General features: G+C 46.7%; 2 protein-coding genes across 4 annotated transcripts; one reads left to right on the forward strand and one right to left on the reverse strand.

Annotated features, from left to right (window-relative positions):
• Window positions 1-11,617: 11,617 nt before the first annotated feature.
• Babam1 (BRISC and BRCA1 A complex member 1) lies at window positions 11,618-12,994 on the forward strand. Its single transcript, XM_013031535.1, has one exon. It carries the CDS (start codon window positions 11,696-11,698, stop codon window positions 12,695-12,697), a length of 1,002 nt encoding a protein of 333 aa, XP_012886989.1. The 5' UTR covers window positions 11,618-11,695; the 3' UTR covers window positions 12,698-12,994.
• A 9,878-nt stretch (window positions 12,995-22,872) lies between these two features.
• Window positions 22,873-56,794, reverse strand: Ppm1f (protein phosphatase, Mg2+/Mn2+ dependent, 1F). Of its 3 annotated transcripts, none has more exons than XM_013031493.1 (9): window positions 56,773-56,794; window positions 56,205-56,345; window positions 48,512-48,787; window positions 40,405-40,544; window positions 32,447-32,649; window positions 30,663-30,851; window positions 27,843-27,986; window positions 25,767-25,860; window positions 22,873-24,837 (listed from the first exon to the last, which is right to left on the reverse strand). In XM_013031493.1, the coding sequence occupies exons 3-9, from the start codon at window positions 48,712-48,714 to the stop codon at window positions 24,464-24,466; spliced, it is 1,347 nt and encodes a 448-aa protein (XP_012886947.1). In that variant the 5' UTR covers window positions 48,715-48,787; window positions 56,205-56,345; window positions 56,773-56,794; the 3' UTR covers window positions 22,873-24,463. The 3 variants fall into 3 exon arrangements, with proteins under 3 accessions (XP_012886947.1, XP_012886948.1, XP_012886949.1); XM_013031494.1 differs by lacking the exon at window positions 56,773-56,794 and adding an exon at window positions 56,690-56,762 and having other exon boundaries at window positions 56,205-56,319; XM_013031495.1 differs by lacking the exon at window positions 56,205-56,345 and having other exon boundaries at window positions 56,773-56,792.
• Window positions 56,795-57,059: the final 265 nt, after the last annotated feature.

Below are 57,059 nucleotides of genomic sequence, written 5' to 3' on the forward strand. Positions count from 1 at the left end.
CAGCTCTTCAGCTCAAGGCTAGCGCTCTACCACTTGGGCCACAGCGCCACTTCCGGCTTTTTCCTTTTTGCTTATGTGGTGCTGAGAAATCGAACCCAGGGCCTCAGGCATGCAAGGCAAGCGCTCTACCACTGAGCCACCTTCCCAGCCCCCCCAATGTTGACTTCTTTTGTTAGCAATTACCCAAGTTTTCTTTGGTGAACTGTTGAATCTGCAAACTCATGTGGCTTGAAGAGCTGGCCGCACTCCTAAGTTCTAAGAGTAACCCAAGGCTCCCCCATCAGAGTCACCAGTATTTGCTGGAAGGATGAATGTGTGATCTTAGCCAGGCCAATAACACTCAGCTTAGACTTTTGCAGAAAACTGTAGGAAGAGTGGTGTTCCTTCTTGCTCTGAAGCCAGGAAAATGAATATTAATCTAGGACCCCTATTTGTCATAATGTGAAAAATGCCCTTTGAGAATGAAGATTAAAACATAGTGAAGGCAGAGCTGAGAGATGGAAATGATATCCTGATACTGGAATATGAGATTGTATTCAGTTGAGCCTGGACTTACAGAACAGTAAACCAAGATACTCTCCTTTTTTAACTTGAGTCAATTTAAGCTGGTTTCTGTAATTTGAAACCACAGAGTTATGACTAATACATTACCCAATTAACTCCTCTTTCTGCAAAAATTGCTCAGAATTATTCAATAAATTACTGAAACATGAATCACAAACTCATGAATGACAAAATGCAAGAAAAAAACTGGCGACAAGCCTTGAAACTAGCTGCAGATTAAAAGATAACTGAATAAAAACACCACTTAGTAGAGGCTGTTTGATACTGATAAGTTGAAATAGTTCTTGTTACTATGGTAACAAGTAAAGTGCAAAAGAAGAAATGAGAAAGAGGATTTTTTTTAACACTGGGGTTTTTTAATCTTAGTGAACAATAAGGAAGAAGAAAAAGAATAGAAAAAGGCAAGACATTAAGCCTTTGTTTTAAATAAAAAGAGGATTAAAACTTTTTATTGTTGGTTGTGGGGCTTGAACTCAGAGCCTGAGCACCATCCCTGAGCTCTTTTACTAAAGGTTAATGCTCTACCACTTTTAGCCACAGCTCGACTTCCAATTTTCTGTAGGTTAATTGGAGGTAAGAGTATCACAGACTTTCCTGCCTGGGCTAGCTTTGAACCATGATCCTCAGAGTTCAGCTTCCTGAGTAGCTAGGATTACAGGTGTGAGCCACCAGCATCTGGAATAAAACTATTAAAATAGTGTAATTTCATTAAAATTTGCAGTTTAAAAAGGTCCATGTATGTCTTATAAATTATTACAAAGAATAAAAGGAAAAATGCAATTTGCTGAGCAAAATTGAAGAATCTTGTACCAGGAAGCATATTAAATCTTTCCATTACAATTTTCATCGCATTTACAATTGAAAATGGAAGAGAAATGGCACCAGAAAACTAGAAAAGATTATACTAGATGTAACAAGTTGTCCTATTTGCTTAAATTAATTAGTTTAAATTCCTGTATAAAATATGCAAATCTCAGGTCACATCAAAAGATAAAGTATGAGTATATTCTGTTGCTTAAAGGGTCTTGTGAGGGGCTGGGAATGGTAGAGTGCTTTGCCTTGCATGCATGAGGTCCTGAGTTTGATTCCCCAACACCAAATAAACAGAAAAAGCTGGAAGTGGCGCTGTGGCTCAAAGTGGTAGAGTGCTAGCCTTGAGCTGAAGAGCTGAGGGACAGCACCCAGACCCAGAGTTGTGGCCTCATGACCAAGAAAAACAAAGGAGGGGGGGACCTTGTGTGTGCTAGAGGTGTAGTAGCTTAATTAGTAAACCAAGTGCTGGTGGCTCATGCCTATAATCCTAGCTACTCAGTTCTCTAGGGTAAGATCTAGAGGTTTGAGGTTAAAAGCCAGCTTTGCAAAGAAAAATTTACAAGACTCCTATCTCCAATTAATCAGCCAAATGCCAGACTGTTGTCATGGCTCAAGTAGTAGAACATGAGCCTTGAGCAAAAAGTCCAAGTGAGAGCTTGAGCCTCTGACTTCAAGCTATGGTACATACATACACCTCTGTGCATGTGGACACATGCCTGCAAACACACACACATACACACACACACACACACACACACACACACACACAGAGGCATTGTGAAATGACCTGGTGTTTTAAATATGTAATCCCACTTACAAAGGAGACATAGATAGATTAAATTTTGAGGCCAGCTTGGGCAAAAACAAATTAAGAAGGGTGGCATTGTCCAAAAAGAAATGTACTCTTTCTATGACTTATTTAACTCTGTATATTACCTTTATAATAACAAAAAATAAAAAATTAAATAAGAGAGTTTGTCTCAAAAACAAGTAGATTCTGATGGCTTAGACCTGTAATCCCAGCTATTCAGAAGGCAAAGGTAGGGTTAGGAAGGTGGCTCAGTGGTAGAGTGCTTGCCTTGCATTCATGAGGCCCTGGGTTCGATTCCTCAGTACCATATAAGCAAAAAGAAAAAAGCTGGAAGTGGCGCTGTGTCTCAAGTGGTAGAGTGCTAGCCTTGAGCTGAAGAGCTGAGGGACAGCACCCAGGCCCAGAGTTCAGACCCCACAACCGGACCCCCCCCAAAAAAAGGAAAAGGTAGTAGCCTGAGTTGTAGGCCCACCCCAAGCAAAAATGAGATCCACTGGGCACCAGTAGCTCACTCATATAATCCTAGCTACTCAGGATGATGTATTGAGGATTGTGGTTTGAAGCCAGCCTGGCCAGCAATGTCCGTGACTCTTATCTCCAATTAACTACCAAAAAGCTGGAAATGCTGCTGTGGCTCAAAGTGGTAAAGCACCAGCCTTGAACACAAAAGCTTAGGAATATTGCCCAGGCCCTGAGTTCAAGTGCCAGGACTGGCATGCACATATACAAACACATACATATACACACACAAACAATTATTAAGACACAAAAACATGCTGGGGTCTGGGGATGTAGCTCATCAGTAGAGTTCTTGCCTACCATGTGCAGGGCCCTGGGTTCAATATTCAGCATCATATTTTTTTTAAGCTGAGTTCTACACCTAGATAAAATATATCACCACCACCTTGAATGTCTCTGTGACATTTACAAAAATGGGTACTTAACCGGACATGTAAAGGTGGCTATGCTTGTTTTTTTTGTTGGGTCATGGGGCTCAGACTCAGGGCTTGGGCTCTGTCCCTGAGCATTTTTGCTCAAGACTAACATTCTGCCACTTGTGCCACAGTGCCACTTCCAGTTTTCTGGTGGTAACTTGGAGATAAGAAACATATGGCCGTTTCTGTCCAGGCTGGTTTCAAATCATGATCCTCAGATCTCAGCCTCCTGAGTAACTAGGATTACAGGCATGAGACACTGATGCCTAACTTCACATTAAGTAATCAATCCAAATAAGCAGAAAATGCACAGATCAAAATCTCTGGTTACAAGTTAACAAATGTATAAATAAAATTTAAAATCAACGAACATGCTACTAAGTACTTTAGAATTAAAACATTCTACTAAATGGTTGAGGGGGAATGTTTTGGTTAGGGAGGGGGAATGTAAACATAGTAACACAATCAAGAAAAATTATGAAAATAAGTCAAGTATTCTTGCAAATCTGGAGGTTAATTCTTTTGATATTAGGCCTCTCATCCCATTATTATATAAAATTGTTGTGGCCCAAAGAGAGCAGTTCGTGTGGTGTGTGTGTGTGTGTGTGTGTGTGTGTGTGTGTGTGTGTGTGTGTGTATACCAAACCTGGGGCTTGAACTCAGAGCCTAGGCACTATTCCTGATCTCTTTTGCTCAAGGATAGTGCTTGAGCTACAGCTTCTGGGTTTTTGCTGGTTAATTGTAAGAAACTCATGGACTTTCATTTTGAACTGTGATCTTCAGATCTCAGCCTTCCTCAATTGCTAGGATTACAGGTGTGAGCCAGCAGTACCTGGCCTCAGAACAGTTTATCGCTACTTCTCTTTCTGGGTCCTCTTTCTGTCCATTGCTTTTGTTTTTTGTCGGTTGTGGGGCCTGAACTCTGCTACCACTTGAGCTTCAGCCCCACTTCCAGCTTTTTCTTTCTTTTTTTTTTTAATTTTTTATTGTAAAGATACTATACAGAGGGTTACAGTTACATGAGTGAGGTAATGAGTACACTTCCTCTTGAACATTGTTAGCCCCTCCATTGTTTTCCCCCTACCATCCCCTCCCTCCCTCCCTTCCCCGAAGTTCTTTTTTTTTTTTTGATTGTGATTAAGTGATTACATAATTTCTAAGTCACAAGTTCATTCTAACTTTCCTGGAGCAAATTGTCTATCACAGTCTGTAATATATAACCAACTTCCAGCTTTTTCTGCTTATGCGGTGCTGAAGAATTGAACCCAGGGCCTCATGAATGCAAGGCAAGCACTCTACCACTGAGCCACCTTCCCAGCGCCTTTCTGTCCATTTCTTAAGTTCATTTCTCCTTCTCTTGACAATTAGAAGCTCTCAGCTGTCCATTTAGAAAGTCCTAGAACAGGGGCTGGGAAGGTGGCTCAGTGGTGGAACGCTTGCCTTGCATGCCTGAGGCCCTGGGTTCGATTCCTCAGCACCACATAAGCAAAAAAAAAAAAAGCCGGAAGTGGTGCTGTGGCTCAAATGGTAGAGGGCTAGCCTTGAGGTGAAGAGCTGAGGGACAGTGCCCAGGAGTTCAGAATGGGGCCAGAGTTCAGGCCCCACGACTGGACCCCCCCTAAAAAATAAAGAAAGTCCTGGAACAAACAAGAAATGGACTAGTGTAAGGCAAATGAAGTACCTTGGGTACAACAGTTAAGGAGACCCTACTCAATCTCAGAGTCTTGCAAATGTAGGTTTCAGAATCTGGCAATGAACACTTACTTAAATATTTTGTCTTAGGTGCTCAATTATATCATTCTAGTCCTGCCCTTTTCAAATTGGTCTAAACAGGAAAGACTGTCTCATCTAGCATAGGTGAGGGGCTAGTTCTGCTTCTTTGTTGTTTTTAAGATTCTGCTCCCCTCTGTGCACTGGCACTGTATTAGCCAAGGGATCACACTTGGTGAGGGCCTTCCTGTCACATCACAACAGGGTAAAAGGTATCAAATGGCATGGGCTGAGGGGAAGCCTGACAGCTCATATCTCTCTTCCTTTTCTTATAAAGCCCCTAGTCCCATCATGGGAAGACCCATCCTCATGACCTCATCTAACTCTACTGTTAGGGTTTGGATATGAAGTTTTTTTTTTTTTTAAAAAAAGCTCATCTATTGAAGACTTGATTCCCAAATGGGTGTATCAACCCTTCGAGAGGTGATTAGATTATAAGGTTACTCACTTTAATCAATTGGTTAATCCACTGATGGATTAAGAATTTGGTGGCATTATTGAGAAGTGGTTAAAAAACAAAACCAAAATCTTTTAGATGTAAGGCCTAGTTGGAGAAAGTAGGTAAACTCCAGGCGTGTTCTTGAGGACTGCATTTGTCTTGGGCCCTACTTCCTGGCTACCATAAGGTAATCAGTTCTTATCCACAATACCATTTCAACCATGATGTTCTACCTTAACATAGGCCCACAATAACAGGGCTAATAAACCATGGACTGAAAACTGTGAGCCAAAATTAATCTTTTCTCCTTTTCCTCAGGCTAGTATGAAGTTGTTACAACAGTTCCAGAACACATGGTACACATAATTCAAAGACAGACAAGGATCATCTATTTGAGGAGGGTATTCTCTCTCTCTCTCTCTTTTTTTTTTTTTGTTAGTCCTGGTGCTTGAACTAAGGGCCTGGGCACTATTCCTGAGCTTCTTTTTGCTCAAGGCTACCACTTGAGCCACAGCACCACTTCCAGCCTTTTCTGTTATGTGGTACTGGGGAATCCAATCTGGGGCTTTGTGCATACCAAGCAAGCACTCTATCGCTGAGCCACATTCCCAGCCCAATACTTTTTCTTTTGGTCAGTTGTGGGGTTTGAACTCTGGGCCAAGGCACTGTCCCTGAGCTCTTCAGCTCAAAACTAGCACTCTACCATTTGAGTCATAGTACCACTTCCTCATTCTTAATATGTTTTTTTCCAGTCGTGGGGCCTGAACTCTGAGCCTGGACGCTGTCCCTCAGCTCTTCAGCTCAAGGCTAGTGCTCTCTTGAGCCACGGTGCCACTTCCGGCTTTTTCTGCTTCTGTGGTGCTGAGGAATCGAACCCAGGACCTCATGCATGCAAGGCAAGCACTCTACCACAGAGCCACCTCCCCAGACCCCTCATTCTTAATATTAAGAAACCATATAGGCACAGTGGCTGAAGCCTGTAATCAATCCTAGCTAGTTTAGAGACTGGGGAATCATGTCTGGCGGGAAGCCAAGGTAGAAAAAAAAGTTTACAAGACTCCATCTTGACCAGTGGTTGGGTGCAGTAGTTTATACCTGTCAGTCCAGCTATGGGGATGACACAATGACTGTATATGGTGGCACACACCTTTTATTTCTGTGATGCTAGGAAACACAAATAGGAGGATTACAGCCCAGGGCATAAAGACCTTATCTCAAAAATGACTAATGCAAAAAAAAAAAAAAAAGACCGCTAAAAGGGGTCAGAAGTCTTCCTCTCATCTACCATTAGGATACTGGATCACATGCCTATCACATTTTATTCATGTCAAGAAAAATGACCACCATAATGTCTTATACCAATCAGATTTATACTTGTAACCTAAAAAAGGTAAATCTGCTTAATCACATGTGTGAGAGGTCCACACCTCAGCCAAATCAGGGCTTTTCCAACACTCATAAAGGAAGAGAGAAAGCTGGGCGCTGGTAGCTCACACCTGTTATCCTAGCTACCTAGGAACCTGAGATATGAAGATTGCAGTTCACAACCAGCCCAGGCAGAAAAGTCTCTGAGATCCTTCTCTCCAAAAACTACTCAGAAAAAGCCAGAAGTGATGCTGTGGTTCAAGTGATAGAGCTCTAGCCTTGAGCAAAAGAAACAGCACACAGGCCCTGAGTTCAAGCCCCTGGACCAGCAGAGAAAAGGAAAAAGAAAGAAAAGAAGAAAGGAAGAGAAATTGGACAGACAACAAAGATGGCTGTCTCACTCTTCTTACATGACACGCTCCACCCAGGTATCTCCTCATCTTCACAACTAAGTGTCCTGCTCTCTCCCAACTATATGATCTCTCACCATAAATCTCCACCTGAACCTATCATCTTTTTATTCTTTTTATCTCTTACCCAAGAGCCCTCTATCATCCCAGTTCCCCATACCACAATATAGGCAATGTCATTCTATGTGTATGTGTGTGTGTGTGTGTGTGTGTGTGTGTGTGTGTGTGTGTTTGCTAGACCTGGGGCTTGAACTCAGGGTTTGAGCACTGTCCCTGAGAATTTTTGCTCAAGGCTAGTGTGCTACCACTTGAGGCATAGCTCTACTTCCAGTATTTTGGTGGCTAACTGTAGATAAGAATCTCATAGACTTTCCTGCCCAGGCTGTACTTGAACCAAGGTTCTCAGATCTTAGCCTTTTGAGTAGCTAGGATAATAGGTGTGAGCCACCAGCATCTGGTTTCCACTAAGAGTCTTGTATGTTTGGTGCAGATAAGTGGGGAAGATCAGTGTAAATAGCTTAGATATTCTTATTTACCTGCTGATTGTTCATTGGACAATACAGGTTACACACACCATCTCAGACCACAGAGGGCGCAGAGAGTTCTTCTAGTGTGTGAACACTCCTGCTTTCCTGCTCCACACAAGGAGCCAAGGGAGGTTTGTTGTTTCCACAGAACAGAGACTATACCCTCATTGTAGCATTCAAAACCCTTGGTCTATCACACCACACACCACACATCCTGCTGCATGCTCTCTGTTTTGTTCTACATTTACTTCTGAACTGACCAACTAATCATATCCCAAGATGTGAGATTTCAAAAAATCATGCTGGGGCTGGGAAGGTGGCTCAGTGTTAGAGCACTTGCCTTGCATGCATGAGGCCCTGGGTTCAATTCCTCAGCATCACATAAGCAGGAAAAAAAAGCTGGAAGTGGTGCTGTGGCTCAAGTGGTAGAGCGCTAGCCTTGAGCTGAAGAGCAGAGAGATAGTGCCCAGGCCCAGAGTTCAGGCTCCATGACCGGACCCCCCCCCAAAAAAAAAATCATGCTGAAGACTAACTGCTAGTGTACACATACGAGTTTGATTTCTAAGAGATTTGTTCTGTTTATATCTGCACTCAGCCAGCCGGGTGCTGGTGGCTCATGCCTGTAATCCCAGTGACTCAGGAGGCTGAGAGCTGAGGATTAGGTTCAAAGCCAGCCTGAGGAGGAAAGTCTGTGAGACTCATTTCTAATTAGCCATCAGAAAACTGGAAGTGGATGCCGGGCGCTGGTTGCTCACGCCTGTAATCCTAGCTACTCAGGAGGCTGAGATCTGAGGATCGCGGTTCAAAGCCAGCCCGGGCTGGAAAGACCTCGAGACTCCTATCTCCAATAAACCACCAGAAAACCGGAAGTGGCGCTGTAGCTCAAGTGGTAGAGCGCTTGCCTTGAGCTGAAGAGCTGAGGGACAGTGTCCAGGCCCAGAGTTCAAGCCCCACGACCGACAAAAAAAAAAAAAAGAAAAGAAAACTGGAAGTGGTACTGTGGCTCAAAGTAGTAGAGCACTAGCTTTGAGAAAAAAAGCTTAGGGACAGCACCTAGGCCTTGAGTTCAAGCCCTATGACTGACCAAAAAAAAAAAAAAAAAAAGATCTACTCAGCCAAATGGGCAGTACACACACACACACACACACACACACACACACACACACACACACACCTCTGACATCTTGTTTTCTATCTACAGCAGGTCATAACCAAAGGTGGGAACATTTACTTCTGAATCTATCAAAGGAGATAGCCTGATTGATGCTTAGAAGCCACAAACCTGAGATTTCAATGACTGTGGAGTCACAAGGACAATTGACTTTGTCTCAGCCTCTCCAGCCCTGGGCTGGGCAAACAAAGGCACCAGTCAGTATAGTTATCTTGCCAATAACCATGACTTCACTCCTAACAACTACCATTGCTTACTGACTTCACTCTAACCACTATTATGGGCCTACTGCCTATTCTCAGGAATGTTCGCTTTAAAGCTTCACCTGTGGCTGCAGGGACTCTATGAGGAGAACTCCAGATTCCAAACTGCTGTGATATGAGTCTGGTCTGAGTGTGTGTGTGTGTGCGTGTGTGTGTGTGTGTGTGTGTGTGTATGTTCCTGAGACTTGAACTTAAGGCCTGGGCACTGTTCCCTTAGCTTTTTTGCTCAATGCTGGCACTCTACCACTGCCCCACTTATGGCTTTTTGATGATTAATTGGAGATAAAAGTCTCATAAATTTTCCTTTCCATGCTGGCTTCAAATCGTCATCTTCAGCCTCCTGATTAGCTAGCTGAGCCACTGACATCTGGTCTGAGTGGCTTTTTAATTAAAATTTTTATTGTATTGTAAAGGTGATATACACAGGGATTTCATTTCTTTTGGGGCAATGTCACCCCTGTCTTTGTTCTTTCAGTTATATAGTTCATTTTCAACATACTGTAATTTTTTCTTTTTTAACATTTTTTTTGAGACAGGGTCTTGCTATGGAGCCCAGTTGGACTTTGAACTCACATCGCCTCCCGCCTCCCAAGTGCTGGGATTACAGGTACTTGCCAACTACATCTGGCACCATTTTATGCTTTATGGAGGTATAATTCACAAACAGTGATCTGTACTTATGTGGACAATCTAATAAATTTGAACACATATGTCACAAATATCTAAATCAAGAGGTAGAATGTCTCCATCTCCTCCAAGAAAGTCTGCAGATTAGTTGTGCTAGATCTTAGGCTTTGTCCCATCTCAGATGTATCTACAGGTGTATCTATACATGGAATCCTTACAATTCCTTTCCAAGACTTTTCAGCATCTCTAGTTTGGCATTCTCTGAATCTGAGCAGCTTCCAGGAAAAATCCAAGCTTCAGACATATAGATCCCAAAACTAAGTTGCAAGGAATGTAGTGTAGGAACCATAGCAAAGAAGAGGGCAATAAGCTGTCCCTTCAGCACTAGCTGTTCCCTCAATTTGCTGTTCCCTTTGCCCAGAATGTTGTTCCAATTCCCCTTTTAAGCAATGAGATGCTGCCTTCAACTCATGTAGACTGAATACTTACCCATGGCCCAGATCCTTGCTCTTCTTGGGATCTGTTAGTTTCTTGTGTAAACCATCTCAGGTCTTATCCACCAAATTCAATGTAAATGGACATTTGTTATGTTTGTAAATAGATGAGATGCTGTTGCCAGTTCTACTTCACTTGTGACTCACAATACCCCTACCCCAGCTCCAGGCTTTTTGGTTTTTCCTCAGGGAGTTTGTCAACCTCCCTGTGATCCCTAGATTCCCTGGTCTGAGAATCCCCTTTTATTCTTGGTTAACAAAGGGAGCTCTGAAAAAATTATTAAACCATTCCTCAGTAAAGATCTGTTAGCATCTTCAAACATAGCTGGTTGTGATTGTTTATAATCCTAGCTACTTGAGAGGCTGAGATCTGGAGGACTGTGATTCAAGGCCCAGCTAGGCAAAGACATTTTGAGGTCCTCATCTCAACAGGTAAAAGAACTGTTCTGTGCATGATGGCACACATCTGTCATCCAGCTTCTTGGGAAGTATAAATAGGAGACTTCAGTCTAGGCCCACCTGAGCCCAAAATGAGACCTCATTTAAGGAAAAATAAGGAAAATAAAAAGAGCTGGAGGTGTGGCTTAATCTGTAAAGTATCTGCTAGCAAGTGCAAAATCCTCAGTCCTTAATGCTACCCACCCCAAAAGCCCAAACTACTGACGTGAACCCTTTGGTCTGTTCCATGCCTCCTTCTAACCCCCCTGTGCCATTGTCTCTTAGTTCTCAAGCCCTCAGGTTCCATGGCCTCCCTCTTTCAGATCAGATCTGGTCAAGCAACCAAGCCTCCTAAGTTCTTGCTTGGTTCTCTCTGCTCCCTGCTTACTCCTTAATGCCTAATGATACCGCTCAAACCCAAGAAGGGTCTTCTTTCTGTGTGATCTAAATGGGGCTCAGCAAACATTTGTGAATGAGAATCCATTTTATTTTTTGAAATTTACATATATACATACAAAACACACAAACATATGTGTATATATACACACATGTATATATTTGAAACATTAAAATATTTTTCTTTGTATACTTGGATACACTATATTTGAAAAACGTATCTTTAAAACTTGCTGCACACTGATGGCTCGTACCTGTAATCCTAGCTACTCAGAAGGCTTAGTTCTGAGAACTGCAATTCGAAGCCAGCCCTGGCAGGAAAGTCCATGCCACTCTTATCTCCAAATAACGCCCCCTCCCAAAAAAAAAGCTGGAAGTGGAGCAGTGGCTCAAGTAGTAGAGCGCTAGCTTTGAGCACAACTGTGCCCAGGTCCTGAGTTCAAGCCCCGGGACTAGCACAAGCAAGCAAACAAACTTCCTCTCGATAGTCTCCTGGCTTCATCACTCTGCGCATGCGCGTCTTGAGGTCGCGCTGAACTACATTTCCCAGGAAGCCTTGCGACCGCAGTACAACTTCCGGCCAAAGATGGCGACTTCCTAGAGCAACTGCGGGTCTGGTACCAGAGTTTCTTGGCTTCCACATTCCCTGCTCCGTCCAGCCACTCGGAAGCCATGGAAGTGGCAGAGCCCAGCATTCATACCGAAGAGGAGGAGGAAGAGGGAGAGGAGGAAGAGCAATCCGCCGAGCCACGCCCCCGAACGCGCTCCAACCCTGAGGGGGCCGAGGACCGGGGACTCGGGGCGCAGGCCAGTGTCGGCAGCCGCAGTGAGGGTGAAGGTGAGGCGGCCAGTGCTGAGGATGGGACCCCCAATCCAGCGGGAGCGGGCCCCAAGCCCTGGACTGTACCCCCGCCAGCCCCCGAGGTCCAGATTCGTACACCAAGGGTCAACTGTCCAGAAAAGGTGATCATCTGCCTGGACCTATCTGAGGAAATGTCGCTACCGAAGCTGGAGTCATTCAACGGCTCCAAGACCAATGCCCTCAATGTCTCTCAGAAAATGATAGAGATGTTCGTGCGCACCAAGCATAAGATCGATAAGAGCCACGAGTTTGCGCTGGTCGTGGTGAACGACGACTCGGCCTGGCTGTCCGGCCTGACCTCCGACCCCCGCGAGCTCTGCAGCTGCCTCTACGACCTGGAGACGGCGTCTTGCTCCACATTCAATCTCGAAGGCCTCCTCAGCCTCATCCAGCAGAAGACCGAGCTGCCTGTCACCGAGAATGTGCAGACCATTCCGCCTCCTTATGTGGTCCGCACCATCCTTGTCTACAGCCGCCCACCCTGCCAGCCTCAATTCGCCCTGACGGAGCCCATGAAGAAAATGTTCCAGTGCCCATATTTCTTCTTCGACGTTGTATACATCCACGACGGCACCGACGAGAGGGAGGAGGAGATGAGTTGGAAGGACATGTTCGCCTTCATGGGCAGCCTGGATACCAAGGGTACCAGCTATAAATACGAAGTACCTCTAGCTGGGCCGGCCCTGGAGTTGCACAACTGCATGGCGAAGCTGTTAGCTCATCCTCTTCAGCGACCCTGCCAGAGCCACGCCTCTTACAGCTTGCTGGAGGAGGATGAGGAAACTACTGGCGAGGGCGAGGCCACTGTCTGAACCTTCCGAATTCATCCTTGTACTTTTACCCTGGTTCTTAAGTCCCACTTCTTAAATTTAACTCATGGGTATCCTCTTTAGATGTTCCACGAGGCCCTCAGAGTGCTTGGGGGTGAGGGGAGGTCCTGGAATGAAACCCAGGATTCCAGGAGGCCTCCACGGGCTCCTGGCACCCGTCCCTCATTTTTTCCCAGGCCACACTTCACTCCAAGTTTGTCAGTTACAGTTCTTGTTCTCCCTGTGTGTTTTTTGTCATAAAACTATCTCTTGAGTATCTCAAAAAATTAAAAATTTGAAAAAAAAACAAGGCTAGGAGTATGTGCTTTTGTCATTTAACATCATTTATTTTAAATTTTTGCCTATTTTTCCAAAATTTCAAAACATTTCTAATTATGTAGATTTCCTACATAATTTATTTTTTTCTATTAAAATTTTTTGAAATTATTCAGGGACAGCATTTTCAAACACTTGAGTGATATTTGGTGGACATTTAGGTCATGTTGTGTTTTTGGTTACCACATCAGTGCCCGATGGTCTCTGGTCATGTGTTGTCAGGTCAGATTATCTTTTTTTTGGGGGGGGTCCTGAACTCTGGGCCTGGGCACTGTCCCTCGGCTATTCAGCTCAAGGCTAGCGCTCTACCACTTGAGCCACAGCGTCATTTCTGGCTTTTTTCTTTTTTTTGCTTATGTGGTGCTGAGGAATCGAACCCAGGGCCTCATGCATGCAAGGCAAGCACTCTACCACTGAGCCACCTTCCCAGCCCTGTGGTCAGATTATATTGGTGTTTGCCTGTTGTCCCAGGTCAATCATTAATAATGCCTTGCTCACTCTACTAGCTGTCATAACTTGGACAATAAATTATGTAGACCTCCTTTAAGAGGATTTAGAGGAGCAGAGAGAAGAAGCTAAATGGGCAGGGTCAGGGGAGGTGGGTAGAGGCAGTTCCTAGGTTTTTTTGTTGAGTACTTGGGTAGTGGGTGGTGACACCAGTCTTTAGGATGAAGTGAATTTTGGATATAAAGAGTCAGCAGTGTCCACATGACTTTCAAGGGACATTGTCTAGGATGCAGCAGGAAATGAGTCCCCACCCACTGGAAGTCATTGGTATGGGTTACGTTAGGCAGTTAGCTTAAAGCAAGAAGTCATTTCAGGTGTTTCAGTGACACGTTAGGGCATCAGCAGATTGGGAGCAAAGAGAGGAAGATCGTAATTTCTATGAATTTATCTTGATCTTGTCCCTACACATTACGATAATTCTCAGATGCTCAACATTAAAATGTAGTGTCCAAATTTATGCCTTGGTCAAACAAAAAGACACTTGTTAGAAGACACTGTAACAAATGGAAATGTCCTCATTACCTGAGTTATGTAATCCCTCTGTACATCTTTATAATAACAAGTGAATGATTTAAAAGTATATTGAGAGGGAAATTAAAAAATAAACTACCACTACAGGTACAATAGAAAATCAAAGGCACATGTTGACCATTTGGTCAGAACTCTGACTTGATAGGATGTATCTTTTTTTTCTTGTAGGCCTCTGTTTTGGTACTTCTGCATCTTACTGGCAGATAGCAACCTTCTCACTGACAGAAAAGATGAGGCCTAGAGAGAGGTGCAATACCTAATGTTTGGTCTGTGGAATACATCCTAGAACTTCAGAGATGGAGTGAAAAAAATAGCTACCACTTTCACATGTAATTCAGTCCTCACCCTAACCCTACAAAGGGACTGTCACCATCCTCACAGATGAGAAAATACAGGTGAAGGTCCCAAGTGCAGTTTGAACCAGCCTTTGCTTTCTGCCCCCCTGCCTGCCACACAGCCTACTGCCAAGTGGAAGCTGTGCTGTCTTGGTAGGATTCTGCATAGTGATCTGTTGAGTCACACAATTCATCCAGCACAAATACATTCAATATAGACTCTTTGTTCTAGGCTAAAGACAGAGATGAAGTGAACATATCCCCAGCCTGAAGAGACTATATAGTCCAATAGCTGATAGCTACATAAAAACTACAAAACTGCATAACTCTACTGTTCAGTTGGGAAAAAGAAGCCCTTAGGATGGGAGAGATTTCTATAACTCCTTCCCCCTCCCTCCCCTCCCCCACCTTTTTTTTTTTTGCAGTACTAGGATTGAACTAGAATGCTAAGCAAGCTGTCAGCCACTTGACTTACCCTTTTGTATTTAGTTTGCGTGTGTGCGCATGTGCACATACATACATCTTGGTCCTGTGTGCTGTTCCTAAGGCTTTTTTACTCAAGGCTAGAATTCTACAAGTTGATCCACAGATGCATTTCTGGCTTTTTGATGGTTAATTGATGAATCTCACAGACTTTCCTGCCCAGGCTGGCTTCAAACTGTCTCTTGTGTAGCTAGGATTACAGTCACGAACCACTGATGCCCAGTTCTTTGTTTCTGATATAGTCTTGGTACTTTTGTCTGAGCTAGCATTAGAATGAAGTCATTCCTACTGCCATCTCGTAAGAGGTTGGGATTATGGGCTGGGAAGGTGGTTTAGTGGTAGAGTGCTTGCCTAGCATTCATGAAGCCCTGGGTTTGATTCCTCAGTACCACATACACAGAAAAAGCTAGAAGCAGTCTTGAACAAAAGAAGCTCAGGGACAGGTCCTGAGTTCAAGCCCCTGGACTGGCAAAAAAAAAAAAAAAAGCTGGGATTACAGAAATCCACATGTGGCCCTCCATGGTGTTTTTTTGTTTTGTTTTGGTCAGTCATGGGGCCTGAACTCTGGGCCTGGGCGCTGTCCCTCAGCTCTGCAGCTCAAGGCCAGCACTCTACCACTTGAGCCACAGCACCACTTCCGGCTTTTTCTGCTTATGTGCTGAGGAATTGAACCCAGGGCCTCATGCATGCAAAGCAAGCACTCTACCACTAAGCCACCTTCCCAGCTCCTCCATGTGGTTTTTTAAGAGGTAAGAACAGAACTAGAAATAACTCCATTCCTAGTATTAAACAAAAGCCACTCCGTGGTCAATGCACATAAGATGCTCAGCCTCTTCTATGATTTCAGTGTTAGTATGTCCTCATCAAAAGTCAAATTGAGGCTAATTCCCCAATAGAATACTGAGTTGAAAGGGGCCTTTGGGATAGATAATTAGTTTAGGGGGCTCCACTATTGGAGACAGATAATTAGTTTAGGGGGCTCCACTATTGGGATTGATGAGTGTGAAGTACCAGAAAATGGGTTAGATATGGCATGACTGGGTTAATTACCGTAAGACTAGGTTTGTTATAATGTGAGCCCACAGCCCTCTCCCTCTGCTGCTGCTTTGCCATGTTGTGATTGTGGTTAGGGACTGTTGCCAGATGTAACACCACTCTCTTGAACCTCCAGAATTTGGAGCCAAATGCATCTCTTTTCCTTATAATGTATCTAGCATCAAGATTAGCAACACACAAAACAGACACAGATAACGTCTCAGGGAATCAAGGAAACAGAAATTGAAAAAAGATGCCATTTTACTCTCACTTCATTGTCCAGATGGTTTCCAAGTCTGATGGTTTCCATGGGGGAAAGGATGGACAACAGTGCAGTAACACTGACATCAGCCTTCCCCTTACATGATCTCCTATACCAGCCTCTTGAATGACTTCAAAGCCAGCCATTATACCCAGAACACAGTATTACTAGAGATATTCATCTAATAATTCATTATCTAGATAATGTTTGATAATATTTTGAGGTAATATCAGGTGATACTAGATTGCACATTTGTGTGTGTGTGTGGTGCCAGTTCTGGGGCTTGAATTCAGGACCTGTGCCCTGTCTCTTAGCTTTTTTTTTTTTGGCGGGGGGGGGTCCGGTCATGGGGCCTGAACTCTGGGCCTGGGCGCTGTCCCTCAGCTCTTCACCTCAAGGCTAGCACTCTACCACTTGAGCCACAGTACCACTTCCGGCTTTTATTTTCTGCTTATGTGATGCTGGGGAATTGAACCTAGGGCCTCATGCATGCAAGGCAGATGCTCTACCACGGAGCCACCTTCCCAGCCCGTCTCTTAGCTTTTTGACTCAAAGCTGGCACTCTACCATTTGAGCCATAGCTCCACTTCTGGTTTTTTGCTGGCTAATTGGAGTTAAGACTGTCAAGGATTTTCCTGCCCAGGGTTGGCTTCAAACTGCAATTCTCAGATCTCAGCCTTCTGAGTAGGTAGAATTATAGCCACGAGCACCCACTTGCATGGTTTTTTTTTGTTTTTGTTTTTCACAAGTGCAGGCAGCTATCTAGCTATAGGTGACCTGAAATTCCTTTTACAGAAGGGGTGTGGGGAAAGGGCAGTGACTGGCCTGAGATAAACATTTTAAGCTTGCTGGGGCTGGAAGATGAGCAGGAGAAAGGTCCCCTGCAGCCAGAATGACTGACCAGAAAGTAATCTGAGGACCAGGCCTTACTTGCTCATACCTGTAATACTAGTTACTCAGGAGGCTGAGATCTGAAGAACATGGTTTGAAGCCAGCCTGGGCAGGAAAGTTCATGAGACTCTTTTTTTTTTGGTATATATTTTTTATTGTAAAGATACTGTACAGAGGGGTTACAGTTACATGAGTAAGGTAATGAGTATGTTTCCTATTGAGCATTGTTACCTCCTCCGTTATTTTTCCTCTACCATCCCTTCCCTCCCAACCTCCCCAACTCCTCCCACCCCTCAAGCTCCTCCCTGCCCTCTCCATGAGACTCTTACCTACAATTAACCACCAGGGGTCTGGAAGTGGAGCTGTGCTGCTAGCCTTGAGTGAAAAAGCCCAGGGACAGTGCCCAGGCCCTGAGTTCAAGTCCCATCACTAACCAAAAAAAAAAAGTGATCTGAGAAGGGGTCTACCTGGATGGGTTGTAGGGCCATTCTGCAGGAGTGGAGCTGGTGTCTTCTCAAGACCTTCTACTGGGGTGGAACAGTCCTTATAGCTGGCACTCTATAGAGTGCTGGGCCTACTCTTCGGCCTTTAGTCACCTAAACTCCAGGACTTGAAGTTTGATCCCAGGACCTAAGCTGGCTTTGTATGCCAAGGATTCTAGTTGAAGCCCTCTCCTTGGCCTTCCTTGAATGGTTCAGACCAGCAAAGAGACGCTGAAGGGGTAAGCATGGCTAGGAGGGGGCAGCCAGATGTGGGTGGCACACTCTGAGGGCAGCTATAGTGGTGGGTAGGCATCAGACTTCCTAGTGGGAATTATTGCCTCTCTCTTCCCTGGCTCTGCCCCACCCCAGCCTTAGCCTGGGGAACTTGGCTGTTGTTTGGTTTCTCAAGGCTGAAGCTCCAAATTGGTGGGCACGATGCCCAGTTCTGACTACCCTAGCACACTTTGTGGTCTCAGCTCTCTGTGCTGGACTTAGCTTGACCCTCTTCTGGCAGAGAACATAACACATGTCCCTCCCCCGCCATAAGGATGGGGTGGCTAGTCACATGGGTGAGCCACCTCTCGCTATTGGGCAGCTTGAGCCCCTCTCTGTGGCCCTGAGTGAGAATCAGCTCCATGAAAGTTGGGGGGCAGGGAAGAGCTCATCACCATCTGGAGATTCAGTTGCATGAGACAAGTCATTAGGTAACAATACAACAGCATATACTTAAAGGAGAATCTGCCAGGAGCTTCAGAGGAGCTGAGTGGGTGGGGGGAGGAGGAGGACAGATGGAAGTGTGGGTGGCAGGGAGTGGGGGGAGCGTGGTAGCAGGCTCTGACTACAACTTGCATCTCAGCAGATTCCTGAGCTCATTTCTTCACTTCCCCTAGGATGGCCTCTCTGAGACAGATGGAGATAGAGCTGCCTTCCTCACGGCATGGACTGCAGGGTTGGAGGTTTCAGCTGTGGGTAGCAGGCATTGTCTAGAATAGAAGGGGCTTAGGAGAGATGAGGTAGAAGGGGAGAGAGGCCACCCATAGGCAAAGGAAGAGCAGGGCAAGGTTTATGGTGTGGTACAGCACTAGGGAGTGGGAAAGGCACAAGAGACCTGGGTGAACTGGCTCAGGGGAGCTGGTCTCCTTAAATCTGAAGGCACACTTTCTTTCTTACCTCTCTTTCCTTCCTCCCTCCCTCCCTCTCTCTTTTTTTTATGTCAGTTGTGGGGCCTGAACCTGGGCCTGGGCGCTGTCCCTCAGCTCTTCAGTTCAAGGCTAGTGCTCTACCACTTGAGCCACAGTGCCACTTCTGGCTTTTTCTGCTTATATGATGCTGAGGAATTGAACCCAGGGTGTCAAACATGCAAGGCAAGCACTCTACCACTGAGCCACCTTCTCAGCCCAAGGCACACATTTTTGCCCCCATTTTCTGGGGAGCATCTCAGAACAGTTTTTTGGAGCTGTGTTGCATGAAGGCTTCTTTGCTATTTTCCATGTCCTTTTGAGGCTTGAGCATGGCCAGAGACACAAGAAGAGGTCTCCCTGATATATATATCAGCTGAAGTTAGAGGCCTGAAAAGTGCCACTTGGCAAGGCTTAGTCCCTGGTGGACTGGGAGGGACATTGGATCTCCATGCTTAGGCCAAACTCCATCTTGCCTTAATGGGAACATGGTTGCTGGTTTTGTGTGCTGCTTCAGCATCCCTCATTGAATTGCTGAAAACAGAATGGCTGAAGGTTGGCCAATGTCTTTGAAAGGATTGGATGATCATCTCATGACTGGCTTCTCAGTCATTTGGACTTGAAACGATAGGACTGACCCCTGAAGTGTCTTGAACATCAGGTTCATGCATACTAAGGGCCATAGCCTCACGACTGCACATGTGTGTAACTGCACTAGTTTTTCATGAGAACATCAAGCCCTCCTGGGCATCCAGGCTATTGCAGCCCATGTTGCTGCTGTCTGACCTTGAGGTGGGTGAGGTTAGAGGGCTGGAGGTCACTGTTGGAGGTTACAGATCTGGAACAAAATGTGGTAGGTGGGTAGGCTGTGCAAGGTTTTCCTTAAAGAATATCAATTGTGATGGTCTAAGGCAAGTGTCCAATACTTGTCCAGGCAGCCTCAAGGGGATAGTCCCTCTGGCCACAAAGAAACCTGACGGCCCAGATCTTTTCGCCAGGAATGGTGAGTCTTGCCTTCTATCGAAGTCCTGCCTTCCATCTGAAGCCATCTCAAGAAAAGGTTGCCCACCTCCATATCCCTGGCCTGGTCCCCACCAGACTCTGTGAAGCTAGCTGGCTGCCCTGACAATTTCAATCACCAACAGTGAAATACTATTATCCTCACTTTGGGACCTTTTCTCTCCTAAGTCCTGTAGCAAACTGAGCTTCCCCTGTGTGCTGAGTCTGCCTCCAGTGCTTTTGCCCTTGTCCAATACAAGAAGCACCTGTTTCTGCAGGCTGCTCATCCTGGGCATAATAGTGAGCACATCCTTGCATGTAGCAGGGTAGAGCACCAGGCAGGAAACCGGAATGGGAATGGAAGGAATACTTAGTGCTTTGATTTTAATGTGTTCAGGTTTACATCCACAATATGGGCCCACATCTGGCTATAAGCTAGGAGGGGGTTTTACTTAGTGTTAAGATGCCTGGACACTATAGTTTCCTAAAATGAGGACTACAGATATTCCTGTGGTCTCTTCTATGTCATACTACATCACCCTTCTCCTAGCACCCTCCTACTGCTTTTAGGTTCAGGGATTTGGAGTGAAGGCCAGGCCCAGCTGGCTAGGCAAGCACTCAACAAGATTTGCAGATGGTCTCCTAATACCTCAGCAGTTGGACATCCAAGAGAGTTGATGCAAAAGAATAAAGGACCCAGGTGAGACTCAGAAATTGTGGTTTATTGATACTGAAGTAACAGTGGGTTCTGGGAGACCACCCCAGCGGCCCCTCCACCTTAGGGCTTGTCCCTAAGCCCAGGGGAGCTGTTCCTTGTGTCTTGGAACATGGCTCCCAGGAAGCCCACTGAGGCATGCACAGACAAGCCCTTGGCAAGGCCCACACGGCATGTGAATGGCAAAGCTTGGCACATTTGGCAAAGCTGTGGAGCTTTAGTGAAAGCACAGGACTCTAGGGACAGCCCCTTTGGGCTATGGAGGCAGGATCAAACCAGAAACACAGCTTATTTTACGGACAGACCTGGCTTCCAAGTAGCTTGAGTAGAGCTGTCCTCACAGCTCTGGGAATACTGCTGAGGTAGCCAGGGTGTCCAAACCCAAAGTCACCATGGCAGAAAGGAGGCATGTACTGGGGAAGCATGCTGGCCCCCAAGAGGGCAGGAAACCAGTCAATGGCAAGGGGCTTGTCCAAGGCTAACTCCAGACCTTGGAGAACCTGTGCTTCTCCTATGGGGCCTGAGACTTAATGGCTACATTGCCCATTAAAACACACCCATTTCCTATCCTGGATTCTGACTAAAATACTAGATCCCCTTCCCCCTTCCTTGCAAGCTTCAGCTGGGAATCAGCTGTACCTGTGAAAGCAGGGTCTGATCCATTCCAGCTTTTGTACTCCATATAAGGTGCTGGCATCTGCAACTTGATTCTTTTCCAACCCACTTAATTTTAAGAATAGACACTAATAATACTTAATCACCCCTCCCTGCTAGCAGTGGGGGGAAGGGACCTCTATGCTGGCAGCATCTCCACAGGCTGTGCCAGGCTCACCTCGAGTATCCCCCATACCTCCAAAACTCCAGGTTAGAGCCTCTGCAAATTGCCATGTAACCTCTTGTGCCAGACAAAAGGGAAACTGAGGCCCTAGAGAGGTGTAATGATTTGCTCAGCTCATGCAATGAGCTTGTGGCAGAGCTGAGTGAGACCAGTGGTCCTGGCTAGGGACCCTCCCAGGACCACAGCCTGAAGAGGAGGTGGCTCAGGAATCTTGGAAGCTGGAGGTTCTTGGTGACTTGGCACAGCCTGGCTAAGATGAAGGGCCCTCCTCTGTGCCCAGAAGCTAGGACAAAACTAGTTCTCAACAGAGAGAGTACAGATTTCCTTAGCCACAGACCTCTAAAAGGACTGGTTTAGCCCTATCCCAAAGCAACCCTACCCAGGAGTCTGGGGAGGCATTCAGAGCCTTCTATTAGGGAATGAATTATACCCCAAACAGTGTGATCCAGATCTCCTATCTCCATGAGGTGAAACTCTACTTCCAACAGCAATGTACAGAGTAAGATTAGCAGAGCAAAGAATAAAAGAAACCACCACCACCACCACAACAAAAAATGCCACCCAAAACATCAGAAGCCAATATTTCTCTGTCAAGGTTATTGTCATGGGCAGGGTGGAGTCATAATGAAGAGTGGAGCCACATTTCTGTGTCATGCCCAATCCTGTGCCAGATGGCATCCTAACTGGCAGCAGGGCCTTCAGATAGGCTAAAACACCTGGTTGTTGGTGGTGGCCAATCATTCTCTGGATAAATGTCATTTTTTTTGTGCCCCCCTCCCAATTTGTGGGGCTTGAACTCAACCTGGGAGCTGTCCCGGAAATTTTTTGCTCTACCACTTCTAGTCACAGCCCCAGTCCTGATTTTCTGGTGGTTAATTGGACTTTTCTGTCCAGGCTGGCTTTGAGTCATGATCCTCAGATCTCAGCCTCCTGAGTAGCTAGGATTACAGGTGTGAGCCACCAGTGCCTGGCTATGAATGTGTTTTAAGATGCTATCAGGAGACCCTGAGGAGGGCATTGACTGTGAGATCTAAACTTCATCTCTACAGGGAAAAGAGTTGGTATGCCTCAACTCCTTGGAATCTAGTGGTATGCCTACTCCCTTCCTGCTGGATAGTGGACTTGCCTCAGGATGGGAAAACTTGTGTACTTGTCCCATTTGTGAGCTGAGAAAAAGGCCCAGACATTTCGCATACAGCTCTTCAGGGCTTCCTGGAGCCCCCACTGTCTGCAGATGGCTGCTTGATCATCTACATGAGAAACTCAGCTTCTCCCCCTTCTCCAAACCTCTAATAAGGCACCCATTGCTCTCTGGCCCTGCTAGCCTCCTCCTCAGTGCCTGGCTTCCTTGCTTATCCTTCTAACTATTCACAGATTGTATGTGTTCCTTGAGGCCTTTAAGTATTTCCAGTGTCTTTTTTTTTTTTTTTTGTCAGTTGTGGGGCTTGAACTCTAGGCCTGGGTGCTGTCCCTGAGCTCTTTAGCTCAAGGAAAATGCTATACCACTTGAGCCACAGTGCCACTTCCAGTTTTCTGGTGATTAACTGGAAATAAGAGTCTCACAGACTTTCCTGCCCAGGCTGGCTTTGAACCACAATCCTCAGATCTTAGCCTCCTGAGTAGCTAGGATAACAGATGGGAGCCACCAGTGTCTGGCTTTCCAGTGTCTTTTAAGGCTGGTCAGGCTACAGGGCAGAGCCCAGTGGGGAAGGACACGAGCCACAGACCTACATAAGGGTCTCTGCTGACAATGTCAGACTGCCACTGGAGACACTGCTGCCTTTGAGCTTGCCAGAACCTCTTAAACATTTTCCCAAATGAAATCCATGAAATTACACAGACTTTCTGGAACATCCCTATCAAATAGTAATGGTTTCAATGCCTAGCACCTGGCTAGACTTGCCTGGAAAACACCCAGAGCCTTGAAATTTGGGCCCAGACCCTAGCTTATCACAGCTATGGCTCCTGCTAAACACTGTAGAGACTCCTGGGGGTGCACAGCATCACACACACAAAATAAAAACAAAAAAAGAAAACTTCTAGAAAGGTTTCTAGCCCAAGTCATGTCTTCCTAACACAACAAATGCTGCTTTTGTGAGAACTTCAACAGGTCTGTCAGAATCTATGGCGGGCCAGTGGTTTTCCTCTCTCCCAAAGCAGTTTAAGGCACTTAAGTGGCTTATTAACACCACCTGGTAAAGTTTCTGCTTCAATCCTGATTTATGAAAAAAAATCAGTAATACTGCAAAAAATGTTTCCACAAGAAAATAAAAAAAAGGTAAATATTTAAGTTTTCTAAGGAATAGAATAAATGCTAAGCTCTGCTTAAATTATATGACACCATAGGTCATCTTGGCACTGAGAAAACAAACAAACAAAAAACAGATAGAACCTGAAATACTGCTTCTGAATTAAGACTTTTCCCTGGAATAAATTCAAAGACACAAACAAAAGACACATGCAGGTGTCACTGTGAGCTCGGAGCCTCATCTCCCCAGGATGTCCCAGAGAAGAGGAGAGGCCCAGAGGTCCAGTAGTCCCCACATATCATAGGGCTGCCAGGTACAGTGTGCTTCCTTCTTGAGGAAGCCACTCTCTCCTCTTTGGGAAGTCAGCTTGGTCAAGTAGGACCTGCTGGACTTATCTATCGGTCAACCCTCTTTAGTGCCAGCCTTGCTACCATGAAGAAGCCATGAGAAACTGGACTGGACAATCTCCCTGCTGGGACCTATCCTGGCATATACTTGAAGGTTCCTTGGGCCTCCTGGATCTGCCTGAACCACATGGATGCACCTGAGTGATTCATGTACACCCCTGTGTCTTTGGTCAGGTTTCTACCAGATGCTGATGGTCTCTAGTCCCACCTATACCTTGATGGAAGGTTGTGGGCAAGAGCTGGTCCACTTCCCAGGCCACTGTGTTCTTTGGTGAGGTCTTTCTTATTTTTTTTTTTCCTATGCTTTCTACTGAGATCCACCTGCTGAATGATGCGGTTCTGAGGTCATTAGGACAGGCTGTAGCAAGCACCCTGAGTAACTTGGGTGCTGGGGAAGTGCTGTGTAGTGAGCACTCCCTGCCCACAACTACCTGTCAGGTCCTAAGGCCTCTGAAGGGGAGAGTCACAAGGGTGAGAAGGGGTGGTTTGGGGAGCTGGGGGGGGGCCTAGACCATCTAGTTTCACTGTGTAGTGTCGATCTCAAGCTCTGAGAGGCCAAAGGGCGAGTCTTGGCTTCTCCTCTCTGCCTGGGAGTCCCCTGCCTCCTGGATCCTGTTTTCCAGCAGCTCTTGAGGGTCCCTGAGAAAGACCACCATGACTGTGATGTTGTCATGGGAGCCCCGCTCTCGGGCCTCAGCTACCAGCTCCTCAGCAACATGGAGCCCGTTGCCCTTCTGCTTGATCAGGTGACTGTGGACAAGACCAGCGACTTCCTGGTGGGGGACCACATCAAAGAAGCCATCACAGGCAAGCAGCAGGTAGTCCTCAGAGCCCGTCAATTCCCGGGAGGCTGCGTCTGCCTCCCCAGACACATATGGCTTCTGGAAGGCGTCCCCTGGGCAGGAGATGGAAGACCTTGTGTCAGATGCTTCTTCCCATCCACCCAGGTCCCAACCTCAATGTCTGTCACCACAGCAGGCATGCAGCCCAATCTGCTATCTACCATCCTCCTATTCAACCCTGCTTACTGCTTCCCACCTCCCTCAGAGTAGAGCACGACGGCTGTGAGCCCAGCCCCTAGTCTCTACATGGAGGAGGCCTCTCACTCCAGCTCTCCATGCCCTCCCCTGCTTGTGTACAGTAGATTGGGGGCGGGGGCTGGAGGGAGGCTGTAAGGAGGGAGCCGAGGACTGGACACTCAGCAGGGTGGGAGGGACACTGGTGCAGCTGATCCTTTTTGATCCTTTCCTGAGCTACAGACACAAACTCTGTCACTGTCCTGGGAAGTGACTGCAAAATGCAGCTCCCACCAGCCCACACTCTTGAGAGAAAGGGGCTCTAAGACTCTATTGTAGACTGACGCTTGCTTGGTTAGGTGGTCTAAACACTTTTTGTACTTACAATATTTTCAATTTATCAGGGATTTATTGGGAGGCCATACCTTTATTGAGTCCAGGAGTAGCTATCAATTGCACATTCTTTTTATTTATTTTTTTGGTCCCAGTCCTGGGGCTTGAACTCAAGACTTGGGCACTGTCCCTGAGCCTTTGTGTGCAAGGCTAGAGCTCTACCACTTGAGCCACAGCTCCACTTCCAGCATTTTTTTAGATAAGTGTCTTACAGATTTTTTTTTTTGCCTGGGCTGAGATCCTCAGAGATCTCAAACTGAGATCCTCAGATCACAGCCTCCAAAATGGCTAGGATTACAGATATGAGCTACCAGTGACCAGCTTAAACTACAAATTCTTTTTGGCACATTACACTTTCCTAAACTACAGGATGGGCCTGTGGTTGCATCTGGGTTAGGGTCTGTAACCGCCTTACCAATAGCTCTAGACACAGCCAGGGTCCTGTTGACTCTCCAGCAGTCCATGAAGGACACGAAGCCACCCAGTGCTTCAATTCGTGCCTTTTCATCCTGTGGGGAGACAGTGAAAAGTGAAGGGGCCCTGAGTGACTTCATGGGATGGGGGCCCCAATACCACTGCATAAACCAAGACATTGAGCTAGCTTCTTTTCCTTTCCTCCCTCCCTCCCTCTAATGTGTGCCTATACTGGGGCTTGAACTCAGAACCTTCAGGGCCTAGTCTCTGTACCTTTTTCGTTCAAGGTTCATGTTCTACCACTTGAGTCACAGCTCCATTTCCATTTTTTTTTCTTCTGTTGGCTGTGGGGCCTGAACTCTGGGCCTGGGCACTGCCCCTCAGCTCTTCATCTCAAGGCTAGTGCTCTACAATTTGAGCCACAGCGCCACTTCTGGCTTTTTCTGCTTATATAGTGCTGAGGAATCGAACCCAGGACCTCATGCATGCAAGGCAAGCACTCTACCACTGAGCCACCTTCCCAGCCCCTCCACTTCCATTTTTTGGGTGGGGGGTGGTTAAATGGACATGAGTCTCACAGACCTTCCTGCCCAAGCTAGCTTCAAACTTTGATCCTCAAACTTAGCCTTCTGAGTAGTTAGGATTACAGGCATGGGCCAATGGTGCCTGGCTCATGTGGCAAGTAAGTATGGCACATGACACAGGTCTCACAAAGCCTTAGCTAGCCCTAAGGGGCAAACCTCTGCCTATTCCTTTCTTCCTTTTCCCAAGCTTCGCCCCAGGTACTGTCTTTGCTTGCCAGAGGACCATAGTGCTCCAGCCTTAACTGCTTCTCAGAAGACAACAATAGAGTCTCAGTCTAGCCACAAAAATCTTGTGGAAAGCTTCTTTGGTCCTACATGTTCTCTCATGGAAGAAGGCTTTGCACACAGGAACCTGTCAGCTGAAGGCTGGTGACAGTAGTGGAGTGTACCCCACGTCTTGCATGGGAGTGAGGCTCATGCATGTCTATTTTTTAAGTTAACTTCCTGACTCACTGCATGCTCAGAGTGGGCTTGGGGCACCATACCAGTTGCTTATGAGAACATTGGCACCCTAGGAGACAGTGTTGGCCAGAAAGACAGAGACATTAGTCCCCCTTCTTCCTTTCCATCCCTACACAGGAGCAGAATAACTAGAGGCTGGGAGAACCAAAGCCTCTCTCCAGATTCTGGCACTAAGGACTGGGCATCCTTGTGGGGTTCTCAAAACATCATGGTAGGAATGACAGGCTCCCATCTGGCAGGTTGGACATCCTTCCCACTGGAAGTGGTCCCTTGTCTCAGCTTGTGGAGAAATTATTTGTTGTTGTTGGTGGTTATGGGGTTTGAAGTTAGGGCCTCGGCTGTGTCTCTGAGCTTTTTCACTCAAGGCTAGTGCTCCAACACTTTGAGCCACAGCTCTACTTCCAGTTTTCTAGTACTTTAATTGGAGATAAGAGTCTCAGGGACTTTCTTATCCTGACTGGCTTTTGAAGTAGCTAGGATTTCAAGCATGAGCTACCAGCCCATGGCTTCTCTGTCTGATCCCATTTGTGAGACATGGTCCAAGCAGCAATGTCACTCTCACATCCAGGTAAGGATCCGAGGCCCAAACAAGTGAAACACCAGGACCCCAGGATCCCAGAGTAGTGTCTGCCTACTGAAGTTCCAAGACTTGTGCCCTTCTGCTCCAGTGCAAGGTCACCTCCTTGTTCTTGCTCTGTGGTTGGCCATTCCATGCTGGCACACATCATAGGCCTATGTGTTAGGCAGAGCTGGCCCCACTGCCTGGGCCATCTGTTGGGTCAGAAGGCCCAGTTCTCATCTGGAACCCCAGGTTCCATATCACTGTGACCCAAAGGACTCTCAGGAAGGGCTCATTTGCAATACTCTGTCTACTTGGTCAGGCAAGAGAGTTTCCAAGGCCCTTTGTGCTGCCTAACTTTCCCTGACAATACCCAGTTGGGGTTCCTTGACATTCTGTTTTCTCTATGAGGTCCCCAGACTTAGGTTCCCAATACAACACATCCTGGGCTTAAGCAGAGGGAATTCTTTACCTGTCGCTCAGGTTTGTGTGGCTCCATCAGCTTTACCACCTGTCCCTGCTGCACCAGGATAACCTGGGAGTCCCCGAGCCAGGCGATGTGCAGGGTCTTTCCGGCAATGAGAGCACATACTCCTGTGGTGCCACTCTGCAACCGCTGCAAGGAGAGCCCAGATGGGATGAGATGTAACACGACTGGTGCTCTTACATTTGAGCCAAGCTTTTTGCTGGTAAGCTGGAGATAGGAATGTGGAGGACTTATGTGCCTGGGCTGGTTCTGAATCATGATTCTCAGATTTCAGACTCCTGACTAGGATTAGAACTATAGCTTCCTATTGAACAGCACTGGAGTTTGAACTCCGTTCCTTATGCCTTCCTAGCAAGGCACTCCTTCAGCTCTGAGTTCTTCTTTCTTAACCTAGTGACTCATTTCTACAAATGACTCCAGAATGTTCCTGAGGAACACTAGCAACTTAGGGAGACCGGGCTGAGCTAGAGCAGTGGAACTATGTGCTGATCACAATCTGCATATTTAAATTTTTGGTGATACTGGAGTCTGAGCTCAGTCTCATATTTGCTAGGTAGATGATCTATCACTACAGTGATGCCACTAGACATTTTTGCTTTTTTTTTTTTGTCGGTCATGGGGCTTGAACTCTGGGCCTGGGTGCTGTCCCTCAGCTCTTCAGCTCAAGGCGAGCGCTCTACCACTTGAGCTACAGCGCCACTTCTGGTTTTCTGGTGGTTTATTGGAGATAGGAGTCTCACGGTCTCTCCTGCCCGGGCTGGCTTTGAACCGCAATCCTCAGATCTCAGCCTCCTGAGTAGCTAGGATTACAGGCGTGAGCCACCAGCGCCCGGTTACATTTTTGCTTTTATGATTCTATATTTTTGGCGGGGAGGGGGGGAGACTTGGTGTTTTTGCCTGGAGATGGCCTTAGATTATGTTCCTCTGACCTATACCTCCTGAGTAACTGAGATTACAGGAAGGTAGAGCCATGTCAAGCTTGTTTGTTGATTCCACTATACATGATCCATGTGAGCTGCTATATGACCACAGTTGGCTTTTTTTTTTGTGCCAGCCCTGGGGCTTGAACTCAGGGCTTGAGCTTTGTCCCTGAGCATCTTTTTGCTTAAGGCTAATGTTCTAGCACTTAAACCACAGTACCTTGAGCTCTGTCCCTGAGCATCTTTTTGCTTAAGGCTAATGTTCTAGCACTTAAACCACAGTACCATTTCTGACTTTTTCTGAGTAGTTTATTGGAGAGGAGAGCTCTTCTCATGAACTTTCCTGCCTGTGCTGGCCTGAAATTATGATCCCCAGACCTCAGCCTCCTGAGTACCTAGGATTACAAATGTGAGTCACCAGCACCTGGCTATAGTTTGCATTTTTGTGTATTTTATGATATGCTGTTATCTGGAGCATTGATGATCCTGGAGACTGCCCCATGGCTAGCTAAGTCCTAGAGTCAGCATGTCTGCTGTGAGTGCACCTTTCATAGGTAGGCTCTCTGGTTTGGAGCTCATGCCCCAAACATGTCTTCACTTTATATAGTAGGCAAAGTGTCCCCTGCTCTGGTGGCTTCAGGTAGTGAGAGCAGGCTAGGAGTCATTCTGGTAGTTCAAAATCCCCAAGTCTGATCTTGCTGGGGCTTAACTGGGCCTATTTAGTGGGCTATGCTTGCCTGTCTCCCTCGCCTCCTAACCAACTGTGGTACTTCCCTGGGTGGTCCTGTGTGGCAATAAAATCTTTCTAAGCATTTGTCTGACTTGTCTGTCACCTTTCCATATATATATATTTGTTTATTTTGGTGCTGATCCTAGGGTTTGAACTCAGGGCCTAGGTGCTATCCTTGGCCTTTTTTTGCAAAAGGCTAGCACTCTATCACTTGAACCACAGCTCCACTTCTGGCTTTTGAGTGGTTAAATTGAAGATAAGAGTCTCAAGGACTTTCCTGCCTGGACTGGCTTTGAACCAGGATTCTCAGATCTCAGCCTCCTGAGTAGCTAGGATTGTAAGCATGAGCCATGTATAAAGCAGGTGCTCCTTCCTTCTGTGGCCTACAGACCATCTTCAAGTCTATATTGCTGGGGGCCTGGCATGATGTTTCAGGGGTGCTAAGGTCTAGAGATAGTCTTTGAGATAGTCTAGAGATAGGCTTTGTGTGTTGAAATTTAATTCCCATGGTAAGATATCGTGAGGATGGAAACTCAATCCAAGTATGAAATTTAGAGGGAATGTCTTTGGGAGGGGACTGGTGTTGGATAAGGTCATTAGGGTGGAATCCTGGTGCTTTATAAGGAGAGGGAAGGAAGTAAAAAGAAAGACAGGCAGACACTAACACCCACACCACTTCTACCACTACAACCACCACCACCTATACCACAACACACAAACATGTACTCTGTCTCTTGTCATGTGATGCTCTGAGCCACTTGGGGATTCTGCCAGCAAGACATTACCTGGTGAGCTCTTTGACCTCGACACCTCCAGAACCATGAGCTAAAACAATCTTCTTCTATTCAACATTTCCCAGCCTCAGGTATTTTATTATAGTAAGAACCACCACTACCACCACCACCACTACCACCACACAAAAAAGTTCCCACAGTAATAAAGGGGAAATCTTTGTGCTATTTCCATTCTAAGTAAAAAAATGAGTCCCTCCCTCTAGTAAGAATGAAATGGCATGGCCCCAACAGTATTCTGTAAGGACCACCCCAGGTCACCAACCACTTCACTTTCTTTTCCTCTGCAGAAGCCACGACTCTCTAACGCATTTAATGGCTATTAGTCCCCCAATGCACTTGTGATCTGGCTGCTTGTTCTTACCTCTCTCTTGGCTTTCCAGAGAAACATGTCATCAGTGAGCTGGAAAGCTTCTTTGAGGGCTCCAGCAGGGTCTGTGGGCAGTTGTGGCCGGTGGGCAGCATTGACGTGCACATGAACAGCAGCATACCTTGCAGCATCCACGCCTCCATGACCATCAAACACAGCAAAGTAGGCACGATCCACAGGGTCCTGATGGGAAGGCAGTGGGAGTCACATAACGCTGGCCTTGTACCTAGTGAGGCGGGGACCCTAGCCAGTTGCACTCACCTGGTGGGGAGGGGAGGGGGGAGGGGAGAGGAGGGGATTACAGCCTTGGCACCAACTAAAATCATGTTATAGTTTCATTGTATGTCTCCCAGAATTCCTGTGTTGAAAATTAATCTCCAAAGGCTGATGCTTATGATATTTGGAGGTGGGACTTTAAGAGGCAATTGGGGGTGATCTACTTATGGATGAATGCATTAACGAGAGAGTGGTTTTGTTAGAAAAGAGAGCTCTCTTTGGCAGCTTGTTCTGTTTCAAGAGTGTGATACAAAGCATTGATTTAGGACTCTGCACAGAGTCCCCACCAATAAAAATCCCTTCAACAGATGGGAGCCCCTTGACCTTAGCCCTCCCAGTATCTAGAATTGTAAGAACACATCATTGTTTTCCCTTTACAAATTACCTAGTCTCAGGTTTTCTGGTATAGGCAACAGAAAACAAGCAGAGACAGGTTAAGTCTGAAAGAATCAACATGGCCTTCACCGTTACACCAGTCAACTTGGCTAAGTATGCCTGTTAGGTCTCAGAGGTTCTGGGTCCTGCCAGCTATGTAAGGTGGCTGCAAACATAAAATGAGCTGAGATGCTGCAGATGGCTTCTGTGCTAGAGGCTGAGCAAGGCTCAGCAATACAAGTCTGAACTTGGTACTAAGCCTTGTCTTCTATCAGATATGGGGCAACTGTTGCCTGCCTTCCTTCTTCCCTTCCTGCCTTCCTTGCTTTCTTTCTTCCTTCCTTCCTCCCTCCCTCTTTCCTTTTTTCCTTCCTTCCTTTCTTGTCCTGGGCTTGAACTCAGGACCTGGGCTCTATCCCTGAGCTTTTGCTCAGGGCTAGTTAGTGTTCTAGCACTTGAGCCATAGCCCCACATCTGGCTATTTTGGTAATTTATTGGAGATAAGAGTCTCATGGAAAGTCTGGTGCTGGTGGCTCATCCTAGCTACTCAGGAGGCTGAGATCTAAGAATCGTGGTTCAAAGTCAGCCTGGGCAGGAAAGTATGTGAGACTCTAATCTCCAGTTAACCACTCAATGACCAGTAGTGGCACTGTGGCTCAAAGTGGTAGAGTACTAGCCTTGAGCAAAATGATCAGGGGCAGTGCCCAGGCCCTGAGTTCCAGCACCATGACTGACCAAAAAAGAAAAAAAAAAGAGTCACATGGACTTTCTTGCCTAGGTTGGCTTTGAACCCTGATCCTCAGATCTCAGCATCCTAAGTAGCTAGGCATGAGCCATTGGTGCCAGGCTCAACTCTTGCTTTAATTTTCAAACTTTGCTTTGGATTCAAGGTGACTAGTAGCCTGGCTCAAAGGTGCTAGTGCTGTGAATTAACACCCGCCCCCCCCAGGTTTCTCAAAGAGCCAGCCACCAGATACTTTGGCCTTGAAACAGCAACTGAGAAGCAGTTCTTCTGGCTCAGCTTTAGTTGGCCGCATTTCTCAGCACCCAGGGTTCCAACCTCCTGCTTAGGCTCCCTCTGTGCTATCCTGGTGCTGGACACTGGGCTATGCAGGCAGAAAACTCACTGAGAAGCCGAAGAGATGATTGAAGAAAGGAAGGGACACATGCCGATCCTCCATCTTGCGGCGAGTGTTCCGGATGGCATGGATAGAGACCAGCCACTGCCGTGGTGGGGTCTGGGCAGTCAATGGCAACTGCTTCTGCCACTGGCCACATACTTCCCAGAGCTGGTTAAAGAAACTCCGTGCCAGGCCTTTGGCATCTAGTACTGATGGGCAGGAGAGAAGAATGGTTAGAGATGTACAGACTAGGCCAACTGAAGCTTTATGGACCCCTTGAACAAACTCTTTTACTGCCTTCTCCAGTTTTCCAGATGGATCCTACCAATCAATCATCTTCCAGGACCTTCTGAGTGTGCCAACATACTACACTACGCACCACAACATGTTGTCAGCTAGATAGATGTTGCTGGTTTTGACAATATGTACTCAGAAGTCTCCTGGCCCACAATGGAGTAGTTCCATCATGGTTTGCCACATGGTTTGCAAAAAATAAATTAAGGATAAAATACAGAACCATTTAAAATTGCCCATTAACAAAAAATGCTATATATCTAATGACAGAAGAATAATTAAACTCTGGTCTATTCTCTTGATGAAGAATTAAGTTATTATTAAAAAGATTTTTGCAAGGGCTAAAGGCATGACTCAGTGGTAGAATACCTGCTTAGCAAGTACTAAGTCCTGAGGTTTTTTTTTTTTTTTGGGTCCAGTTGTGGGGCCTGAACTCTGGGCTTGGGCGCTGTCCCTCAGCTCTTCAGCTCAAGGCTAGTGCTCTACCACTTGAGCCACAGCGCCACTTCCGGCTTTTTTTGTTTTTGCTTATGTGGTGCTGAGGAATCGAACCCAGGGCCTCATGCATGCAAGGCAAGCGCTCTACCACTGAGCCACCTTCCCAGCCCCCTAAGTCCTGAGTTTAAACCTCAGTAGCATGGGCGCATGCGCGTGTATGCGCACACTCCCTCCTCCCCCAAACACCAAAACTACCAAAATTCCGAACAGTACATCTAACTGCCATATGACCCAATAATTGCAATGCTGGGCACTAGTTCCAGAGAAATAAAGACTTCACAAAAACCTGAATGTGAATGTTCACAGTGGTGTTATTAGTAACAGCCAAAATCTGGAATCTGCCCTTATGTCCTTCTGTAAGTGTTAAACAAAAACCAGTGGTCCTCCCGTCTCCTGGAAGATGGCAACAGAACAGAGTGAAGCATTGACATGGAAAAATGGGGTTCATCTGCATAGAATTCTGCTGAGTGTTAAAGACAATCCTCAAAAGTTGCATATTATATGATTCCATTATAAGCATTTTTTTTTCTTTTGGCAATACTGGGGTTTGAACTCAGGACCTTGTGTTGAGTAGGTTGGTACTCTACCATCAAGTCATGCCTCTAGCTCTTTTCTGTATTGGTTATTGCTGAGATAAGATCTTGCTTTATTGGACCTTAACCCTCTTATTTTTTGCTTCCCGCTGTAGCTGGGATGACAGGCACATAATATCATACCCCTCTTCTTCTTTAGAGATGGGAGTCTTGGAAACTTTTTTGTACAGGCTAGCTTGGAAATGCAATTCTTCAGATCACAGCTCCCCACATGGCTAGGATGACAGGTGTGTGCCCCACACCCAGCTATTGGTTTATAAGGGGTCTTGTGAACTTTTCAGCCTGGGTGGGCCTCAAGCTATGATCTTTCCTATTCCAGCCTTCCATGTGGCTAGGACTAATGGTGAGCTGGTATTGACACATCTTGAAATGACAAACTGATAGAAATGAAGATTAGCAATTGCCAGTATTTAGAGAACTGGGTATGTAGCATCTGATTGGCTACTAGTGGATAATAAAGGTATCCTTTGTGTTTATGTTATGATCCCATTTGTGATGTTTTATTATAATTTTGCTGGAGGTTACCTCTTCTGGGCACTGTGATTCACATCTATAATCCTAGCTACTTGGGAGGTGGAGACAGGAGGGTCAAGGGTCAAGGCTAGCTAGAGCAAGACTCTTATTTCAGCTAGGTAGTAGTGGTAGCTGACACCTGTAATCCTAACTACTCAGAAGGCTGAGATCTGAGGAACGAGGTTTGGAGTCAGCCTGGGTAGAAGAGTCCAGAAGACTCTCTACCTTTAAGTAACCAACAAAAAAAAAATAGACTAGAGTTGTGGCTCAAGTGGTAGAGCTCTAGTCGTAAGTGAAAAAGCTAAGCAAAATGTGAGACTCTGAGGTCAAGTTCTGGTACTGGAATTAAAAAAGAAAAGGAAGCTAGGTGCTGGTGGCTGATGGCCTGTAATCCTAGCTTCTCAGGGGGCTAAGATCTGAGGATTGCGGTTCAAAGCCAGCCAAGCAGGAAAGTCGGTGAGACTCCTATCTCCAGTTTACTGCCAGAAAACTGGAAGTGGCACTGTGGCTCACAGTGGCAGAATGTTAGACTTGAGCAGAAAAGCTCAGGGACTGAGTTCAAGCCTCATGACCCACAAAAAAGAAAAAAAAAAAAGGAAAGAAAAGAAAAAAAAGTGGGGGGCATAGTGTGTGTGTCTGTAACGCCAGCTATGCAGGATGGAGAGACAGGAAGAGAGAGATCTCACTCAGAAGCAGGTCTGAGCAAAAACCAATAGGCCCTATTGGAAAAATAACAAAAGGAAAAAATATGGCTAGAGTTATGGCTCAAGTGGTGCTTTTTGCTTACTAAGTGTAAAACCTTGAGTTCAAAATCCCAGTACTGACCTTAAAGAGGTTATCCTTGAGGAAACTGGATAATATGTTCATGGATTCTGCATTAGTTTTTACAAATGAATATGCCACTATGATATTTCAAAACAAGGATAAAAATGGACTCTTACATAGTTTACAAGCATGTAAAACTTTTATACCATGATTTTTGACTGAGAAAAAAAATATGACATGTATTCTTCTATTACAAGTATGTGAAAAACCACTTAAACCCAGGACAGAAAAAAAAAAAGAGCATGCCTTGCATGTCTGAGGCCCTGGGTTTGATTCCTCAGCACCACATAAGCAAAAAGAAAAAAGTTGGAAGTGGCGCTGTGGCTCAAGTGGTAGAGCGCTAGCCTTGAGCTGAAGAGCTGTGGGACAGCGCCCAGGCCCAGAGTTCAGGCCCCACGACTGGACCCCCCCCAAAAAAAAGTGTTTAGAAAAAAAAAAGAGCAGAAACCACACACAATTAAGATGGTCAGTAGTGAGTACCTACAGGGGCTGGTTCTATGGGTGAGTGTTCCCTTTATGTGTCTTGTCTTTTCTTTCCTTTTTGTGTGTCACTTCTAGGGCTTGAACTCAGGGCCTGGGCACTAGCTTCTTTTGTTCAGAGCTAGTACTCATTTGAGCCACACCTCTACTTCTGGCTTTTTTGTGGTTAATTGGGGATGAGTCTCATGGACTTTCTTGCCTGGGCTGGCTTCAAACTGCAATCCTCAGATCTCAGCCTCCTGATTAGCTATGATGACAGGTGTGAGCCACTGGCACCTGGCTCTTATGTGTGTTTTTAAAATATGTTAATTTTTCATCACAAGTGTTTTCCCTATGGCTTTAAAGTACGTCTGTGAATGTTCTGCCTTTTTCCTTTCCTTAGGCACAGCTTAGGTCCTTCCCCTTGAAAGCATGACTTTGTGAACTTTGCTTCTACCAAATGCAATAAAATGGAAGTGACCATGTGTGGTTGGGGGGATTACTTGCACTCATGCTCTCTGCTCTGCTTAGGAGCAGATCCCCCAGGCAGTGACAACCATCTGACCACAACTTCATGAGCGCCTGGACAAAATCACCTACCTAAGCTGCTCCCAAATTGCAGACATATGGACCACAGAAGGGAAAAACTGTCACTTTAAGCTTGTAATTTTGGGGATAGTTGATAATGTAACAACAAATGCTATACCCTACAAAATCTCAGTGAAGCTTATATCCTAAACAAAACATGTAGCCAGGCACCAGTGGCTCATGCCTGTAATCTTAGCTAGTCAGGTGGCTAAAATCTGAGGATCTCTGCTCAAAGCCAGCCTAGGCAGGAAAGTGAAACTCTTATCTCCAATTAACCACCAAAAAGTTGGAATTGGAACTATGGCTTGTGGTAGAGTACTATCCTTGAGCCTTAAAGGCTAAGGAACAGTGCCCAGGCCTAGAGTTCAGGCCACAGTACAGGCACACACAAAAAAAGATCTTCTTGATCTTTGAACCAGGTCCAAAGGAAATGCCCAGGGCTCTGCCTTCAGGGATTCACTTCATTTCAATGAACAAATCTCTCATGGGACTCCAGTTCTGGCCAGTCCAGGTATACATGGCAGGTATAAGTGAGTCAGAACCAGTCCCTTAGCTGGGCGCTGGTGGCTCACGCCTGTAATCCTAGCTACTCAGGAGGCTGAGATCTGAGGATCGCGGTTCAAAGCCAGCCCGGGCAGGAGAGACCGTGAGACTCCTATCTCCAATAAACCACCAGAAAACTGGAAGTGGCGCTGTAGCTCAAGTGGTAGAGCACTCGCCTTGAGCTGAAGAGCTGAAGGACAGCGCCCAGGCCCAGAGTTCAAGCCCCACGACCGACAAAAAAAAAAAAAAAAAAAGAACCAGTCACTTAAGAATGGAATTCAAGGTCAAGTCAGAGGAAAAAGGGCAGAGCCTGAGTACTGCAGACCATAGGACATGAGGAACTGGGAGAGTAAGTGTTCTCAGACAGGGTTGTGGCTGTGGAATAAAAAAGAGCTCTGAGGCTAGAGAAAGTCACAGGAGAAGAGCCTATGAGCTGGGATCTTGGAACACAGGAGGCCACAGAAGGATGAAGTTGAGGGGAATGCTGCATTAAGTTTGGGGTAAGGTCTAGTACTGACTATTATCCCATATCCAGGATAGGGCCTTGTTTTAAGCACTGACAAGAACTGTGGGACTGGCAGGGCCAGACTGAGAGTATGGGTGCAAAAGAGGATAAAGGACCAACTTGGTGGGCCTAGCTTATGGCCAGCAGCTCCATACATCTCTGTCCTAACAGATACAGCCAGTCCTCATGGTGCTGACTCCCAGGCGCCCCTCTCCCTCTCCTCTGTTCAGAAAACCACCTGGAAAACTGCTGTGGGCTCCTTCTCACTCTTGCTGGAAATTGCTGGTGCTTATCAGGCTCAAAGTACACAGGGAGCACATAGCCCTCAGCTGCCTCTTTCCTTTCCACTGCTACTTCCATTCATGGGTTTGGACTTTTTTTTTTTTTTGGTCAGTCATGTGGCTTGAACTCTGGGCCTGAGCTCTTCAGCTCAAGGCGAGTATTCTACCACTTGAGCCACAGTGCCACCTGTGGTTTTCTGGTGGTTAATTGGAGATCATGTAACTGTAACTCCTCTGTACAGTATCTTTTTTTTTTTTTTGGGTCCAGTCGTGGGGCCTGAACTCTGGGCCTGGGTGCTGTCCCTCAACTCTTCAGCTCAAGGCTAGCGCTCTACCACTTGAGCCACAGCACCACTTCTGGCTTTTTTTCTTTTTGCTTATGCATGCAAGGCAAGCGCTCTACCACTGAGCCACTTTCCCAGCCCCTCTGTACAGTATCTTTACAATAAAAAATATATTAAAAAAGAAAATAAAAACGCATTATTAACAGAAAAATAAAAGTCTCACAGACCTTCCTGTCCAGGTTGGCTTTGAACTGCAATCCTTAGCTCTCAGCCTCTTTTGAGTAACTAGGATTATAGGTATGAGCCACTGGGCACCCAGCTTGAACTTGAATCTTGCCCAAGCAAAGAGCAGTTACAAACAAGGATGATAAGCTTGAACAGTGATTCCTGGTCCTCAGGTGATTCCTGGTCCTCAGGTTACTGGATCCTTGACCTGCTCCTCTGGCTAAGAGCTATGGACCTGGAGCTTTATAACTTCCTTATTAGGAGGCCTGTTTGCTCAAGCTTGTAATCCCAGCTACTAGAGAGGCTGAGAGCTGAGGATCCCAGTTCAAAGCCAGCCTGGGTAATCTCCAACTGACCACCAAAAAAACTGGCAGTGGAGGGAAGGGACAATGTTGTCCAAAAAGAAAGGTACTCTTTTGTTGTGGTGGTGATGTTAGTTCAAGGGGCTTGAGCTCAGGGCCTGGGCACTGATCCTGAACTCTTACTTAAGGCTAGTTCTCTACCATTTTGAGCCACAGCACCACTTCCAGTTTTCTGATGGTTAAGTGGAGAAAAGAGTCTCACAGACTTTCCTGCCCAGGCTGGCTTTGAACTGTGACTCTCTGATCTCAGCCTCCTGAGTGGCTAGGATTACAGGCATGAGCCACCAGTGCCTGGCAAGAAATGTATTTTTTACCCGACTTATGTAACTGTAACCCCTCTGTATATCACATTTCTAATAACAATAAAAATTTAAAACAAAAAGCTGGAATTGGAGCTGTAGCTCAAGTGGTAGAGTGCTAGCCTTGAATGAAAAAGAAAAAGACTTCTCTGGTCCTGAGTTCAAGCCCTTGTACTGGCACAAAACAACAACAACAACAAAACCAAACTAACAACAAAAACAATAACAAAAATCTACGACCAGAGAGAAGTGGTAGGCACAGAGGCTTCAAGTGTATCTGCACTTTGGGTGCTAAATTTCACAGTGCCTGCCCTGATACAGTTTGTGCAAGAATGGCTTGCAGATAACAGACTGTGCTAGGTTCTGTGAGTAATCAAGGCACTAGCCCAGGTCTGCATGATACTGCTGTGGGGCCAACAGGGAGGGCAGGGCAAAGCAAGCTGTGATTTTCTAGGTCTTCCTTCCTTACAGGTCCCAGGTGTAGGGCTTGGCTGTGCCAAGTCAGGGCAGTTCTCTTTCCCACCAGCAGGTGATGCTGTTTCCTGCCTGGACAGACAAAGGAACTAGCCAGGGTTGGCTGGGGTGGGAGAGTTCCCTTTGTGGGTCCACTTGGTGGCAGCTGCCACTGCCGGAAATCTGTCCGCTTTGTGAAGAACAATGGCTGCCTGTCATTGAGGACAGCTGTCTCCCAGGGAGGGAGACAAGGCTGTGCTCAGATGGAAGGTGGGATGGGAGCCAAGGAAAAAGGGACCAGGAGGAGGAGGGAAGTGGCCTGGCACACAGGATGCTAAATGCCTTGAGTGTTTTTTCTCTTTTCCTCCACTTTGTCTTTTGCTTTTCCCTTTATGCATAGGATAATGCTGAGTTTAAAGGAACACAGACAGGAAATGGCAAAGAAAGGGAAGATGTGCTTCCTACTGCCTGGATGACTGTTGCAGAGGTGAATTTCCAGCTGGAAAAAAAGCCACACACACTCCTTCTGGATCTGCCCTGCAGCCTGTCACTTTCTCTTCCTGTAGCTTTGGTCCAACATGAACTAACGCCTTGGTCAAATACAATAAAAAGCAATTACTAGGAAATAAAAAAGTCACGCAGTACAAGAGCCTTGCATTTTAACAAGCAGATTATCTGTCAAATGGCTTTGCAGGCTTCTGGTTGTTCTGTGGTGTTTCTGGTGCCCCACTGATGGCAGACAGGTGACAGGTGAGCCTCTATCACCACCTCAGCATGAGGGTCACAGATACCACTGCAGGTCTCCATCTAATTATCTTGCCTCTAGTGAGCTGAGACCAAGGTGTTCCCTCTGTGACATTTTCTACCACCTGGACCATGATGCTGCCCCTGTGGATGGCTCACACATCACTCTGCTGACTGACCTCCAGTTAACTGAGGGAAAACAGTGAGTGCACTTAATCTGGCCACCTGACTGAGAATTATCACCTTGGATTCCTCACATGTAAAAGAGGACAGGCTTGATTGAGACCAGTCCCAAGGTGTATGTGAAATAGGACCTAAAAGGGAATATGGCACGCATGGAGGCCCTGTCTTGTTGGGTGACTGGCATGGAAAGCCAGGTGCTTTTTTTCTGCCCCTTGATCCTGCCCCTCTGACTGGCTTTGAGCAACATACTGCTCATAACGTTACCCTAGTGATGTGCTATGCAGCCCAGCACCACCCGAGAAGAAAGCAACTCACAGGTCACAGGAGGCTTCTCTTCTTCCTCTTCTTCCTCCTCCTCTTGCCTGGGCAACTTCCTAAATTCAGTAAGGTCTGTGTGTAGCAGCTGGGAAATGGCTTCATGGGTCAGAGCTTCAGCAACTGATGGTGGAGCATTCCTAGGGACAAGAAATGAGAAGTGGGGTTGGGGCGACTTCCAGCGGAAGCCCATGCCTGGCACCCTCCCACCCAGAGGACCCTCCGGAGGTGGTGCTGGTGGCTCATATCCTGCTCTGGGTCATGATGAGCAGTATAACAGCTGTCCTCAGGGAGCTGGGATGGATGTTCACAAAACATCCAGAGGCAGACACACATCACCCAAAGGAACCTGCTTAGAAGGTGTCACAGGGGCATGTGAGCCTTGGTGTTGGGCAAATTTGCTTCATTTTCAAGCTGATAAATGGTTCCTGGCCCATGTGTCACAGGAGAGAAGAGGATCAACAGTGCCAGCTGGAAGACTTAGGAATAAGGGTATATTATGAGCTGAACTGTACCCCTTCCAAATTCACATGTTGAGACTCTTTAACACATGGAATGGGACCTCACTTGGAAATATGGCCAAAGCGGATATAATTAACTAATATGAAGTTATATTGGAGTAGGATAGGCCTATGTCAGTATGACTGATTATCTTTTTAAGGGAAAATTTAGACACAGAGACACAGACACACATGAACATGAGCCAGAGATATAGCAGATTAATTTATACACTAAAGAATGCCAAGGATTATCAGGGAACAAGGAACCAGTCCTGCCAATATGTTCACCTCAGACACCCTAGCCTCCAGAAATATGAGACAATAGATTTCTGTTTTTCAATTAATTGGTCTGTGGTAATTTGGTATAATGTCCCAGAAAGTAGATCTGAAGATGGGATTCAGGTGCTATATTTTTAGATAAACCATGCAAGTCTAGTGGAGATAGTAACTGAGTGGTGCACAGGATCCCTGGGCAGATGGGCCAATGGAACAGCAGGAAGGAGTAAGAGGGTAGGCCAGACTTACGACCATGGGGAGCCACTCGCATGTTTGACTTTAGTACAGAGCCTAGAGTAAGGAGGTCAAGGTCTGAGCTGAGTAGGGGCTAGGCAATGGATGGAGGGAGCAGAGAAGAGCAATATCTAGGGAAACTGCTCAGGGGTTGAACAGAGGAAAGAACAGGGACAGAGTCAAAGTCTCTCCACTGAGCAACTGGAATGATAGCACCATTAATTAACCTGCCTAGGTTAGGGTAATGGGTTCTTTCCATGGGTTTTTAGGTTCCGTTGAGTTCAAGGGGTCTAGGGAGCTAAAGGAACATGATCTAGCAAGAGATGGAGCTACGATTGAATGAAGGATTTGGCCCATCCAAGGAGCAGCTGCTGAAGTGGAGAATGATCCAATGGGATCATCGGATCACTATCTTTCACTGGGAGCAATTCTGACTAAAACTTGGTGACTGGTTTGAAGGTCAACAGAGCTGAAGAGCTGAGTAGAAGCAGGTGGGATAGATTGGAAAAGTCACTCTAGCCTGAAGGCAAGTGGTAGCAAAGAAATGCCAACCTTGTATCAGGCACCTTTGGCAGACCGGGCCAGAGAGGCGGGAGAGATAGATGGAGGGAAGACAGAAGCCTGCTGTGGCCAAGGAGGAGGGCAGCTGGGAGGATGGCCTGAGGCTGTGAGAAGTACACCTTTCCATGTCCATCCTGTTCCCATCCTTGGGGCTCCATGCTTGGGGACTCCACTCAAAATCCACTTGCATAGATGGTCTCTCTGGCTTTTCTGGGCAGAATGGACCAGCCCTCTTTCAGCTCCTATAGACTCTAGGGGACCTTACAATCCTGAGTCTGCCTCCTTTGGGCGGGGGTGAGAGGGTGGGGGGTTGAGGGCTCAAAGGCTGTGTGATGTGACCTTACTGCCTTTTGCCTGTTACTGAGGGTGAAGGACAAGCCTGGGGACAGCCAGGTGATTCACTGCAGGGATGATATTCTATCTTTAACCAGAGAACAAGAACCTTATAATATCCTGGCTGATGGGTCATGTCCTGTGGCGGGGAGGGGGGCTGGGTGTGTGAAGGCTCTGCAGGTGGTGTCTGGAATCTACTGGATGAACTGATACTTTAAATGAGTGATTTAAGGTAGAAACTTCTGACAAACAACCACCCTGGATAGGGTGTGGCTCAGTTGTAGAGCACTTGCTTAGCATGCACAAGGCCATAGATTTGATTCCTCCAACTCCCATCCCCTCCCCCCAAAAGTAGGTAAACAAGCCAAGACATGAGAAATGAGTTCCTCCATTCTGACATTTCCTGCCAACCACTGGGTTTTCCCTTCCACACAGTAAGAAGGGCTCTGTTCTCCTTGGTCCTCTGAGGTCATGCTTCAGCATCCTGCCCACTCCCTCCCTGCCGCAGTTGCTAGTAGGGGCAGGGAGGCAGCTTCCGGCCATGTGGACCCAGACAATGCTTGGCCTTGGGCCACCAGCATCCTTTTCCTGGACACAACATCCAAGGCCCCACCCCATGGCTACACTGTGGAGGCCCTGAGTCCTAGATCACTATTCCATGAAGGCCAGCCAGAAAAGTTCTAGGGACCCAAGTAATACCAGCCACCTGGGGTAGGTGAATTTAGCAGGAGAGAGGAAAACTACATCTGAATAACCACTCTGTTAAGGCATGTAGCTGCTGCAGGAACTAAACTTGTGATCAGGAAACTGCTATCAATAACAGAGGAGACACGACCTCAAATCAGCAGAAACCAGAGCTTTCAGGGTCTAACCTCTGTAGGGTCTCAGAACACCAATCCCAAGAGGCTAAAGTGGGATGGTAGGCACCAATGAACAGAGGTTTGTATGCACGTGGGTAACCCATGGACAGTGGCACACTGTATAGACTGCACATAAAGTTCACACTTTAGGTGGTGAGTGCACTTATGAATGAACACCCATGTCTGCATGAAGGGAAACAATAACTTAAATCTATTATGATGATTAAAAATAAGCTTTTCCCCCCTAAGTTCTGGGGCTTGAATTCAGCCTGGGAACTGTTTATGCTTAAGGCTAGCGCTCTAACACTTTGAGCCACAGCTCCAGTTCCAGTTTTCTGGTGGTTAATTAGAGATAGGAGTCTAAAGGATTGGGTTGGCTTTGAACTAGGATTATAAAACTAGACTTTAGCTGTGTGCTGGTGGCTCATGACTATAATCCTAGCCACTCAGGAGGCTGAGATCTGAGAATCACAGTTCAAAACTAGTCTGAGCAGTTAACTAGTTAACCAGGAGAAAATTGGAAGTGGTGCTGTGGCTTGAAGTGGTTGAGTGCTAGCCTTGAGCAAAAACAGCTCAGAGACAGGCCCCAGGCCCTGAATTCAAGCCTTATGACTGACAAAAAAAAAAAAAAGACTTTAAATACACATTTCAAGTTTGTTAGGATGATACATAGGAGAGGCTAAGCAGGCCTGGGGTGCTGGGTGCGGGGGGACTTCAGAACTGAGGAGGCTTTGGTTCCTCTCTCATCACTAATCACTGATATTTTCAAACAAATTCATCTCCTCCCTCATCCCATCCAAACTCTACTGCATCTCTGTTCCTAAGCCCTATCCCCTGCCCAGCCCTTCCTTATTGCAGTCATCCACTGCAGATGCCTTCATATAACCTTTTCTCATGTCACTGTTGTAAAGTAACCCCAGCCCCTTCTCCTCAGGCACCCTCAAAAGTCTTTCTGAATCCCTATGCCCAGGGACTTAGGAAGTGAAGACTCACACTAGAGCCCCTTCAAGGCCCTACCAAAGTAGCTTTCTTGTACTTGTGCCCAGGCTGAGATATCCTGTGAACCCCCCTGAGATCCAGTCTGATTAATTATTATTATTTGTGCCAGCCTTGAACTCAGGGCCGGGGTGCTATCCCTTAGCTTTTTTTTCTCAATATTGAAGTTCTACTGCTTAAGCTACAGCTCAACTTCTGGGCTTTTTGGTGGTTAACTAGAGGTAAGAGTCTCATGGACTTTTCCTGCCTGGGCTGGCTTTTAATGATCACAGTACAGGTGTGGGCCACCAGTGCCTAGCTCCAGACTGATTTTTTGGCTCAGGCTACGTTTCCTTGCTATCCCAGTAGGCAGATACCATCTGTTCTTCTTCCTTCTCTGCAGTCCTTGTGGGCCTAGCTTCTTTCCAGTCTGACTCCCTCAAGACAATGCTGCTCCTTGTCATCATTCCATGGTAGGCTTGGTGGTTGCTGTCCCTGTCCAGAACTGCCTCTGCTCATCTGTTCCCAGGCGCTACTGCTATCTCACCTTAAGAAGGATTATTCAAGTGCCTTTCCCTTACCACATGCACCTAGTAACACCAATCCTGACAGACCAATTCTATGCATCCCTAGGAAACAATCCGCTTGATTCCACCTGTCTCTAAAATACTTCCCTGAAACAAGTCAACAACACCCTTTTGCATATGCTTCACTTCCAGGGCACATGGTCATGGAACACTGTCCTTTTTTTTTTTTTTTTTGGTCAGTCAGAGGGCTTGAACTCTGGCCTGAGTACTGTCTCTGAGCTCTTCAGTTTAACGTGAGTCATAGTGCTATTTCCAGTTTCCTGGTGGTTAACTGGAGATAAGAGTCTCACAGACTTTCTTGCTCAGGCTGGCTTTGAACTGCAATTCTCAGATTTCAGTGTCCTGAGAAGCTAGTATTTTTTTTTTTTGGTGGGGGGGGTGTGTTGTCAGTTGTGGGGCTTGAACTCTGGGCCTGAGTGCTGTCCCTGAGCTCTTCAACTCAAGGCAAGTGCTCTACCACTTGAGCCACAGTGCTACTTCTGATTTTCTGGTGCGTTAATTGGAGATAAAAGTTTCTTGGACTTTCCTGGTTGGGCTGGATTTGAACTGCTATCCTGAGTAGCTAAGATTACAGATGTGTGCCAGCAGCGCCTGGCTATACTGCTCTTTTGTTGTGTATCAGTCTTTGAGCTTGAACTTAGGGCCTGAGTGCTGTTCCTGAGGGATTTTTTTTTTTTTTTTAGATTTTGTTTTTCTTTCCTTTTTTTTTGGTCCAGTCGTGGGGCCTGAACTCTGCGCCTGAGCGTTGTCCCTCAGCTTTCAGCTCAAGGCTTGTGCCCTACCACTTGAGTCACAGCACCACTTCCGGCTTTTTTGTTTTTGCTTATGTGGTGCTAAGGAATTGAACCCAGGGCCTCAGGCATGCAAGGCAAGCACTCTACCACTGAGCCAACTTCCCAGCCCCCTAGATTTTGTTTTTCTTTTCTTTTTTTTTGGGTCTGGTCGTGGGGCCTGGGCGCTGTCCCTCAGCTCTTCAGCTCAAGGCTAGCGCTCTACCACTTGAGCCACAGCGCCACTTCCGGCATTTTTCTTTTTGCTTATGTGGTGCTGAGGAATCGAACCCAGGGCCTCGAGCATGCAAGGCAAGTGCTCTACCACTGAGCCACCTTCCCAGCCCGATTTTGTTTTTCTTAAAGTGAGCACTCTACCACTTGAGCTGTAGCTCTGCTTCCAGCTTTTTTGGTAGTTGGAGATAACAGTCTCACAGACTTTCCTGCTAAGGCTGGCTTTGAACTGTGATCCTCAGATCTCAGCCTCCTGAGTAGTTAGGATTATAGGCACAAGCCACTAGCACCAAGAAGAGCACTGTCTATTGACCCGAGCAAGTACAGGACTGCAGTGTAGACATGGCTGTGGAGCAGACCTGCTCACATGCTCAGCAAAGACTGGCTTGCACATTGTAGCAGGCAGGCTTGAGTTTTCCACTCTGCTGGGCAGGAGGGGGCAAAAACTAGGCTCAGGGGATGCAAAGATGACAAGTCAAGGCCAAGAGGCTGTTAGGGGAAGCCATAGGGGTAGAGGATGGCTTTAGGGGATTTTCAGATTAGTATTTTGAATAACTAATGTAAGCTTTAAAAAAAAGACTCATGAATAATGCTGGGGCTAGAGACTAGGCTCATCCTCTTGAGGAGCTAGGTTCACATGGATACAACAGCCTTCTTCTGTAACATGCATGGAATACCCCTTGTTTTTTTTTTTTTTTTTGGGGGGGGGTCCGGTCATGGGGCCTGAACTCTGGGCCTGGGCACTGTCCCTCAGCTCTTCAGCTCAAGGCTATCGCTCTACCACTTGAACCACAGTACCACTTCCGGTTTTTTTCTTTTTGCTTATGTGGTGCTGAAGAATCGAACCCAGGGCCTCAGGCATGCAAGGCAAGCACTCTACCACTGAGCCAACTTCCCAGCCCCTGGAATACCCTGTGTATATGATAAATTAGCCTGATTCCAAACATCTGCAGCTGTCTGAACTGAAGGAGAGGATAAAAAAAGACCTTGTCCTTCTGTCTTTCACGGGACAAATACTTTCAGAATGAATGAGTAAGTGAAAGGGGAGGGGATCACAGCTCTTCTGAGGTAGGGGCCTGAGGTCAGCCTAGGAGATGCTTCAAAGGCTGCAGGCCCACTGCTGTCCTTGAAGACTGTGGAGCTGGTTGTCACTTCTCTATGCCTGGGCTTCCTCACCGGTCCAATGGGGACAATACCAACTACTTCTCAGCTTGTAGTAGTTAGAGGGTTGTGTGGCCCAGCTCTGCCCACGAAGCCTCAATCCAGTCTCTTCACCCACTTACCTCTACTTTCTTGCCTACAGAATGGACAGAAATAGGACTTAGCATTAAGCATTCCACTGTGCCCCTTTCCTTCCCCCACCCCATATGTCAAAGTCCTAGTCTACAGTTGCTCAGAATGGTACCTTATCTGGAATTATAGCTTTTGCAAATGTAGTTTATAGATTTGCAGATTTGGTCCTATTGCAGTAGAGGAGAGAAGGGGCTTCAAAGCCCATATGACTAGTGTCTTCAGAATCAGCAAGGCTACAGACACACAGCCAAGGAGAACAAAGGTGACAACGAAGGTGAGATCAGAGAGCTGAGTCTATAAGCCAAGGAACACTAACCAGTTGCCACTTGATGCTAAGACAAAGACCTGGAATGATTCACCCCTATGGCTCTTCAGAGAGAACTAGGTTCTACATACACACCTTGATCCTGCACTTCTGGCCCTTAGAAATGGAGGACAAATTTCTTTTGTACAAAGCCATCAAGTTTTGTGTTACTTTGTTATGGCAGCCATAGGAAGGCAATAGAGCAATCCTTCTAAATCACAGTTTTACTCTGTGTCATTTCAATTACTTGCAGTCAACAATAGTCTGTGTTTTTTTTTTTTTTCTGTGCTAGTTCTGGGGCTTTAACTCAGGGTATGGGCACTGTCAGTGAGCTTTTTTTTTTCTTCTCAAAGCTAGTACCTTACCACTTGAGCCATAACTCCACTTTCAGCCTTTTGATGGTTAACTAAGAATCTTATCAACTTTCCTGCTAGGGCTGGCTTCAAATTGCAATCTCAGCCTACTGAGCAGCTAGGATAACAGGTGTAAACCACCAGTACCTAGCTACAATCTGCAGCTTTTAAGTTGTGTGTTGTTCTGAGTAGTGGGAAAGAAACTTACATCATTCTGTTCTATCCTACCATGGGTATAAATCATCCATTTTTCCAATGTACATGTGCTGTCTGTGCTACCTGCTCATTAATCACTTAGTAGCTGTCTTGGTTACCAGATGAAACATCTTAATATCCCAGCACTCAAAGAAACTGGATTTTACTTAGTAATGGCCTTAATCCATGAATAGTGATACCAACAATTCAGATATGCTGAAGAGAAGCTATAATATACTTGAAGTGAGAAGGCAAATGCTTTTGAACTTAATAAGGAAAAAGAAAAAAGAAACAAAACCCTGTGCTAAAATTGCTAAGGTTTACTGTAAGAAGAAAATCTGCAATCATGAAAGAGGAGAAATCCGTGCTACATTTTTTTTTTTTTTTGGCACTTCAAATTGCAAGAGTTAGAGCTACAATGTGTGGTAAGTGCTTAGCTAAGAGGGAAAGACATTAAATGATAGGATTTGGTACCATTTGTGATTTCAAGGACTTCCCTGGGGGTTTGCAATGTGGATAGGGGGAACACATACATACTGCTGACATGGTGTCAAAGTCAGCATATGACAGACATAACACTCCTTGCTCCTCACCCAGTGCAGTCATTCCCCTCTGGTGTGGCACAAGCCTACCTGCTGCCCAGGAAGGTCATTGCCAGCTCAGCCAGCTCCCCCTCCACCTCTTCTTGGCTCAGCACTGCCCCTGGGGCCTTCCACGGCAAAGGGCTCTCTGGGCTCAGCGGGGCTGTAAAGTCTTGGAGGAATGCATCCAGGAAGCCTGTGATTTCTGCGCCACAGGCCATCCGGCGGCTGTTCTGTGGAGCTCCAGAAGCCATGCCCCGAGCATCCCGGGGAGGGAGAGTGGTACAGTCGAGTATGGAGTGAGGCAGTCTCTAGTCAGTCTTTACTCTGGGGAAGAGACACACTAGAGTCAGCAGCATCACAGTATGACAAGTGCCCGACAATGTGGAATACATATGTCCTGCTTTGTTTCTCCATCTGCAAGCATCGTACAACAGACACAGTACTGAGCCCCAGGCCTTTAATCCAGGGAGCACAAGGGAAGTAGATCAACATCCCAGCCAGCATCCTCATAGGGATCCAAGTGGGGACATGTGGCTACTCAAAAGCAGCCTCTGGGATTATGCCAGCAACATAGGTCACATGAACATCTCAGAGAAATGACAGAAAGAAGGCTTGTTCCCAGCACAACATGGCTGGTATGGCCAGAGGGACAGAAAAAGAACACCAGAGCCTAGTCCTCAATATAATCCTGGGGATGTCAGCAACCAGGAGGGCTCTGGGTTTATGTGCCTGGAGAAGGGACTTGTGCTAGCCTGCAGAGATAGTTTAGAGGAACAGCGAATGAGTAGGGCAGTGAGTCCAGGGCAATTTGGGAGATGGACCAAAGTGAGAACAAGAAGGGTCAGCCTGAGGGCTAGGCAAGAGAGAAGCAGGTTTACTTGTGCTAAAGGGTGTAACTGGGATGCTGTCCAGCCTGTTTAGTCAGAGTCCTCTTAACAGGAGTAGGTCATGTATTTAGGATGGCTCAAGCCTCTTAACCCCTGGCTGGAGAAGAGGCACTATGGCTGGCCCAAGGTTTCTGATCCACTGGGGGCTCAGGGTCCAGTGTTTTCCTTCCTCAATCCTTAGGAATGCTGAGGGCTTGGTAGCAGCCAGGCTGTGTGTGTTCCAGACACATTAAGAGCCAAGTTCCAGTGTCACACACGTTGAGCACTGAGGCTGGGCAGTGAGGCAGCCTTTCACTTGAGGTCTAAGGATAGAGAATGGGACCCAGGAGGGATCCACAATCTGAACTTGTCACCATCCTACAATGCACACACATCCAAGGGAGGACCATCAGTGCCCACGGGCCTTGACTGACAAAGCTCACTCTGGCTTCCTCTCTGTGGTAAGATTGTAGCTCTTCACTCTTGCTCAGATCCACCTAGCCATGGCCCTGGCTAACCAGCCCTTTCCACACTCACAGGCAGCAGACTAGTCCTGTCCTCTAATCTGTCACCTCATTGGACACCTGGGGTCCTACCTAGATTTCTGCCTCTGATTCATAGCTAGCACTAGCGTGTCTCTCCATCTTCCCCCTCCCCCTTTCCAGTATTGGAGATTAAAATTAAAGTCCTGTATATGCTAGGTATAAATACTCAACAATTGGACCACATTTGTGGCTCCTTCTATCTTTCTTCTATGGCCTTATGATTTGCTCTACCTTCCCCCATTTGACTCTTCCTGTTGCAGCAGCCTGGCCTTTCCAGGCCTTGCTTGACACCACGTACAGCTGGGCACCTTGCCTCCCTGTGAGCATGCGCTCAGCATAGGACCTATTTCTCTTGCCCCTTCTAGGTAGGTGCACCCTGGGACTGGTGCTATCAATAGTTCTTTCCAGCCCTCCCATGGCTATGGCACCTCTGAGGGCTCTAATTTATATCCAGGCTCTGAAACTTTGCTCAGGAAAGAGCACTGTGTTTACTACTAGAGGAAACAGACATAATTGTGAGGGCCACCGCAAGTTCTAGGCGGTAAAATCGGAGGAGCAGCTTTTTAGCTCATCCTTTTCTTAGCCCATTCCTGGTTCTAAGCGTAGGTTCTAAATGGTAGAACCCCAGGCAAGAATATTCCAGAAATATCAGTCTTAGAATCCCTATAGACAGTAAGTGCCTCTAAACCTTGCCATAAGGGAGGTTGATGGCAAAGGCCTGGAGCTGAAGGATTAAGAGCTGAAAGCAAGAAGAGATAATGATTATTAGCTTAGCACAAGTGTGGAAGCATAAGGAGAAAACACGCACACAGAACTAGATGGACTGGAGAGTCTAAATGCCAATCAATGCAAAATTGGGGTTGCAAAGGGCAACCTATTCTCCTACTTAGGAGGTTAAAAGATCTGAGGATCATGATTTGAAGCCAGCGTGGGCAGAAAAGTTCGTGAGACTTTTATCTCCAATTAGCCACCAAGAAGCCAAAAGTGGAACTGTGGCATGCCAGCCCTGAGTGAAAAAGCCAAGTGAGAGCTTGAGGCCTTGAGTTCAAGCTCTGGTACCATCTCAAAAGAAAAAAAAAAGGATGAAGGGTGGTAAACTAAAAAAAAATACTCTCTTTAGGGATAGGAATCAAAAGTTAATTTGTTGTAGGCACATACATTAGAAGAACATAGAAATATTCTATTTATGAGGCTCGATTTAAAATTCCTTGTCAATCTTCTCATTTACGTACAAGTAAATGCAATGTAGTCATTACAAATGACAAGCAGACAAACAGAGTATAAAGCAAAGAAGGAAAAATCAGGATGGGAGCAGAATGGATATATTCTAACCAAAGATAAAACTTGGTAAAATGACAGCAGGCAAGGAACCTTGGGAGTGGACGGTGGAGGATGATCAGCAGAGAGGCCGACAGGGTCTCAGGGCCTGCCTGCACAGCCCAGCAGAGCTGTAAGCATAAAGACTAGACCCATCAGAAGACAACAAGATGGTGGAAATTTCCCTGAAAACTCAGCATCCTTAAGTGGAGGAAGAGGCCTAGGCCTCCTGTCTGCTATGAATAGCTCTGGCTTGCTGGTGCATTTGACGGAGAAATGTAAATAATGAATGGGGTGCTATCTCCCAAGCAACTATCAGTGTTTGGACTACACTTAGCTCCCATGCAATTAAATGACCAAGAGACATTGAAACCTCTAGTGAACTAAATTGCTCAGAGAAAGTTATGGTTAGGGTCAAATGAAAAGATGGCACATTTATACTTTCAAAGGTACACAGAGAGCTCCAGTTGCTGGCCTACAGCAAGAAACCTCACATTCAAGTACAGAATTCAAGCCCTTTCATCTTTGACCACAATGGCTGGTGACTTGTATGCTGGGCATTTTGCAACATTGGTACCTCTTCCTCATCTCCACCCTTTGAGTGTTTCCTGTGCCTTGAGCCCCTCCCCACAGTCTGCAGCCCCTCAGGGCTCTCTGCACTGTAGCAATACAGTCTGCACAGGCTGGAAGCCCAGCGTGCACCTGACCGCCTGTTTGTTCTCTGTGGCCTATGCCCACTGCCCTGAACCCAGGACCTGGCCTGGGTCCTAATGGCAATTTGTACCATGTACACAGAGTGGAGTCTGGGCAGGTGGGGCTGCACAATGTGACATGGCAATCAATGCTCATCTGCAAAACTCCACCAGCAGGTGCAGAGAGGACAGGCTGGCTCACTCTCAGGGCCTATACTAACTGCCTACTTTTGCTAGACAGGTAGAGGGCTCAAAGCCATTTTGTTTGCTGGGGACTACTACTTAAGACTCTTTTGGTCCAAGTCCTGGGGCTTGAACTCTGTAGGTTCTATCCCTGAACTTTTAGCTCAAGGATAACACTCCACCACCTGAACCACATTTTTACTTTGTCTCTTTTTAGTGGCTAATTGGAGATAAGAGTCTTACAGACTGCCCAACATTGCTAGCTCATGCCTGTAATCCTAGCTACTCAGGAGGCTGAGATCTGAGGATCATGGTTCAAAACCAGCCTGGGTAGGAAAGTCTGTGAGACTCTTTTCTCCAATTATTCACAGAAAGAACTGGAAGGGGCTCTGTGGCTCAAGTAGTAGAGCACTAGCCTTGTGCAAAAAGGAGCTCAGAGACAGCGTCCAAACCCAGAGTTTGAGTCTTAGGACTCGGGGTGAGAGGGAAGAGTATCTCACAGACTTTCCTGCCTGGGCTGGCTTCAAACTACAGTCCTCATATCTCAGCTAGTATTACAGGAATAAAGCCACCAATATCGCCAGGCGGCAGTGGCTAATGCCTGTAATCCTAGCTACTCAGGAGGCTGAGATCTGATGATTTCGGTTCAAAGACAGCCCGGGCAGGAAAGTCCGTGAAACTCTTATCTCCAATAAACCAACAGAAAACCAGAAGTGGCACTGCAGCTCAAGTGGTAGAGCTCTCGCCTTGAGCTGAAGAGCTGAGGGACAGAGCTCAGGCCCAGAGTTCAAGCCCCATGACAGAAAAAAAAAAAAAAAAAAGCCACCAATACTCTGTTGCCTGGACTATTTTCTTCATTGTCCAGCTGGCATCAGTGGTGAGGAAAAAAAAAAAAAAAACAGGCCACAGGGGCTGGGAAGGTGGCTCAGTGGTAGAGTGCTTGCCTTACATGAGGCCCTGGGTTTGATTCCTCAGCACCACATAAGCAAAAAGAAAAAAGCCAGCTGTGGCTCAAGTGGTAGAGCGCTAGCCTTGAGCTGAAGAGCTGAGGGACAGCGCCCAGGCCCAGAGTTCAGGCCCCAAGATCGGACCCAAAAAAACAAAAAACAAAAAAAAAACAGGCCACAGTTTTCCTTCCCTGGATCCCAGCTGGAATAAAGGAAACAAATAATATCCTTTCTTGTTCTGCCTTTATCCAATAAGCTCCTGAATCTGATGTAGGCTTTAGGAATAGGAGCAGAATAATCCTTGCCCTGGGCAGCCCACAACCTAGAGAGTGGTGGGAGGGAAATTCCTAACCTAGAGTAGGAGCTAGGGACACTGCAAGGGATAGTGACAGGATTCTAAGTTCTTTTGGGATCACTTAAAGAGTCTTAAGAGGGAGGTGGTGGCCAATCAGTAGGCAGCATATGGATAAGGGAGTTTAAGGAGATGGCAGTGCTGTGGAAAAACTAACAGGTGCTGGTCTGGTGTAGAGTTGTTGAATTGTCTGGTACAGAGTGAAAGGCTGAGTGGGAGGGATGTGTGTAAGACACCAAAAACCTGGAGGGAGTGCTGCCTGCTTTGACCTGTCAGGCCAAGCATGACCCTCAACAGATTCCTGCTGGTTTCTGGAATGAGGTCTCTGTGCTTCAATCAGCTGACCACAGCAGTGATGCTATTAAGGGTACTTCCTGCTGTTAGGGCCCTGAGTGCCATCATTGCTTTTCCCAATGTCACACCTTCTAACCTCTGACAACCATCCTGTGATTCTTTCCACTTTACAAATGCAGCTGTGGTGTAAAGGCCAAGTAACTTGCCCAAAGTTTCTGGGTGGGGCTCACACTGGGGAACTGGTCCCTGACTGCACAGCTTTTCTGATTCCTTCCTGTCCCTGATCCACCTCGCATTGGTCACCAAGCCTGGGCTTTGGCTCTTTTATTGCCAGGATAGGCTCCCACCTCTTTCTTCTGAATGAACTGAAGTAATCCTGAAGTCTCTCTGCTCCTATGATTTTTTTTTTTTTTTTGCCTCCCACTAAAATCTTTGGCTATACAAAGCTGTTTGCCATCTTTTCGACCTTTGAGGAAAACAGCCCAGCATGCTGTTTTCCACAGCCATATTACCCTTTTCCTGGTACTTGACACAATAGAGATTCTTTTCCTTTTAAAATCTGAAGGATCTATATTCTTTTAGTTTACTGGTTTGGACCTACAAATTAAACTACCATATAATTGTACAACTGCATTATTTTTTCTAGCTGTTACAGACAAAATACTTGTCAAGTCTTGTTTAATTTCAGAATCTGGGTAATGACAAAGTAGTAATCACGTGTGTGTATGTGTGTGTGTGTGTGTGTGTGTTTATACTGGGTGATGACAAAGTAGTAATCACGTGTGTGTGTGTGTGTGTGTGTTTATGCTGGGGTTTGAACTTGGGTTGGGTTTTGTCCCTTAGTTTTTCTGTTGAAGGCTAGCACTCTACTACTTGAGCCACAGCTTCACTTCTTTTGTTGCTTAATTGGAGATTTTCTTCAGGGATTTTCTTGCCTGGGCTGACTTTGAACCAATACTCAGATCTCAGCCTCCTAAGTAGTTAGGATTATAGGCATGGGCCACTTGGTACCTGGCAAATAGGAATATTTATGAGAAAACTGCATGACTATGGTTATAAAAGTACTGAACTGTTACTTTTTTCCTCCTAGGCTAACACTCTACCACTTAAGCCATACTCCTAGCCTCATGTTAATTTTTAAATTAACCAATGGAGAATCTTCTTTATTAATATTTATTGAAAAGAGTTTGGTATCAATTCTACCAGATCTTAACAAGGTGTTTTTCTACACATAGGAAAATATTTTTATAGGTTTATGTTTTCTGATTATATACTGTGGTAAAATATAACCTAAAATGTACCACTTAAACCATTTTGGGGGTGTTGGGGATTAAACCCAGGGCCTCATGTATGCTAAGCATAGGCTGGACCCCTAAGTCATACCTCTGGACCCCTAAACTCCTCTGTGCCTACTTTAACCATTTTTCTTTTTTGTTTGAGATAGGAGACTCAAGCTCTGTATCTGACAACCCCTAAGCATACTTAATGTACAGTTCTATGGCCTTAAACACATCTATATTGCTGAAAATACACTTTGCAAGGCTGGACTTTCTTGATGGATCATATGTTCCCTATGACTGGTGCCTACCCTGGTGGCCCTCTGTGCTTAGCAAGTGGCAACTGTGGTGGCAGAATGAAGGTAAAGTGGCCACTGTATGCTGAGATATGCAACCTGACAATGTACACTTTCAAAACCAAAACACACTACCTAGCATGGCTAAGTAGCAGAGATGGGCCTTAAAGTCAGAGTTGGCATTAAGTGACATCTCAAAGGAATTCTCCAAGTGAACTGACGGTATTCACAGCTGGGCCTGTAGTCCTAGCCACTTAAGAGGCTGAGATCTGAGGATTCAATCTGAGGATTGAAGCTAGACAGGAAAGTTTGCTAGACTCTTATCTTCAATTAACTACCAAAAGCTGGAAGTGGAGCTGTAGTTCAAGTGGTAGAGTGCCAACCTTGAGTGAAAAAGCTAAAGGACACAAGTGCTGGCACACACATGCACACACCCACACCCACACCAAACAGATATGGTATTTATTTTATCTCTCACAACTGTGTTGATAATTCATATTATCAGGTTACACTGCACATGAAGAAATGGACTTCAGGAGGGGAAGCTCTCTATTAAAGCTCTCACCGGTGGGGCATGAAAAAGTAGGGCTTGATCAGGAGTTTCGGTGCCCAGTGACTTTGTCACTCACACCTTGGTTGCTGGAGGAAAAGCGTGAAATCTGACTGAGAGATAGGGACATGAAAGCCAGCAATAAGCCAGTGGTGATCTGACTGCCTGCCAGTACCACATTCCATCCCCCAGGTGGATGCAGTTTGGCCGAGAGAACTTGTCCCTGGAAATGTCACGAGGACATAAGTCACACAGGGGACCTCGGGGCAGAAAACCTTTGGCTTGCACGAACAAACAGGTGAATGGGCTTGTCTGAAATCACACTGCAGTGGGAGCCCAAGGTCTCCACACTTGAGGCACTATCTGACACAGTTCAGCGGAAGGCGCTGCGGCCCACGCACTGCTTTCACTTAAACACTCACCTTCAGAAGCCCGGGGGGAGCCCTGGCAATACGGGGTGCTCGGCAGAGTAGCGGTCCCACGAGGTGCTTGCACTGGTGGGGTAGGAGGCAGGGCAGTGGGCCTGGCCACGTGTTCCTGAGGGGGGTGGGATAGGCTGGATCCTTGAAGAATGGGGTGTGTCACCCCATGCTACTCCAGTCTGCTCACCAAGCCGGGGGTCCCACCTGGGCCCTTCGGCTGGACCAGACCCTCCCTGGTCAACAGATTCCTCTCCCCTCCGCCCCACCCCAGCCCCACGCCGTAGAACGCCAGCCCCGATTCTCAGGTTCCCCAAGCCCCCCTTGCTCCCCCTGCTCTTAAGTCCTCTTTCCACCCCACATGCTCCTCAGGTCCCTGCAGACGAGCCTCGCCAGGGCCTTCTTACTTCCTCAGCCCCCCTATTCCGTCTCCCGGGTTCCCCAGCCCCATTTCACCGCTGTGAACCTTGGACCCCACCTCCGCGCACCTGACCCTCACTCCAGCCCTGCCAGCCTCCGCGGCTCGCTCCCAACCCGGATTTCGTCGCTCCCGGTTCCCCGCGGGCCTCACCTGCCACCCCGCCGCTCCGCGCCCCGCATTTGCTCCCCGACGGCCCCGCCCACTTCCCGTCCGGGGCTGCCGCGAGTGCTGCGCAGGCGTAGTCGGGCCTCAGGGCGGGCGGTGGGGGCGGTTCTGGCCTCTGCTGCCCTCTGGCGGCCTCGCGGCTCTTTGCTTTCAGGCGACACCTGCGCCCCAGGCGCTAGCAATTTGCTCCACCTCTGGCGTGGGAGGCGAGGTGGCTGAAAGCAATCCTTATTTGACAGCTACCAGAAATCCACTAACTTGCGCCGTCCACA

The sequence above is a fragment of the Dipodomys ordii genome, unplaced genomic scaffold (assembly GCF_000151885.1).
Source record: "Dipodomys ordii isolate 6190 unplaced genomic scaffold, Dord_2.0 Scaffold141, whole genome shotgun sequence".
Classification (NCBI taxonomy): domain Eukaryota; kingdom Metazoa; phylum Chordata; class Mammalia; order Rodentia; family Heteromyidae; genus Dipodomys; species Dipodomys ordii.

Coding starts and splice junctions, on each gene's coding strand:
- Ppm1f (XM_013031493.1), bottom strand. CDS start 48,714: ATGGCTTCTGGAGCTCCACAGAACAGCCGCCGGATGGCCTGTGGCGCA. Junction 27,987..30,662: donor TCTGGAAAGCCAAGAGAGAG/GTAAGAACAAGC, acceptor CTCTCCTTGCAG/CGGTTGCAGAGTGGCACCAC. Junction 25,861..27,842: donor CACACAAACCTGAGCGACAG/GTAAAGAATTCC, acceptor GTCTCCCCACAG/GATGAAAAGGCACGAATTGA.
- Babam1 (XM_013031535.1), top strand. CDS start 11,696: ATGGAAGTGGCAGAGCCCAGCATTCATACCGAAGAGGAGGAGGAAGAG.